General features: G+C 40.4%; 1 protein-coding gene across 3 annotated transcripts; it reads right to left on the bottom strand.

Annotated features, from left to right (window-relative positions):
• Positions 1–24,230: 24,230 nt before the first annotated feature.
• LOC128703675 (double-stranded RNA-specific editase 1) lies at positions 24,231–68,267 on the bottom strand (the record flags this gene model as incomplete). Of its 3 annotated transcripts, none has more annotated exon segments than XM_053798828.2 (5): positions 24,231–26,776; positions 39,270–39,483; positions 65,135–65,271; positions 66,308–66,560; positions 68,089–68,267. In XM_053798828.2, coding segments are annotated over 5 exon segments (902 nt in total), but the record flags the coding sequence as incomplete, so codon positions are not given.
• Positions 68,268–72,089: the final 3,822 nt, after the last annotated feature.

Genomic DNA, 72,089 nt, shown 5'->3' with positions numbered 1-72,089 from the left:
AGTGTTGAATGATGAAAGTATTTTCTTTTTGGGGATTTTTTCTTTTTGGGTCACCCTGCCTCGGTGGAAGACGGCCGACTTGTTAAAAAAAATATATATATATATAATCATGGGGAGTGCTAAACCCATAGGATTATACAGTGCATGTGGGGAGGGAGGGTGGAAGGTATTCAGGCTCAATTCAGGGAACTGGAGCACAGACCTAATTCCCTAGATCAAAAGCCCCTCAGTAGTGTCAAGAAACCTCCCTTGAGGGGTCTTGGTTGTGGAGGCTCCTCCAGTGATTGGACAAACCTCCTATGATTGTGGAAGCTCAGCCAGTGAGCTTCCACAATCATGGTTGTGGAAGATTGTCTCCCTGTTTGGACACCCTTTTCATGGTTTTGGAAGCTCATCCAGTGATTGGACACACTTTCCATGGTTGTGGAAGCTCATCCAATGATTAAACACCTGACCATTCATGTTGGAAAATGGCCTTAATAGTGAAGATCTCCTGATAAAAGGAATTTTATCTTTCCTTTCCGGATTCAAATCTTATCCCTCGTCCTCCTCCTTCCCCACTTCCTTTCCATTAAGACATTAGTGGGGATATTTATCCTTTGTATATTTCATCCTTTCCAGCCCTGTTCTAGTATTCCTACCCAGAGTAGTGCTGTCTTGGTTGTCTTACTCCACCTGGTAGAATTTACAGATCCAGGAGTGACAACATGGTGTACAGCTTGATGCTTTGCCTACTGGCATTATTTGCTGAAGGGCAATTGGTTGTTAAGCCATGCTTACTGTATTTCTTGGAATGTAGGTGAGAAAGGTACATAATTTACTCCTGGAAGATCCTGGAGGGACTTCCCAAACCTGAACACTGAGGTCACTTTGGTTGACAAGAGACTTGGCAGATGATGCAAAAAAATTTTTTATTTTTATCAACACACTGGCCGATTCCCACCAAGGCAGGGTGGCCCGAAAAAGAAAAACTTTCACCATCATTCACTGTCTTGCCAGAAGGGTGCTTTACACTACAGTTTTTAAACTGCAACATTAACACCCCTCCTTTAGAGTGCAGGCACTGTACTGCCCATCTCCAGGACTCAAGTCCGGCCTGCCGGTTTCCCTGAATCCCTTCATAAATGTTACTTTGCTCACACTCCAACAGCATGTCAAGTATTAAAAACCATTTGTCTCCATTCACTCCTATCAAACACGCTCACGCATACCTGCTGGAAGTCCAAGCCCCTCGCACACAAAACCTCCTTTACCCCCTCCCTCCAACCTTTCCTAGGCCGACCCCTACCCCGCCTTCCTTCCACTACAGACTGATACACTCTTGAAGTCATTCTGTTTCGCTCCATTCTCTCTACATGTCCGAACCACCTCAACAACCCTTCCTCAGCCCTCTGGACAACAGTTTTGGTAATCCCGCACCTCCTCCTAACTTCCAAACTACGAATTCTCTGCATTATATTCACACCACACATTGCCCTCAGACATGACATCTCCACTGCCTCCAGCCTTCTCCTCGCTGCAATATTCATCACCCATGCTTCACACCCATATAAGAGCGTTGGTAAAACTATACTCTCATACATTCCCCTCTTTGCCTCCAAGGACAAAGTTCTTTGTCTCCACAGATTCCTAAGTGCACCGCTCGCCCTTTTCCCCTCATCAATTCTTTGATTCACCTCATCTTTCATAGACCCATCAGCTGACACGTCCACTCCCAAATATCTGAATACATTCACCACCTCCATACTCTCTCCCTCCAATCTGATATCCATTCTTTCATCACCTAATCTTTTTGTTATCCTCATAACCTTACTCTTTCCTGTATTCACTTTTAATTTTCTTCTTTTGCATACCCTACCAAATTCATCCACTAACCTCTACAACTTCTCTTCAGAATCTCCCAAGAGCACAGTGTCATCAGCAAAGAGCAACTATGACAACTCCCACTTTGTGTGATTCTTTATCTTTTAACTCCACGCCTCTTGCCAAGACCCTCGCATTTACTTCTCTTACAACCCCATCTATAAATATATTAAACAACCACGGTGACATCACACATCCTTGTCTAAGGCCTACTTTTACTGGGAAATAATCTCCCTCTTTCCTACATACTCTAACTTGAGCTTCACTAAAAACTCTTCACTGCTTTTAGTAACCTACACCATACACCTGCAACATCTGCCACATTGCCCCCCTATCCACCCTGTCATATGCCTTTTCCAAATTCATAAATGCCACAAAAACCTCTTTAGCCTTATCTAAATACTGTTCACTTATATGTTTCACTGTAAACACCTGGTCCACACACCCCGTACCTTTCCTAAAGCCTCCTTGTTCATCTGCTATCCTATTCTCCGTCTTACTCTTAATTCTTTCAATAATAACTCTACCATACACTTTACCAGGTATACTCAACAGACTTATCCCCCTATAATTTTTACACTCTCTTTTGTCCCCTTTGCCTTTATACAAAGGAACTATGCATGCTCTATGCCAATCCCTAGGTACCTTACCCTCTTCCATACATTTATTAAATAATTGCACCAACCACTCCAAAACTATATCCCCACCTGCTTTTAACATTTCTATCTTTATCCCATCAATCCCGGCTGCCTTACCCCCTTTCATTTTACCTACTGCCTCACGAACTTCTCCCACACTCAAAATTGGCTCTTCCTCACTCCTACAAGATGTTATTCCTCCTTGCCCTATACACGAAATCACAGCTTCCCTATCTTCATCAACATTTAACAATTCCTCAAAATATTCCCTCCATCTTCCCAATACCTCTAACTCTCCTCTCCTATTTTTAACTGACAAATCCATTTGTTCTCTAGGCTTCCTTAACTTGTTAATCTCACTCCAAAACTTTTTCTTATTTTCAACAAAATTTGTTGATAACATCTCACCCACTCTCATTTGCTCTCTTTTTACATTGCTTCACCACTCTCTTAACACCTCTCTTTCTCCATATACTCTTCCCTCCTTGCATCACTTCTGCTTTGTAAAAACTTCTCATATGCTAACCTTTTCTCCCTTACTACTCTCTTTACATCATCATTCCACCAATCGCTCCTCTTCCCTCCCGCACCCACTTTCCTTTAACCACAAACTTCTGCTGAACACTCTAACACTACATTTTTAAACCTACCTCATACCTTTTCGACCCCATTGCCTATGCTCTCATTTGCCCTTCTATCCTCCAATAGCTGTTTATATCTCACCCCAACTGCCTCCTCTTTTAGTTTATAAACCTTCACCTCTTTCTTCCCTGATGCTTCTATTCTCCTTGTATCCTATCTACCTTTTACTCTCAGTGTAGCTACAACTAGAAAGTGATCTGATATATCTGTGGCCCCTCTATAAACATGTACATCCTGAAGTCTACTCAACAGTCTTGTATCTACCAATACATAATCCAACAAACTACTGTCATTTTGCCCTACATCATATCTTGTATACTTATTTATCCTCTTTTTCTTAAAATATGTATTACCTATAACCAAACCCCCTTTCTATACAAAGTTCAATCAAAGGGCTCCCATTATCATTTACACCTGGCACCCCAAACTTACCTACCACACCCTCTCTAAAAGTTTCTCCTACTTTAGGATTCAGGTCCCCTACCACAATTACTCTCTCACTTGGTTCAAAGGTTCCTATACATTCACTTAATAACATCTCCCAAAACCTCTCTCTCTCTCTTCTACATTCCTCTCTTCTCCAGGTGCATACACGCTTATTATGACCCACTTTTCGCATCCAACCTTTACTTTAATCCACATAATTCTTGAATTTACACATATTCTCTTTTCTCCTTCCATAACTGATCCACTTAAAAAGTATTGGTGCAATAAGAACAGTAAGAGAACTTGATTAGTGTACATAGCATGAGGGAATTTATCAACAAACCTCTGGCTGTCTTTAAGAGTAAAATGGACAAGTTCCCAAAATAGTTCTTGACCAGCCAAACTGTGGTTTATATGTTGAACTGTGTGTAGCCTTAAGTAATAGTGGTTTAGTTGATAGTCTTGATCCACTGGGAGGCCTGGTCTAAGACTGGACTGCAGGGCCATTGACTCCCAAATATATTCTTCAGGTGCCATCCTGATGTTGCACACCAGATAAAGTAAGGTAGTTTCCAGGAGTAATAGCACTACAGTCGTCCTTTGGTATCCGCAGGGGATTGGTTTCATGGATACTCAAGTCCTTTATGTAAAAGGGCATAGGTTTTGCACATAACCTACACACATCCTCCTGTATACGTACCACTCAACTCAAGAGACGACTGTAGCTCAAGACATCCCACTCATTCTTCAGAGTGCAGGCACTGTACTTACTATACTTCCTACCCACAAAACAATATGGTTGACACATGGAGTTTTGATAAAGTTTGTAGACACTGAAGAATGTTATCCTCTTCAAGGGGGGCTCCTTGGCGTGGTGAAGAGGTTCTTGGTCTGAGGAATTAGACCTGTCGGTCTACTTCCTCAGACCGAACCTAATTAACCCCCAATCCCCCATTCCCTATCCCATCCTCCCCTTTTTCCTTTCCTCCTCCTCCTCCCCACCCCTCCCTTTTGCCCTTCCTTTTTGGCCTTTTTTTTTTTTTTTTTTTTTTTTCCCACAGGCACGCTAGTTCCTAGGTAGGGGAAAGGATACCGGGGTCCATCCCATTCCGTTGAGGTTCTTGGCGGTGGCGTAGTTTGCCATGGAATCTGGATTGCCTGGGGATGTCCTGATCCCTCTCCGGTATCCCGGAGGGTGGCTTTGGGTGTCTCTCGGGCGACGGGTGTATCTCTGGAAGCCACCTTTCGGATTCAGGGGGTGGTGGCCGAAGGAGGTATGCTTTGTGGCGGATTTCCGGCCACCCTCTCTTTTGTCCACCGAGGTAGCTCGGCAGATGTGAGGTTGCTATCCCGGATTGCCGGTTTACTGGCATGATGGGTAGGGTATGGCACGGGTTCCATGCTGCATCTGCGCTACTTGCCGTGCTGAGGTCCTCTTGGGCGCAGAGGGAGATTTCGGGCCCTTTCATTCCTCCTAGGAACTATCCCTCCCCGGTCTCCCCTTTTTTTATTCTTTTTTTTATTTTTATTTTCTTCTTTCTTTTTTTTTCTTAAAAACAAAAAGAAAGAAGTAACCTAACCATGGCAGCCCTAGTCCATGAACCTGCAACCCCCGGGTCCCTTCTTGATACCGCACCCCATTCTGACCCTGCCTCGTCTTTGGACCACTCTTCGGACACTCCTCATGCCTCTGTACCTCTTGCCGGTGCTGTTTCCTCACCCGCTTCAGGTACTGAGGCCTCGACTGACTCCTTTGATTTATCTGACCTTCGCTCTCCTCTGACTATGCTTCCGGCCTCTCCCTCTACGGTGCGGCAATTTTCGAATCGCTGGCCCGTTCCACGTCGGACCAACTCTGGTCCCACGCCTAAACGACAACGACAATTACCTGCTGATGATACTTCTCCACCTTCTCGTTCTTCTCAGAAAAGATCGACACGTCCTTCACTACCTTTCCACGCTCAGTTTCAGACTGCACAGTGGACTAAATTCTTCACTTTACGACCGACTTCCTCTACTGCCTATCTTTCTGACCACAGTATTGGCAAGGCACTCCTACGCCATGTTGGTAAAGATATTTCTTTTCATGCTCTTAAGAGCGGTACGCGCATTGTCACCGTACAGAATGCTACCCAGGCTCATGAGCTTTCTCGTCTTTCCCATATCGATACTGTTCCTGTAACTATTGAAAAGCATCATTCCCTCAATTCTTGTAGTGGTACCATCATTCTGCCCCATACCATAGTTCAACAAAATTTCCAGACATGTGGCACTGACATTCTTGAACAGCTGGAACTCCAAGATCTCCCAATCCTCAAGGTAGACACTTACGTTCTTCCTGCCCGCGGGCGGAGACGATACCCTAGCAATGTGGCTCGTTTAACTTTTGACAGCCGTGAACTCCCATCTTCAATTTATGTAGCAGGACATCGGTTACAAGTTCGAAAGGTGATCCCTACACCGCAACAGTGTAGAAATTGCTGGCGATTTGGCCATCCAGCGAAATATTGCAGATCTATCGCTGAATGCCCAGTCTGTGGTGCCGATGACCATTCTAATACGTCTTGCAATCGACCTCCCTCTTGCCTTAATTGTCATGAGGCTCACCCTTCGTACTCTCGCCGTTGTCAAGTCTACTTAAACGAGCGGGAAATCCGTTACCTCAAAGAGGCAGAAGGTCTCCCTTATGCCATGGCAGTTTCTCATCTCCGCCTCCAAGGGAGACTACCTCGTGTTTCTTATTCCCATGTTTCAAAACGTCCCCCCACTTCTGGTATCCCATCTTCTGCACCCACCTCTGTGGTTACCTCTCCCATAGTCACTCCTGTAGCTAATTCTTTTGCTGTCCTCGGCTCAGACGTTCCTACTTCAACGTCTCAGTCTGATCTTGCTTCTTCGTGTTCTCTCTCACAAACCTCAGTAGCGACGAGATCTCGTATGACACCTCCTCCCAATCGTCCCTCTACTTCTCAAAAGTCAAAAAAAGGTCCGTTAACACCTCCTACCCATCTTCCACCTCATTTTCCTTTCCCTGTCTCTGTACCTGGTTCTCCCCCTCTCACTGGCTCTGTTACAAGTGTCGAGGTTCACCCTCCTCCTCGTACTGTACCTTCCTCCCCTGTTCCCTCCCAAGTTTCTTCCTCTTCGGCCACCTCCCAGGTTTCTGCCTCTTCTGTCCCCTTCCACGCTTCTCCAGTTCCCTCCACCCTTCCGTCCCCCCCTACCTTGGTACAGTCCATTACAGTTCCAATCTTTACTCATCCTCCCCCTACCATTTCCAATATTGTCTCCCAAACGACGTCTCTGAATTCTGAAACACTTGAAGCAATCTCTGAATATATTGCAGAGACCAAACCATCAATGGACACTGATCCACCCTCCTCTCCTTCTCTCTCCTCTACTCCATCTGCGCAACTCCTTTCTTCACAGAGCACCGTTCCTTCGCGGCTTGAACGTTTTCCACTGCCTCCGCATGTGGACTTTTCTAACCCCTCTAGTCCGTAGGAACCCTTACCTGCGGATTTCAGGTATCTTTATCATTGCCAATCATGGCCTATTTACAGTGGAATATACGCGGCCTCAGGGGTAATCGGGGTGAGCTTCAGATGTTACTCTCCCAGTTTTCCCCTGTTGGTGTTTGCTTACAGGAACCAAAATTACACTCTGCTGTTATCTCTCCCATCTCAGGCTATAATTTATTGTATTCTTCAGATCCTTTTCCTGATGGGACCTTTAATGAAAGTGCCCTTCTTCTACGCACTGATATTCCGTACCATCAGCTATTTGTTCGTACTTCGCTGCATTACACAGCAGCCCGTATCCACTTGCATAGGTGGTATACGCTCTGTTCTTTATATCTCTCTCCTTCTCGGGCATTATCTATTCCGGATATTGCCTTTCTTGTTTCGTCATTACCACCACCGATTCTGTTACTTGGTGATTTTAATGCCCACCATTTCCTCTGGGGGGGTCTCACTGTGATTCCCGTGGCATTCAGTTAGAGGCTTTTCTTGCCACCCACTCCCTCCATGTTTTAAATACAGGTACTCACACCCATTTTGATCCTCGGACTCACACACTCTCTTGCATCGATCTCTCAATCTGCTCTTCCTCCGCCGCATTAGACTTCACTTGGTCTGTTCTTCCGGACTTACATGACAGCGATCATTTCCCAATCATTCTTACTTCCCCTTCATATTCACCACCTCTTCGCATCCCACGCTGGCAATTTGATCAGGCAAATTGGAACCTTTACTCACACCTAACTGTTTTTAGAGAGGTTCCTTCTTCGTCCTCCATCGATGAGCTTTTACACCTCTTCTCGTCCTCCGTTTTAACCGCAGCTTCTCATTCTATACCCCAAACTTCGGGCAGGCATTCTCAGAAATGCGTGCCTTGGTGGTCTCCTGCTTGTGCTCGTGCAGTACGTTTGAAACGCGCTGCATGGGGCAGGTACCGGTACAATAGAACCACAGAGAGACTTCTTGAATTTAAGCAGAAGCGTGCGATCGCTCGCCGTGTCATCCGTGACGCTAAACGCACTTGCTGGCGAGATTGTCTCCACCATCACCTCTGCTTCCTCTATGAGTGCAGTCTGGAAAAAAGTACGAAAACTGAGTGGTAAATATTCTCCTGACCCGGCTCCTGTTCTGCGGGTTGCCGGTGTTGATATAGCAAACCCACTGGATGTTGCCAATGAAATTGGCAATCATCTGGTCCGTATTTCTCAGGGACTCCATCTATGCCCCTCATTTCTTTCCTCAAAGTCTGCCAGAGAGTTAGCACCCTTGGAATTTTCTTCTCTCAGAGAAGAACAGTATAATGTGCCTTTTACACTTCAAGAACTGGAGGCAACACTCTCAGCTTGCCGATCATCGGCAGCTGGGCCCGACGACATTCATATTCGTATGCTACAACATTTACATCAGTCAGTCCTTGCAGTCCTATTACGCCTTTACAATCTTATTTGGTCACAAGAAGTTCTTCCACAGCTGTGGAAATCCGCCATTGTTCTCCCTTTCTGCAAACCAGGCACTACGGGACATGAAACCTCCCACTATCGTCCCATTGCTCTTACCAGTGCAGTTTGCAAAGTGATGGAACGCCTAGTAAATGGACGTTTAGTGTGGTATTTAGAGACACACAACAGTCTCTCCACTCGTCAATATGGCTTTCGTAAGGGACGTTCTACCATAGACCCCTTACTACGCTTGGATACGTATGTTCGTAATGCCTTTGCGAATAACCACTCAGTTATTGCCATATTTTTTGACCTTGAGAAGGCATATGACACAACTTGGAGGTATAATATTTTAGCCCAAGCCCACTCCTTAGGCCTTCGAGGCAATCTACCATCCTTCCTTAAGAATTTTTTAACTGACAGGCATTTCTGTGTTCGGGTTAATAATGTGCTCTCCCCGGACTTTATCCAAGCTGAAGGTGTCCCCCAGGGATGTGTTCTGAGCACAACACTTTTTCTCCTTGCTATTAATGATTTGGCCTCTAGTCTTCCATCAAATATTTGGTCATCACTCTATGTTGATGACTTCGCTATTGCCTGTGCAGGCGCTGACTGTCACCTTATTACAGTTTCTCTCCAGCATGCAGTCGACCGTGTTTCCAATTGGGCCACCACATGTGGGTTTAAATTTTCCAGCACTAAAACCCACCAAATTACTTTCACTAGACGCTCTGTCATCTCCGATCATCCTTTGTACCTCTATGGCTCCCGTATCCCTGAACGTGATACAGTCAAGTTTCTGGGCCTCCTCTTTGATCGTAGGTTATCCTGGAAACCTCACATTACCTCTCTGAAGGCAACTTGCCACAGCCGGCTGAACCTCCTTAAAACCCTTGCTCATCTTTTATGGGGAGCTGATCGTCGAACCCTCCTTCGCCTACATTCCACCTTTATCTTATCGAAACTTGATTATGGTGACCAGATCTATTCAGCAGCATCTGCTACTCTCTCTAGCCTTAACCCCATTTATCACCAAGGATTACGTTTATGCCTTGGTGCTTTTCGCTCTTCCCCTGTCGAGAGCCTCTATGCAGAAGCGAACGTTCCATCCTTATCCGATCGCCGTGATGCCCATTGCCTTCGCTACTATGTACGCTCTCATGATCTCCGCAATCCTTCCATTTATAGAATGGTCACTGATGTTAGTAGACATTCTTTATTTGTTCGCCGCCCCTGTTTACTCCGTCCCTTCTCTCTTCGCCTTCATTCGCTCGTCTTCTCTTCAATTACCACCTTTCTATGTACATGTAGCATCTCACTTTTCCCTACCCCCCTGGGAAGTTCCAGCTGTTCGAGTCTGTTCTTTCTCTCTCCCTTGCTCGAAAGCCCAACTGTCTACGGTCGCTTCCCGCTCTCATTTTCTTGACCACTTTCACTCTCATTCTCATGCCATTGCTGTGTACACAGATGGCTCTAAGTCTTCTGACGGCGTAGGATTCGCAGCAGTGTTTCCGGACAGTGTCGTACAAGGGCATTTACTATCTTCGGCTAGTATTTTTACTGCTGAATTGTATGCCATCCTTACAGCACTTATCCGTATTGCATCTATGCCTGTGTCATCATTTGTGGTTGTCTCAGACTCCCTTAGTGCTTTACAGGCTATACAGAAATTTGATACACCTCACCCCTTAGTCCTCCGTATCCAACTTTGGCTACGCCGCATCTTTACCAAGCATAAAGATATTGTTTTTTGTTGGGTCCCTGGTCATGTTGACGTACAGGGCAATGAACAGGCAGACACTGCTGCGCGGTCAGCAGTACATGACCTACCAGTTTCATGTAGAGGTATTCCATTTACGGACTATTTTGCTGCAATATCTTCCCAACTTCACACCCGTTGGCAACAACATTGGTCTACTATGCTCGGCAACAAACTTCAATCTATTAAACCGAGTATAGGTTACTGGCCGTCTTCTTATCACCAGTGTCGAGGTTGGGAGACTACTCTCTCCCGTCTTCGCATTGGCCATACTCGTCTTACTCATGGATATCTCATGGAGAGGCGCCCTGCTCCTCTCTGTGAGAATTGCCAAGTTCCATTATCAGTCAGCCACATTCTGTTGGACTGCCCACTTTATCAACGAGCACGCAGAATTTACCTCCGTCGTCGTCTTCGCTCTGCTGCTCTCTCTCTACCTTCCCTTCTCGCTGATGGACCCACCTTTCATCCAGACTCTCTCATTGACTTTTTGACAACAACTGACTGACTTCACAAATTCTGATACCTTCAGCCCTTTCTACTTCAATCTCTTGCTACCCCCTACCCCCGTACTATCCCCTGCCCCGCTGTTTTCTGTAACCTACTGATCATCCCTCCTCCCTTCTGCCATCCAATACCCTCGCTTCCTTCCCTACCCTGCAGCGCTGTATAGCCCTTGTGGCTTAGCGCTTCTTTTTTTATTATAATAATAATGAAGAATGTTATAATGTTCCTCACTGTGAGACATTGTCTTGAAGGTGCCAGTTCCCTCTGTCTTGGTGGTAAGAAACAACTTTGCCCGTAAGATACATGGACAAGGTGATGCAAGTGCTGTGGCAACCTCAACAGGGTCTGCAACACTAATGCCAGAAAACATAAGAATGAAAGCAGGGTCTGAAGAGGACTTGCCAGCCAATTTCTGTACCTTTTTTCCAGTTTGTGCACATAAAAATAATGGAAATGACAGTGAACATGTAAGTGTGCCAACAAGCATGTTTTGCCACCCAAATAACACGACAGCAAGCACTTGCACCTTTCGAAAATCTAGCAATTGGTCTGTAGTATTGTCATAACAGTAGCGGCTCTACACAGAGCATTTCAAATGTACATATGAGCAGTCAAAAGACCACCATGATACACATTTTCAATAATGTTTACTCAGGGTTTGAGGGGATTGCAACCGATACCACAGCAAAAACAGAGGTGGAAAAATTTTGCAAAAACTCTTCTGAAAAGGCCCCTCAAGGAAAGTTCCTTGATGCTGGTGAGGGGCTCTTGATCTAGACAAGTGGATCTGTGCTCCGGTATTGAGCCTGAATACCTTCCATCCTCCCCCTACACGTGCTGTATAATTCTACGGGTTTAGAGCTACCCCATAATTATACAGCCTCTCCTCACCGACGTACTCGTTTACCGACAACTCGGAGTTACGACGGGCTCTGACAAGTTGTTATTGTATACTGTACGAGAACTTGGGTCATGAACGGGCAGCACAGCGTCTCAGCGTCAGGCATCTTAATCTCCTTCCTACAGCCACTCTTTACACTAGCTTTCACATTCTCCAAGACTATATATTTTTACAAATTTCCTGTTGTTTTTCCTCTTGGAAGAGGAAAACAAGAAGAAAATGGAAGAAGTACAAAAGAAGTTCATTGTAAAGGGGTTAGTGATGCACCTCAGCATCAAACAATCTCCTAGACTACATATTTTGTCTATAAATTTGTACTTTATTATGCATCCCATAGTAGAAGATAGTTAGAAGTGCAGCAGCACTTGGAAGAGGAAAATGGAAGTACAAAAAGAAGTTCACAGTAAAGGGGTTAGCTGGTGTGTTTGTTGTGTGTGTTTACATTCTCAGTGTATCGTGACAGCTTAAATGATTAAAATCTGTGAACAAGGTATGTCGATAGTAGTAGTAGTAATAATAATAATAATAATAATCGCTCTGGAGTGCATTGAATGTCAACTACCAAACCTATATGAAATGCTCCAGATCGATTATTTATCATTATTCTTATAAATTATTATAAATTTATTTTTATTTTTTTTTATTATCACACTGGCCGATTCCCACCAAGGCAGGGTGGCCCAAAAAAGAAAAACTTTCACCATCATTCACTTCATCACTGTCTTGCCAGAAGGGTGCTTTACACTACAGTTTTTAAACTGCAACATTAACACCCCTCCTTCAGAGTGCAGGCACTGTACTTCCCATCTCCAGGACTCAAGTCCGGCCCGCCGGTTTCCCTGAACCCCTTCATAAATGTTACTTTGCTCACACTCCAACAGCACGTCAAGTATTAAAAACCATTTGTCTCCATTCACTCCTATCAAACACGCTCACGCATGCCTGCTGGAAGTCCAAGCCCCTCGCACACAAAACCTCCTTTACCCCCTCCCTCCAACCTTTCCTAGGCCGACCCCTACCCTGCCTTCCTTCCACTACAGACTGATACACTCTTGAAGTCACTCTGTTTCGCTCCATTCTCTAATAGCTATTTTTCCATTTTTTCTTATGACAAGAGTGATCTAGGAGTGTTTCCCCTGATATAAACACTGTTTTCTTTCATTGTAGACGAGGTACAGATGAGAAAACGTATATACCTTATGAGCTTATCCCAGAGTATGGCATAATATGGCATATATTATTCATTTCAGCATCTTTATTACAGTTCTAGGGTATTTATCGTGTTTCTGATATCAGCTTGGAATAAATGTACGAATTACTAATATTAGTGTAATTACACATTTTATTAGTGCCACAGCTAGTGTCCAACACCCATGACAACTAAGTAAGTAAGTTTATTCAGGTATACACAAATACAGTTACATAGAATTATCATACATAGCAGCATATGTGTAGAGAACCTAGGATAACCCAAAAAAGTCAGAGTGACTTATTTCCATTGGGGTCCTTTTACCTTATTATTATAATATAAAGGTTATAATATTTTCTTATTATTCTATAATGAAGATAACATCTTATTATCATACTAAAAAGACTATCTACTACACGAGGGTCATTAAGACTATCTACAATACGAGGGTCATTACTAGGAATAAGGTAAAATTTACACGTATGTTAGATAAAAAATAGAAAATCATTCCCCTCCCTTTCTGTAGCTACATTCATCAGACACCTTTTGGCACTCTTCTTGAACTGGTTCATGCTATGACTGGCTTGAACCAGTTCAAGAAGAGTGCCAAAAGGTGTCTGATGAATGTGGCTACAGAAAGGGAGGGGAATGATTTCTATTTTTTATCTAACATACGTGTAAATTTTACCTTATTCCTAGTAATGACCCTCGTACTGTACGCCACTGCTTGTTTCTTCCTCTAATTTAGCTCCTCCCACTTCGTAACAATGTTAGATGGTGAATTTAATGTATTACAGAAAAATAAAAAAAAAAAGTCGCAAAAAATTCTGAAAATTCACTACATGTTCAAATGTATGTTACTCTCCATGTCATAAAAATAATTTTTGTAAAATGACTATAATTCTTTGTAGAAACATGGTACAAAGATGATACTTATACTAACATGTTGCCAGATTCTTAAGCTATTTTTCTGTAAGCTTAACTCATATGTGTATTTTACTTTTTTATTGTGTTTTGCAATATACATATAAGAGTTATGCAAATTAAATAGTTATCAAGTTGGAGTTTCACTTTTATTTTTTTTTCTTTCTTACTACAGTGGACCCTCGAGTAAAGGCTTCATCGGTTAGCGCCAAAATTGGCTAATGACTCGCTTTGGCGTAAAAATATTGGCTCAGCGAACGCCAAATAACTCGGTTAAGGGCTTTCGTCCCGAACGTGTCCGCACGGCCTGAGCGGGCCCGGCCACTTCATCACTCCGTGTACAGCCAGTGTGCCATTGTTTACAAAGCCAGTGAGGATGATTCCACGCATACATGCAATATATATTGTATTATTTCATTGTTTTTAGTGCTTGTAACTGCTAAATAAGACACCATGGGCCCCAGGAAAGCTTCTAGTGCCAACCCTGTGGTAAAAAGGGTGAGGTGTATTATCGACTTAAAGAAAAAGATAATTGCAAAATATGAGAGTGGAGTGCGTATCTCGGAGTTGGAAAAGCTATGTAACAAACCCCATTCAACCATCACTACTATCTTGGCCAACTAAAAGGCAATCAAGGAAGCTGTTGTTGCAAAAGGTGCAAGTATGCTTACAAAACAGAGATTGTAAATTCTCGAAGATGTTGGTGTGGATAAATGAGAAACAATTATCAGGAGATCGTGCTTCTCAGTCAATAATATGTGAAAAGGCAAAGTAGTTGCATGCAGCTCTCGTTAAGAAAATGCCTCCAAATAGTGCTGCTATTGATGAATTTAAGGCCAGCAAAGGCTGGTTTGATTGATTTAAGAATTGTAGTGGCATACACAGTGTGGCTGCCAGTTCTGACAAAAAAGTGGCTGAAAAATATGTGCAGGACTTTAAGGAATACATAGATACTGAAAAAATAAAACCCCAAAAAGTGTTCAATTGTGACAAAACAGGCCTGTATTGGAAGAAAATGCCAAACAGGACCTACATTACTCAGGAGGAAAAGGCACTTCCAGGACACAAGCCTATGAAAGACAGGCTAACTCTAATGTTTTGTAGTAATGATAGTGGGGATTGCAGAGTGAAGCCTTTACTCGTGTATCACTGATACTCCCAGTGTGTTCAAGAAAAACAATGTCATCAAGGCTAAATTCTATGTGATGTGGAGAGCAAACCGCAAGGCAAAGGGTCACTAGGGACATTTTCATGGACTGGTTCTGTGACGTGTTTGGCCCCACTGTGAAAAAGTACCTCCTGGAAAATTGTCACTCAAGTGCCTCCTGGTAATGGACAATGTTCCTGCTCATCCTCACGACTTATAAGAGCAAATTGCGGGGAAGTTGGGTTTTATCAAAGCGAAGTTTTTGCCTCCTAATACCACTCCTCTCCTCCAGCCCATGGACCAGCAGGTCATTTCAAACTTCAAAAAACTGTACACCAAAGTGGTGCTTGAAAAGTGCTTTGAAGTGACCTCAGACACTGAATTGACCCTAAGAGAGTTTTGGAAAGATCACTTCAGTATCCTCAGTTGCATAAACCTTATAGGTAAGGCTTGGGAGGGAGTGACTTGCAGGACTTTGAACTCTGCTTGGAGAAAATTGTGGCCAGAATATGTACAAGAGAGGGATTTTGAAAGGTTTGGGGCTAACCCTGAGGGGCCTACACCAGTTGTGGAATCAATTGTGTCATTGGGGAAGTCCATGGGGTTGGAGGTTAGTGGCGAGGATGTGGAAGAGTTGGTGGAGGACGACGATGAAGAGCTAACCACTGTTGAGCATCTGCAACAGCAGAAGAGGACTTGTTACCTGAAGTCTTTATGGAAGGGGATTCCCCTTCCAAACAGTAGAACACCTTAATCCTCTCCTCTCCTCCTCCCATCTCATCACTCATCAACAAGTCCACAATAAAGGTAAGTGTCATTTCAGTATTGTTTATCGTGCATGTATCATCGTTTTCTGTGTAGGGAAATGTATATTTCATGTAAAAAAAATTATTTTGTTTAATACTTTTGGGTATCTGAATCGGATTAATTGTACAGTGGCATGTACATTCACTACTTTTCTTATCATGCTTCCCCTGTCAAGAAAAAGTGTTCTTATCTCCCTCTTTCTCCATGCCCTCCGCATCTGTGATCCTCAGTTCCTTCCAGCAGAAATTTCCACTCTTCATAATTCGTTTTCCCATCTTGGCTACCCTTCCCATTTCATAGACTCTGCCTTCTCACGAGCTGAACGTAATTTCTTCTCTCCCAAACTCTCTACTCCTGGGAACTCTTCTGTCCTCTGCCTTCCCTACATTTCCAGTCTTTCTAATCTCAACAATTCTCTCCGTCCCTTAGACATCAAGTTTACTTTCCGCCAGACTAACACTCTTCGCACTAATCTCGTTCATACCTCTCCTCCCTCTGCAGATGTTCCTGGTGTCTACTCTATTTCTTGCTCCTCCTGTCCTCTTCAATACTTTGGAGAAACTGGCCGATCTCTTTCTGACAGACTTAGGGAGCACAAAAATAGTGTTAGGCTTGCCGACACTAACAATGCTCTTTTCTGTCACGTCAGAGATCACAGCCATCCTATAGACTGGTCTTCTGCTAAAACTGTCTTCTCTACTTCCAACTTTAACAGTCGCCGTCTTGTTGAATCCTCTCTAATACACAACTTTCCTTGTATGAATCTTAGTCTTGGCTTCGTCTCTGTAGATGCCTTCCTCTCCCATTACATTGTAAAATGCTCCAAACTTCAGAACACCCGTGACTTAACCTGATTCCTCATTTTTTCTTCTTCTCCCTCTTCCCCTTTCTTCTGTCATGTGTTTCTGTTCCTTCATTGTTTATTTCATCACTTCCCCTTCCCCCCACTTCTGTGCACTTGCTCTCCCTCTGTGGGCACCTAGCTCCCTTGCAGTGCTCCCCTTTCTTTATATTTGACTGGCTCCTCCTCCTTAGTTCCCTACTACTACTGCTGCTGCTGCTGCCGCCACCACCGCCACCACCACCCACCTCTTCCTGCCTATATATACCCGTCCTGCTCCACTTCTCGTTAGTGTGACTTTGTAAATGGTCCAAGTCGAACCGAAACGTCGTCGTAACCTCCTCTCTTCTATGTGCGGGTTATTTGGGTATCGTTCCAGTCACGGTATTGTGCCTTTTTTTTTGTTATTTACGGATTAATTGGATTTCCATTATTTCTTAGGGGAAAATTAATTCGGCTAAAAGCTAAATCGGCTAAAGGCTAGCTCTCTGGAACGGATTAAAGGCATTACCCGAGGGTCCACTGTATTTAATTCACCATTTGGCATCGTTACAAAGTGAGTGGAGCTTCAGCAGAGGGAGAAGCAGCAGTGTCTCAGTAATGCATGATGGTCTGTGACGAGTGGAGAGGTGTGCCTCTCAGCACTATAAAATATTGTATAATTAAACTATTAGGATCAATAAAAGTTATCTACCTGTCATATTTACTCCAGAATAATATTAGGCATAATATAAATAATGTAGAAGCATGATAAAGACACCCAAATTAATGAAAACTGACATTTTATAGAGGTATGGAAAGGTGGAAGGTGGAGAGGGATATAAAAAAAAAAAGTGACAGCGACCATTACAGAAAACATTGTGCACCTGAAGGGTAACTATAGATCATTCTTATCCTATGCAAAAACTGAGAAAAGTGCAATTTTCTCGAAAAAAGAATTTCCCAAGTAATCACCTATGCAGGCGTTTCCTGGAATATCTCAGAAGCCACTGACCTATTTTGTTGTATTACCATTAATAATAAACTGATTGAAAGGAATTTCCCAGCAAACATAAAACTTGAATGCTTTCATTTTGGGTGGTGACACTTTTAACCCCTTTCAGGGTTTTCGACATACTAGTACGGCTTACACACCAGGGTTATTGACGAACTAGTACGCCTAAATTCTAGCACCTTCAAATCTATTGAGAGAAAGCTGGTAGGCCTACATATGAAAGAATGAGTCTGTGGTCAGTGTGCACAGTATGAAAAAAATCCTGCAGCACACAGTGCATGAGAAAAAAAAAAAACTCTGACCATGTTTTTGGTTTAAAACAGCGACTTTGCAGTGTATTTTCGTATGGTATTTATTGTTGTATTTTAGTTTTCCTGGTCTCATTTTATAGAATGGATGACATATTACAGAAATTGAGATGATTTTGATTGGTTTCTTAATGAAAAGTACCTGTTCGATATTTACCAAAGTTCAAAAGTAAACAAATCATGCCAAGCATCCAATACACATCAACTGGTGAGTCTAATATTCTTTCACAAGTGTGCTGATATTATTTACACCATTTCTACACTAATGCAGTAGTCTGCATAACAGTAAGTCTCTTTTTTGTGAGAATAAAAATTCAAAGTGGAAAGCAAAAGAGATGTAAGAGGGGCCTGGGGACGTGACAAATGAACAGAGAAAATGTTATTTTAGTGCCAGGAATGTCTATTTGGAAATTGGCATCTTCTGAAATTTGTGTGAAATTGGCAACATTGCCAATTTCTGACCACTTTATTCGATAGTTGAATTTGGTAAATGGGTGGTTTCTTGTACTCATTCAATAGAAAAAATGGAGTTCTAGCAAAATAGGTATGATTTTTGTCGACTAGTACATTGGAATTGGCCGAAAATAGGGCTCAAATTGGGCGAAATCAATGATGCGTAAACATCGTCGAGACCGCTAACTTCGCAAGAGCATAATTCTGTAAGTTTTCCATGAAATTTCATAATTTTGGTGTCATTATGACCGGGAAAAGATTCTCTATCATTTCATAATTTTTTTTTTTTTTTTTAAATTTCGGCCCTGAGAACGAGTTTAGGAGAGGGCCTCTCGACCCTGAAAGGGTTAGTGTCAGTAAGGGGCGATTCCTCGATTAGTGACGAATTTGTTTACCGACGGGGGTCTTAGGCCCCTAACTCTGTCGTTAAGTGAGGAGAGGCTGTGATTATATTATCTGAAAAGGAGGAACGTCAGGGAAAAAGGTACGGTGTGAATAAAGTTCCCAATTTGCCTGTTCAAACTACCAGTGGGGGGGACATGGGGGTCAGGTGTAAGAATGAGAAGAGGAAATGATCACTATTATGAGGATCAGGTACAACAGACCAGTCGAAGACTTGCATTATAGAAGAGCACATAAGGGAAAGAGTACAAGTGCAAGGATCTAAATGTACGTACAAAGGTACCAGTGTTTGACACTAATGGGAGTCAGTGAGACCCTCTGAGAAAATGAGCATTAAAATTGCCAAATAAAGGAAGTGGTATTATTAATTTAGGGAACTGAAGCTCTATCGTTATTATAATAATACAGTAGACCACCAATGAAGAATTGCCGCACAATTTTATGTAACACGTCGTATAATTAATTTAACATGGTTCAATTTGTGGGAAGGAAAAAAAAAATTCTTGCTCAAGCGGCCGCCTTGGTGTGGAGCAGCCAGGGAGCTATCCCCTACCACTCCCCCGACACCACCCCACCATTTGTAATTCATACGTGTCCAGTCTTTCTCTGATCAACCAGGCTGTGATGGACATGTGGGGCAGCAGGCCTCCAGCAACAACAGCCTGGTTGACCAGGGAAGCACCAGACGAGCCTGGCCCATGGCCGGGCTCCAATAGTGAAACACTCAAAATTCTTCAGTAAAAGTATATCAAAGGTATTATCGTTTTCTTTTTTTTAACAATTTCAAGACTTAAAATATTTGTTAGTTAGACATTTATGGGAGGGTCTCTTGTACATAATTCTATTTTTACCATATGTTCTCAGTTCATGTTATAATTTTTTTATATCGGATGCCATTTTTAAAAATGTATATCTTAACAGTCTATACTGTAGTAATAAGGGGTTTGTAGGTAACTGTAGATGGAGAACAGAGGATAGAGGTGTGTGTAAGGGGTGGCAGAGGGTGAGAATGGGAAGGTACGGGGGCAGTTAAACATCCATTGTGGGTTTCGCTTCTTTAATAAAAGTCAATATGGTCAAAATAGTTTCTGTAGACAAGGAAGGAGCAGGTAGCAGGACACAAGAGGTGGAAAAGGGAGATGGAGCAGAAAGGAGATGGTGATGGTTACCTAACTTGGAGACGAAAGAAAGAGGTATTCTGGGATGAAGGAATTTGGGTGAGGACAGCAGGGAAAGGAGGGTAGTGGCAGTATGTGGTGTGGGTGTGTTTACAGCTGCTACAGACACAGGAGGCAAGGGGCATCACACAGATTATTATTATTATAATCAAAAAGAAGCGCTAAGCCACAAGGACTATACAGCTGCATCACACAGAGGAAGGGAAATTTAAGCACAGAGAAGCAATGGTTTGATAGTATCTGTGACTGGAGAAATTTTGGGTCTGAGGTTTTGTAGGAAGAGTTGAAGGTCTAGCAGGAAAGGCTTTGTGGATGGATAAACACTTGAAACAGAAGACAAAGAAGCTGTATAGCAGTAGGTGAAGAGGTAGGAAGGTCAAAGTTGACAATTTCAAAAGAAAGGGACTGTGGGAGAGGGGACTGCGAGCATGGAATAACTGGAGTAGGAGAACGTTAGAAGTCTTCCTTGGAGATGGAGTCACTGTCATAGCATATAATAGGTCCTTTTTTCCTTGAGATAGTGAATTTTTACTCTCTTAAGAAAACTAGGCAGTTAAGTAGAAAGTTGGCTACAGGATGAATCATCAAACTCAGCCTCACTGCAGACTGGGCATCCTGTAGGTGATCTACAACACAGCCTCTCCTCACTTAGCGACGTACTCATTTACGGACAACTCGGACTTACAACAGGCTCTCTCATTTACTTGCTCCATGTGTCCTTCTTTCAATCTGATATCCAATCTCTCATCACCTTGCTCTTTCCTATGTTACCTTTAATTTCCTTCTTTTCCATACCCTCCCAAATTCATTTATCAACCTTAGAAACTTCTCTTCAGAATCTCCCAAAAAGTCTCATCAGCAAAAAGCAATTGTGACATCTCCCACTCTGTACTGGATTCACTATCTTTCAATCCCACACCTCTACCCAAAACTAGCATTCACTTCTTTTATAACTCCATCTATAAATGTGTTAAACCGTGGTGACATAACACATCCCTAAGGCCTACTTTTACCGTGAAATAATCTCCCTTTCTCCTATACGTATATCCTAACCTGTACCTTGCTATCCACCTAAAAGCTCTTTATGGCTCTAGGAAAAGGCCTATAATAAGGTGGCTAGGGGAGCAATCTGACAGATGCTTCAAATGTATGAAATAAGTAACACATCTTTCCCCCAATAGTTGCTTGCATCTTACTCTATCTCCTCTTAATTTTCACTTCCCTTTTACCCACCAATGACATTCCTGTACCCCCATCTACCTCTTACTCTCACTGTGGCTACATCTAAATAATTTGATATATCAGTAGTCTCCTCTAAAAACATGTACATCTAGAAGTCTGTCTCTTAACCTTTTATCTGCTAATACATAGTAGCAAATTGTTTTCATTACTCCCTATATTGTATCTCATTTACCTTTTAACACGCTGGCTGTCTTCCACTGAGATAGGGTGACCAGAAAAAAAAAAACTATCACTGTCTTGCCAGAGGCACACACAACAGTTCTGATGTCTCTCTAAACAGCAAATTTCCTTAACCCATCGTTTAGAATACAGGCACTGTACTTCCCATCTCCAGGACTCGAGTCCAGCTAACTGGTTTCCCTGAATCCCTTCACAAAATATTACCTGGCTCACACTCCAACAGCTTGTAAAGTCCAAAAATCCATTTGTCTTCATTCCTATCTAACAAGCTTACACATGCCTTCTGTATGTCCAAGCCCCTTGCACACAAAACCTCCCCTCCCTCCATTTTTTCCTAGCATAACCCCTACCCCATCTCCCCTCTGCTACAGATTTATACACCCAAGTCACCCTATTTTGCTTCATCCTCTCTAAATGACCAAACCACCTCAACAAGTCCTCCTCAGTAACCCTGCATCTCATCCTGATCTCCAAAATACAAATTCTCTGTATAATACTTGTGCCACACATTGCCCTCAGACATGACATGTCCATTTCCTCCAAAGGCCTCGCTGCACCATTCACAACCCATGCTTCACACCCATGAGTGTTGGTACGACAATGCACTACCCTCTTTGCCTCCATGGATAATGTTCTTTGTCTCCACAAATACCTCAATGGACCATCCACCTTTTTTCCTTAATGAATTCTACAGTTTACCTCGTCTTTCATATATCCATCTTGTGGCTTAGCGCTTCTTTTTGATTATAATAATAATAATCATATATCCATCCACTGACACCTCCACTCCTAAATATTTGAACACATTTAATTTGATTTCCAATTTTTTCTTACCTAACTTGTTTGTTACCCTTATCACCTTACTGTTACTCTCATCTATGTTCACTTTCAACTTCCTTTTTTTTTTCCCTCACAATACGTATTACATGTTACCAAACCTTTCTATAAATAGCTCAATTAGAGCCCCCCCCCCTCCCCATCATTTCAAGCTTACCTACTACTCCCTCTACAACAGTTTCTCCCACTTTAGGATTTAGGCCCTCCCCTCCCCCAAATTATCTTCTCAGTTTAACACTCCCTTATCTTACTTAACATATCCTCAGGGGAGCATATGCTTCACACTTACTATTACCCACTTCTCACATTTCACCCTTAGTTTAATCCATATGATTCTTGAATTTATATAGTACTTGTATTCTCTTATCTCTTTACATAACTGATCATTTACTATTACTGCTACTCTTTCCTTAGCTCCGATTCTCTCTGATACACTTGACCTAATCCCACTTACACCTCCCCACTGAAATTCTCCTATCCCCTTTAGGTTTGCTTTGGTTAGAGCTAGGACATGTAGTATTTTATGTCACCATTCACAATCCATACTACATCCACTCACATTCAAAAAACTTACCTTTAAAATGTTCTTCGTCCTTCTTAACTTTTGCAACACACAACTTACAAAGGAAGATTTTTCAACAACTTTCCCAAGGAGATGAAAGGAAACACTACAAGAACAAGAATTATCAATTATTATTATTACAATCAAGATGGAGGATTATACAGCGCCTGGGGGGGGATGTGGAAAGCATTCAGGCTTAATTTGGGGAACTGGAGCACAGATCCAATTCCCTAAATCAAGAGCCCCTCACCAACATCAAGGAACCTTCCTTGAGGGGTAAACAAGAATTATCAAGATTAGGAGAAAAACTCACCTCTGTGTATACATGTACAACTGCACATGTAAAGTGAACTAGATGAAAGTACCATAATCTATGTCATCTTACATGTTTATGAGAAAGAAGAAACCAGCAATCCTGCCATGGAGTTAAATAACAGGTTTACATTTCACATTTATTTGGCAGGATGGCAGTCCTTTCCTGGATGGTTGTCTTTAAATTGGAGCACTTATCCTACATATTTTTTCCATTATTTGTATAAATTTAAAGAGCATAAGCTTATTGTTCTCATTTCATTGGCTGTGTTGCACCAAGGTAGGAGTGGCCCAAAAAATGAAACATTCACCATCATTTATTAAATTGGTCTTGCAATAAGTATGCTGACATCACAATTTACATGACCCTCCAAACTGCAACATCACCAGGTGGAAAGGACAGTACCTGCACTGCCCTTTTCACCTGGGGTCAGAATTGTATCCACCACCAGGATTATATTTATTTTCCTCGTATTCCAATAGCACATTGTGCTCTTAAAAGCCTGCTGAATGCTCCAGCCCCTAACACTCAAGTCGTCTCTACCCCTTCCCTCCAATCTTTCCTATCTTCCACTCTTTATTTATTTGCCCTTTTTATCATCTTGTCCCTCTAAATGCCACAAGTGCTTCTTCAGCCTTCTGAATTATGCCCCTGGTAGATCTACAGTCTTAAATTTTAATGTCTACTTTCTGAAATCTGTTTAATGTTCACATCACAAATTTCTCTCGAACACGACATTTCCTCTGCATCTAGCAACCTCTTTGTTGCAATGTTCGAAACCCATGCCTGATGCCAACATAAGTGTTGGTAATGAGAATAATGGAAAACTTACCAGCAAATACATTATTATTATTATTATAATCAAAAAGAAGCGCTAAGCCACAAGGGCTATACAGCACCAGCAAATACATAATCCTGTAATATTATACTTTGTTGAACTGCATAATAATCATAGTGTAGCACCACACATTTGCTTACATCATATACTGCTGTCTCACTAACATTTTAATTTTTTTTTTTTAACATTCTGGCTGTCTCACTGAGGCAGGGTGACCTGAAAAAGGCACTTTCACCATCATTTACACTATCACTGTCTTGTCAGAGGCACAGATACAACAGTTTAGACGTCGCACATCAAAGGATTAATTATGCGAGTATCATGTTACGTATCTTTATTAATACCAATTTATTTTGTCAAGCTTTACCATAAATATCTACTAGAATATTTCTGCTCAATATGTTACATTTTATTATAATAGTCAATAACAGTATAAATTTAAAATCTTTAATTTCTGACTAAAATTTTTATGCATAAAGGGAGCTTTGCAGCAGGGTTGGCATTAATGCCCACTTGGATAAAAAAAAAAGTGGGCAAGGGATTTTTAACCACTATAAAACAGCCTAATAGGTTACTACTGTTTTTTTTTAACACCTGCTTAAGTTTAAGAAACCTCAAGGGTTGATGAGAAACATTTTATAGGAATGCAATCAACAGAATGAGAGAATTATGCTTAATTTAAGAAATAAAGTATTTTAGGTAACATACAAAACTCGGGAAGCAAGCTCGACTATACCTGACAGCAGATGTGTTCAAACAGGTTTTTGCCCACTTGCCAAAGTGTCAGCACATGCTAGTGATCAAATATAAATTTATAACAATTGTAACTTGTTTGAACATGGTGTGCTTTGTTGAAACTCGTGCAACTCTTAGAGTTGATTATTATTATTATAATCAAAAAGAAGCGCTAAGCCACTCTTAGAGTTGAAACATTGCAGTCAGTTCATTTCTAGTAGCGAGATGGTTGTAAACAATGTGTAGATATGGCTTTGAAGATAGTTAACCTTTCAGTGGCTGTCATGTAGAACTAGGTCATTGAAGCAAGGGTCCCTTATATATGTCTACGCATAAATTTTGGTAGCTTTAAATTTAGTGTGAGAGGCCTGGTAGGCCTATATGTGAGAATGGATCTGGTCAGTTCATCATGGGTATTGGTGAGGTGCAGGTGTTTCATGCCATATGTGATTTAACATTTTTGACATGAACCCCATTCTGAAACCTGCAGATGGTACTGATTACACTGCCAATATGCATTTGGTGGACAAACAAGACGTGCAGATTGCATCTGCAGATTGTGTTCACAAGAGTTAAAAAGTAGTACATGAAACTTCGTTCATCTCGCGGGCACTCGCATGCTCAATGTATACAATATATGCCAGATGAGGACTGGAAACAGACCATCGTATGCCCACTTTTGTTTTATCAGGCAAATAATACACAAATACCAAGTCACAACACCTGCGCCCCCAAACTGATCACCAAGTACCCTCTCATTTGAGGCATGGTGATCACTTCCTAACAACACTTTATGCTATAGAAAGGAAATGGGCTCAGAAGAGATGTTATATATCTGTGCACATAAAACATGGCACCCAGCAGAGAGAGAGAGAAGCTGTGTGTATGAGGTATGTGAAACACTGCTGTTTATGAAGCCGTGTTCCACAGACAGCACTAGACATGTTCTAGGGACATGTCCAGTGCTGTATATATGTAAATACTAGAACAGTAATATGAACTTTTGTACCTGTGCATGTTTACATTGTTGTGTAAACAATGTACTGATGACATTAGGTATTGTTACAACAGGTTAATATATGTGCATTATATGGGGCTCATAGGCCACAACAGTTACTGTAAAATATAAGAAAATCTGAAAACCTCCAGAAAAAAATAATTTAGAATGTGGAGAGTTTGATTCGCTGATGTTGCCACCAGCGAGTTGTCAACCTTTAACTTAATGCAACTATCTCAATGAGTAAATGGTGGGAATTTTTTTTTATTACCGCTAGAAAAATGTACTCTTAATCGTAAGATTTTTTTAACTTTGGACATTGAGAAAATTGTATTTAGGGGGAGGGGTGTCTGGACAGTGAAAGTTAAAATACACGGGCACTTGATACTCACAACTTTAGATGTGCCCAATATGAGGTACAGAAAACCTTTGTGAATGTCCAGGACCCTAGCACAATTGTTAAATTTTCTAGTTTTGTGGGGAACTCGGAACTGGTGTAGTTTAGTTACACGGAGAATGTAGCATCACAGAATGGGAAATGACTTTCTAGCTACAGGATAATAGGTAACTTTAATACTACACTAATTTGTTATTGGCTAACAAATATTAGAAATGTACATTCCAACTACACATTTTGCTTTTTGATATACACACAATGTCACATTCTTCTTCAATTAACATAAATTTGAACTGTTATTGACAAAAATTTTCAAGTCCTACATAAATAAAATAAAATAGTAATTACAAATTAATTTAAAAACTGAAAATAATGTACTATATATTTACCTTTTCATAAATAGCAAAATATTGAAAATAAAATAGCATTTTTAAAAAACACCTGAGTGTGCAATAGAGTAGGGGTTCTCAAGTTAAAAAGTGGGTTACCCACTTGTGTGCCAACCCTGCTTTGCTGTAGTACTTTAGAGTACTGTCAACATAATTTAAAAAAATATCATTTTCAACTTGTACCATAATTACTATCAAATCAAAGGATTATTTTTTATTGTTTGCTGATCAATCCTGTTCATGTGCTACAACAACAGGCTGAGGAGGTTCAAAAGTGGAATCCACACCATACAACCCCAAGATTGCTTCTTTGGCAAGGAAGAACTTGGCTTTCTTCACATTAGGACCTGAAAAAAATAATAAATGTACTAAAAATGATTTTACTTAGTCAAAACAATTATAATATTATAAAATAGCCCACTAGAGAACTGGTAATTTCTCATTCAGAAGAATATGTGACCTATGGTGTTAAATTCATGAATACAGTAGGGTCTCACTTATACAGCAGGCTAGGTTTCAGGCTACCACCGTAAAGTGGAACACCTTTTATTCCACTTATAAATGCATATAAATACTAGATAAGTTTACACTAACATATATTAAGTTAGCAACAGAACCAGGCATTAACCCTTTGACTGTCGCAAACCCCTTTCCGAAACTGTCATTCTATGTCGCAAAAGTTTTGGAAAAAAAAAAATTTTCTTATGAAATGATAGAGAATCTTTTCCCGGTGGTAATGACACCAAAAGTATGAAAATTGGTTGAAAACTCATGGACTTACGCTCCCGCAAAGTTAGCGGTCTCAGCGACATATACGCATCGGCAACTTCACCGAATTTGAGCCCTGTTTTAGGACAATTTCGCTGTTCCAGTTGACCAAACTCATAGCTATTTCTTTAGAACTCCATTTTTTCTACCAGTTGAGTACAAGAAACTGCCCATTTACCGATTTGAACTATCCAATAAAGTGGTCAGAAATTGGTCATTTGGCCAATATCATGCAAATTAAAAAAGATGCCAATTTCAAAATAGGGTCCAGAATAAGCAATGTAGACATTCTTGGCACTAAAATAAAATATCCTCTGTTCATTAGTCACGTCTCTAGGCCCCTCTTATATTACTACTGCTTTCTATTTTTATTTTTTATTCATACAAAAAAATACAAAATTTACTGTTATGCAGACTAATGCATTATTGTAAAAATGGTATACAGGTCCGCCATCATAAATCCGGCAATCAGTTATTCGGCACTAATTTTGGCTAGCATAATTTCAAATTTCCAGGGTCGCCACACCAACCTGCTGGTACTGTTTGGTGTCGCTACTTGCTGCATAAGTCACTCCAATTTCTTTTTCTATATTTGTTATAACCTGCTTACTTTTAGCCCTAGCCATGGTTCCAATGAATAAAAGAAATGCTTCTCATTATGTAAAGCACCTACACAGTACATTATCCATTAAAGATAAGGTGGCTTTGAAGCCACTGTCAGTTGTCATGAGCTCAGTCTCATGATGCAGGAGAATATGCTTTATTATTATGCTAATATCAACACTACAGCTTATTTGCCTATCACAATTGATCTAATATGACATAATAAACAATATAAATAACATAAAACATGTTAAATACTCCAGAATGCATAATATTTGGCATAACACTGAGCAGTTCGACAGAGTTACAAAGAAGATATGGTAAACAAATACCATTCTCCTATCCTTGTCTTGGGGGCTTATATCAGAGAAAACGGAGTGTAGCACAGGGCTAACTGTCATATACACTCGTACTCCACCATAAACATGAAACAAAAAAGTTATTTTCTCTCTGTAGATTATCACACATAGCAGCATATGTGTAGAGAACCTAGGATAACCCCAAAAAAAGTCAACGTGGCTTATTTTTAGTACCTGGCTTGGGTTAGCCATATATGATTTTGGTAAATATTCGATTCCCAGCCAGGGTAGAAACATTAGGCGTGTTTCTTTACACCTGTTGTCTATGTTTACCCATCAGTAAATGGGTACCTGGGTGTTAGTCGGCTAGTGTGGGTGTTATCCTGGGACACTGACCTAATTTTCTTGAAATACTCAGCATAAGTGCCTTTCTATACAGTAGTATGTCACCGATGTCAGCTAGGCCTGCATACCTTGTACATGTACGTGTAGTAAATAAAGATATTATTATTATTTTCTCAGTTGTTTGTTGGGTTATCTTATTCAAACTTGGGCAATGTATAATGGAAAGATACTTCTTCACGTACACCAAAAATGAAAGAAATCAGACCATAAATAGCGGAGTTCGCTTCTCAGCCATTAGCGGCTGCTTAGCGGTATATTTTTGTATGGTTATGGTTATATTCTCATTTTTTCAGTCTCATTTGATAGAATGAAAGATATATTACAGAAGTAGATATGATTTTGATTGCTTTCATGATGAAAAGTACCTTGAAATTGCGCTCACAGTAGCGAAGATGTTCTATTCTTTAGCGAAGCTCAAGAGTAAACAAATGACGTCGCTGTCCAATACCTGTCCGCCTGCCAGTCTAAATTCCAGTACGGAGTCAAAAATGGATTGACATTATTTATACAATTATTACAATAATGCAGTAGTCTGCATAACAGTAAAATATCTATCTTTTTTTTTGTGAATAAAAATTCCAAATGGTAAGCAAGAGTAATATAAGAGGGGCCTGTAGCCGTGACTAATGAACCGAGAAAATGTTATTTTAGTGCCAGGAATGTCTGCACTGTTTATTCTGGACCCTATTTTGAAATTAGCATCTGTTGAAATTTGTGTGAAATCGGCCAAATTGCCAATTTCTGACCACTTTATTGGGTAGTTGAAATAAGTGAATGGGCGGTTTCTTGTACTCAGTTGACAGACTAGAAGTAAATAAGTTTATTCAGGTATACACAAATACAGTTACATAGATTATCATACATAGCAGTGTATGTATAGAGAACCTAAGGATAACCCAGAAAAGTCAGTGACTTATTTCCAGCACCTGGCTTGGGCTTGCCATATATGATTTTTGGTAAATATTTTTTTTCTTGGTTGTTTGTTGGGCAATGTATGATGGAAAGATGCTTCTTAACGTACAACAAAAATAAAAAAGACGGACGATAAGTAAGGGAGTTCACTTCTCAGCCATTAGCCGCCTCTTTGCAGTATATTTTCGTATGGTTTTTATGGTTGTATTCTCATTTTTTGACTCAGAATGGAAGATATATTACAGAAATAGACATGATTTTGATTGCTTTCATGACGAAAAGTACCTTGAAATTGAGCTCAAAGTAGCGGCAATGTTCAATTTTTGCCGATGTTCAATAAACTGTGTAAGTCATGTTGGTTAATTTTATTAAGTGTATTCTAACCTAACCACTCTGTAATTCGGCAAACTCAGTAATCCGGCACACTACAGGTCCCAATGATGCCGGATTTGTGATGGAGGACCTGTAAATAATATCAGTACACTAGTGAAAGAATATTAGACTCCCCAGTTGTGTGGTGCAATTTGCTTACTCCTGAACATTGTAAAAATCGAACATTTCAGCTTTGAGCTCAATTTCAAGGTCATTTTCATTGTGAAAGTAATGAAATTCATCTCTATTTCTGTAATATGTTTTCCATTTTATCACCTGAGACCATGAAAACGAGAATACAACGATAAATACTATACGAAAATACACCTCAAAGTCGGTGTTTTAATAATAATAACAAAAAAAGTTTTTTTTCCTCATTACGCACTGTGTGCTGCAGGATTTTATGTGGTGTACACTGACCCCACACACCCATTCTCTCACATGTGGGCCTACCAGCTTTCTCCTGCTTGATCTGAACCCGCTAGAATTTATGCGTATAAATACGTCAGAAACAGTGGCACGTAAGACGTATATATACGATGTAAACAGTCTTGGGGCTTATATCAGAGAAAACGGAGTGTAGCACAGGGCTAACTGTGATATACACTCGTACTGCACCATAAACCTGAAACAAAAAAGTTATTTTCTTTACATAGATTATCACACATAGCAGCATATGTGTAGAGAACCTAGGATAACCCAAAAAAAGTCAACATGGCTTATTTCTAGTACCTGGCTTGGGTTAGCCATGTATGATTTTTGGTAAATATTCGATTACCATCCAGGGTAGAAACATTAGGCGTGTTTCTTTACACCTGTTGTCTATGTGCAAGAAAGGTATAAAATACCGACAATATGAAAGTTAAGACACATATGCAACATCTGGATGAGGTAATCAGTCCCTCAGCCTTGGAGTTAAGTGTTCACAGCATCGTGGTGGAGGAGAATCTGATTCTCCTCCACAACAATGCTGTGAACACACACTCCAAGGCTGAGGGACTGATTACCTCATCTTTTGCATATAGTTCTACTGTCTTCCAATTATGTCCTAGAACCTGTATTGAAAAAGCCACTGGATGGCGAAACGTCTACAATAAAGATATCCAGATGTTGCACATGTGTCTTAACTTTCACCTGTTGTCTATGTTTACCCATCAGTAAATGGGTACCTGGGTGTTAGCTGACTAGTGTGGGTGTTATCCTGGGACACTGACCTAATTTTCTTGAAATACTCTGCATAACAAGTGCCTTTCTATATAGTAGTATGTCACTGATGTCAGCTAGGCCTGTATACCTTGTACGTGTAGTAAATAAAGATATTATTACTATTTTCTCGGTTGTTTGTTGGGTTATCTTACTGAAACTTGGGCAATGTATGATGGAAAGATACTTCTTAACACACACCAAAAATGAAAGAAATCAGACCATAAATAGCGGAGTTCACTTCTCAGCCATTAGCGGCCGCTTTAGCGGTATATTTTTGTATGGTTGTTATGGTTATATTCTCATTTTTTCGGTCTCATTTGATAGAATGAAAGATATATTACAGAAATAGATGTGATTTTGATTGCTTTCTTAATGAAAAGTACCTTGAAATTGCGCCCACAGTAGCGAAAATGTTCTATTCTTTAGTGAAGCTCAAGAGTAAACAAATGACGTCAACTTCCAATACGGGGTCAAGAATGGGTTGACATTATTTATACAATTATTACAATAATGCAGCAGTCTGCATAACAGTAAATCTTCTATTTTTTTTTTTTTTGTGAATAAAAATTCCAAATGGTAAGCAAGAGTAATATAAGAGGGGCCTGTAGCCGTGACCAATGAACAGAGAAAATGTTATTTTAGTGCCAGGGAGGTCTGCAATGTTTATTCTGGACCCTATTTTGAAATTGGTATCTGTTGAAATTTGTGTGAAATTGGCCATATTGCCAATTTCTGACCACTTTATTGGGTAGTTGAAATAAGTGAATAGGCGGTTTCTTGTACTCAGTTGACAGACTAGAAGTAAATAAGTTTATTCAGGTATACACAAATACAGTTACATAGATTATCATACATAGCAGTGTATGTATAGAGAACCCAGGATAACCCAAAAAAGTCAGACAAAGTGACTTATTTCCAGTACCTGGCTTGGGCTTACCATACTTGCCGACTTGTTGAAAAAAATAGATACAGTGGACCCCGGCATAACGATTACCTCCAAATGTGACCAATTATGTAAGTGTATTTATGTAAGTGCATTTGTACGTGTATGTTTGGGGGTCTGAAATGGACTAATCTACTTCACAATATTTCTTATGGGAACAAATTCGGTCAGTACTGGCACCTGAACATACTTCTGGAGTGAAGAAATATCGTTAACCGGGGGTCCACTGTATATACATACATATTTTTTTTTTTTCAACAAGTCGGCCGTCTCCCACCGAGGCAGGGTGACCCAAAAAAGAAAATACTTTCATCATCATTCAACACTTTCACCATACTCACACATTATCACTGTTTTTGCAGAGGTGCTCAGAATACAACAGTTTAGAAGCATACACATATAAAGATACACAACATATCCCTCCAAACTGCCAATATCCCAAACCCCTCCTTTAAAGTGCAGGCATTGTACTTCCCATTTCCAGGACTCAAGTCCGACTATATGAAAATAACTGGTTTCCCTGAATCCCTTCACTAAATATTACCCTGCTCACACTCCAACAGATCGTCAGGTCCCAAGTACCATTCGTCTCCATTCACTCCTATCTAACACGCTCACGCACGCTTGCTGGAAGTCCAAGCCCCTTGCCCACAAAACCTCCTTTACCCCCTCTCTCCAACCCTTTCGAGGACGACCCCTACCCCGCCTTCCTTCCCCTATAGATTTATATGCTTTCCATGTCATTCTACTTTGATCCATTCTCTCTAAATGACCAAACCACCTCAACAACCCCTCTTCTGCCCTCTGACTGATACTTTTATAACTCCACACCTTTTCCTAAGTTCCACACTCCGAATTTTCTGCATAATATTTACACCACACATTGCCCTTAAACAGGACATCTCCACTGCCTCCAACAGTCTCCTCACTGCTGCCTTTACCACCCAAGCTTCACACTCATACAAGAGTGTTGGTACTACTATACTTTCATACATTCCCTTCTTTGCCTCCATAGATAACGTTTTTTGACTCCACATATACCTCAACGCACCACTCACCTTTTTTCCCTCATCAATTATATGATTAACCTCATCCTTCATAAATCCATCCGCCGACACGTCAACTCCCAAGTATCTGAAAACATTCACTTCTTCCATACTCCTCCTCCCCAATTTGATATCCAATTTTTCTTTATCTAAATCATTTGATACCCTCATCACCTTACTCTTTTCTATGTTCACTTTCAACTTTCTACCTTTACACACACTCCCAAATTCATCCACTAACCTTTGCAATTTTTCTTTAGAATCTCCCATAAGCACAGTATCATCAGCAAAAAGTAACTGTGTCACTTCCCATTTTGTATTTAATTCCCCATAATTTAATCCCACCCCTCTCCCGAACACCCTAGCATTTACTTCTGTTACAACCCCATCTATGAATATATTAAACAACCATGGTGACATTACACATCCCTTTGAAATTTGTGTGAAATTGGCAAAATTTGCTAAATTCTGACCACTTTATTGGATAGTTCAAATTGGTAAATGGGTGGTTTCTTGTACTCATTTGATAGAAAAAATGGAGTTCTAGCGAAATAGTTATGATTTTTGTTGAGTAGTACACTAGAATTGGCTGAAAGTGGGCAAAATTGCCGATGAGTAAACATCGTCGAGACCACTAAATTCACAAGAGCATAATTCTGTATGTTTTCCATCAAATTTCATACTTTTGGTCTCATTATGATCGGATAAAGATTCTCTATATTTTCATAAGAATTTTTTTTTTTTTTTTTTGAAAATTTGTCGACCCTGAGAACAATTCTGGGCAAGATCGTCACATCCTTATCAACTGCTGACCTCAAGACCTCTATTGAGAAACAAAACACTTGGGCCTTGGTAGGCACCATCACCTGAATTCCCAATGCCCCTTCAATGATCAAAATCACCTTTTTAAACATTGCTTTTTCTACCCAAGGACTCTCTGATGGACTAGCCATCTCATACTACCATATACATCCATACCACACAGAATCAGAATAGTAGTAGTAGTAGTAGTACAAGAATTGTATATAATACCGACAGGATGAAATTAAGACACATGCACAACACCCGGGCATCCCCATCGTAGACGTTTCGCCATCCAGCCAGCCACTGGATGGCGAAACGTCCACAACAAAGACAGCCAGACGCCGCACATGTGTCTTAATTTCAACAGTAGTTGTAGTAGAAGAAGAAGAGGTAGTAGTAGTGGTAGCGGAAGAAGTGGGAAATAAGGAAGACGAGCCAGTCAAATACAAAGGAAGGGGAGCACTGCAAGAGAGCTAGATACCCACAGAGGGAGAGCAAGCGCACAGAGGTGCGTGAAAGGGGAAGTGGTGAAATAAAATAAATGAAGAAGGAACAGAAACACGAGGCAGGAGAGAGAAAGACAACCCAGAGGAGAAAAGGAGAGAGGAAAGGGGAAGAGGAAGAAGAAAAAGAAAAAGTGAGGATTCAGGTTAAGTCACGGGTGTTCTGAAGTTTGGAGCATTTTACAATGTAGTGGGAGAGGAAGGCATCTACAGAGACGAAGCCAGGGCTAAGGTTCATACAAGGAAAGTTGTGTATTAGAGAGGATTCAACTAGACGGCAACTGTTCGAGTTGGAAGTAGGGAAGACAGTTTTAGCAGAAGACCAGTCAATAGTCGCCGTCTAGTTGAATCCTCTCTAATACACAACTTTCCTTGTATGAACCTTAGCCCTGGCTTCGTCTCTGTAGATGCCTTCCTCTCCCACTACATTGTAAAATGCTCCAAACTTCAGAACACCCGTGACTTAACCTGAATCCTCACTTTTTCTTTTTCTTTTTCTTCTTCCTCTTCCCCTTTCCTCTCTCCCTTTCTCCTCTGGGTTGTCTTTTTCTCTCCTGCCTCGTGTTTCTGTTCCTTCTTCATTTATTTTATTTCACCACTTCCCCTTTCATGCACCTCTGTGCGCTTGCTCTCCCTCTGTGGGTATCTAGCTCTCTTGCAGTGCTCCCCTTCCTTTGTATTTGACTGGCTCGTCTTCCTTATTTCCCACTTCTTCCGCTACCACTACTACTACCTCTTCTTCTTCAACTACAACTACTGTTGAAATTAAGACACATGTGCGGCGTCTGGCTGTCTTTGTTGTGGACATTTCGCCATCCAGTGGCTGGCTGGATGGCGAAACGTCTACGATGGGGATGCCCGGGTGTTGTGCATGTGTCTTAATTTCATCCTGTCGGCATTATATACAATTCTTGTACTACTACTACTACTACTACTACCACCACCTCTTCCTGCCTATATATAGCCGTCCTGCTCCACCTCTGTTAGTGTGACTTTGTCAATGGTCCAAGTCGGACCGAAACGTCGTCGTAAGCTTCTCTCTTTTATGTGCGGGTTGTTTGTGTATTGTTCCAGTCACGGTATTGTGCCTTTTTGTTATTTAAGAAAAGAAATGCTGCATAAGTAAATCAAAGAAGCTAAGAACAACAGCCCCAAATTTCTACCATAACAAAACTCTAAGCTGTCGTATCTCAGCACCTCCGCAAAGACTGATTATATATGAGTGATGGTGAAAGGTTTTTCTTTCTTTTTGGGTCACCCTGCCTCGGTAGGAAATGGTCGACGAGTTAAAAAAAAGAAAAAAAAACTCCAGTCTGACATCACTAGAATTCTTCAAGCCACACAACAGCCCTCTCTACCCACCAACTCCCTCTCTCCACTTCCGGATGTGGCTCCCTCCAAGGTGTTGTATTGCATGGTGTATGGTGTGCATCTTGCTAATGCAGCCAACCCTGGCACTTTCAACACCACCATAAATGAACTATCCTGCCTTAACAACATGCCTGCATTCGTTTTCCTGGACTCCACACCTTCAGCTGACATCCTCAAGATTCTTTCCAACATTGTGAACTTCACTACACCTGCAAACCTGTCTCCTTCTGCCCAAGCAATTTTTTTTTTTATTAACACGTCGGGCAATGTGTGGTGTAAATATTATGCAGAAAATTCGGAGTGTGGAAATTAGGAGAAGGTGTGGAGTTAATAAAAGTATTAGTCAGAGGGCAGAAGAGGGGTTGTTGAGGTGGTTTGGTCATTTAGAGAGAATGGATCAAAGTAGAATGACATGGAAAGCATATAAATCTATAGGGGAAGGAAGGCGGGGTAGGGGTCGTCCTCGAAAGGGTTGGAGAGAGGGGGTAAAGGAGGTTTTGTGGGTAAGGGGCTTGGACTTCCAGCAAGCGTGCGTGTGTGTGTTAGATAGGAGTGAATGGAGACGAATGGTACTTGGGACCTGACGATCTGTTGGAGTGTGAGCAGGGTAATATTTAGTGAAGGGATTCAGGGAAACCGGTTATTTTCATATAGTCGGACTTGAGTCCTGGAAATGGGAAGTACAATGCCTGCACTTTAAAGGAGGGGTTTGGGATATTGGCAGTTTGGAGGGATACGTTGTGTATCTTTATATGTGTATGCTTCTAGACTATTGTATTCTGAGCACCTCTGCAAAAACAGTGATAATGTGCGAGTGTGGTGAAAGTGTTGAATGATGATGAAAGTATTTTCTTTTTGGGGATTTTCTTTCTTTTTTGGGTCACCCTGCCTCGGTGGGAGACGGCCGACTTGTTTAAAAAAAAAAAAAAAAAAAAATCGGCCGATTCCCACCAAGGCAGGGTGGCCCGAAAAAGAAAAACTTTCATCATTTACTCCATCACTGTCTTGCCAGAGGGGTGCTTTACACTACAGTCATTAAACTGCAACATTAACACCCCTCCTTCAGAGTGCAGACACTGTACTTCTCAACTCCGGCCTGCCGGTTTCCCTGTTGCTTTGCTCACACTCCAACAGCACGTCAAGTATTAAAAACCACTTGTCTCCATTCATTCCTATCAGATACGCTCACGCATGCTTGCTGGAAGTTCAAGCCCCTCGCACACAAACCTCCTTTACCCCCTCCCTCCAACCCTTCCTAGGCCGACCCTTACCCCTCATTCCCTCCACTACAGATTTATACAAACTCGAAGTCATTCTGTTATGTTCCATTCTCTCTACATGTCTGAACCACCTCAACAACCCCTCCTCAGCCCTCTAGATAATAGTTTTGGTAATCCCACACCTTCTCCTAATTTCCAAACTACGAATTCTCTGCATTACATTCACACCACACATTGCTCTCAGACATGACATCTCCAATGCCTCCAGCCTCCTCCTCCTCATTGCAACATTCATCACCCATGCTTCACACCCATACAAGTGTGTTGGTACAAGTATACTCTCATACATTCCTCTCTCTGCTTCCATGGACAAAGTTCTTTGTCTCCACAGACTCTTATTAAGTATACCACTCACCCTTTTCCCCACATCAATTCTATGATTCACCTCATCCTTCATAGACCCATCTTCTGACGCATCCACTCCTAAATAGCTGAATACGTTCACCTTCTCCATACTCTCTCCCTATAATTTGATATCCAATCTTTCATCATCTAATCTTTTTATCTTCATCACTTTACTCTTTCCTATATTCAATTTTAATTTTCTTCTTTTACATACCTTACCAAATTCATCCACCAACCTCTGCAATTTCTCTTCAGAATCTCCCAAAAGCACAGTGTCATCAGCAAAGAGCAACTGTGACAACTCCCACTTTGTTTGATTCTTTATCTTTTAACTCCACACCTCTTGCCAAGACCCTCGCATTCAGCTCTAATATACATTATTTAGATATGCATACTGGCCAGATAGCCTGCCGTAAGTCCAAGTCTTCAGTCAACAAGTACAGTGAAGCCTCGGCTTACGAATGCCCCACTGTGCAAACTTTTCAGGATACGAACCGTCATTCACTCAATTTTTTGCTTCTGGATACGAACAAAATTTCAGGATGTGAACTTCCCCCTCAAGGGAGGTTCCTGAAATAAATATATAAAATATTTATTTCTTTGCAAAGGTTACATAATATGACTGGAGCAAAGAAAGCCAATATCATGCCGAGGCATTTCGGGCAGACTTAACCTAATACTTATAGACTGCTTAAGTGTAGACAGGTGAAGTGGTAGTGGTTACCAATGTTTTGCTGATTGTGGTGCCAACTACTGGCAGCCTTGTGAATTTCTCATTATTATTACATATTATTATTACTATTATACTGTATTATTACTATTATTGTTGTTATAATTATTATTAGTAGTAGTAGTACGTACGTGGTGAGGGGCTTTTGATCCAGGGAATTGGATCTGTGTTCCAGTTCCATCCCCTCCCCCCACAAGTGCTTCCCCATTAAAATAATAATAATGATATATAATAATAATACATATAATAATAATAATGTACTATAATAATTATAATAATGGCTTTGAAAGGGCGTCACTAGATGGCAGTGAATACCACAACAATGCGGAAGTGGTTATGGCTGCCTCTACTTAGTCACATAATGACATATTTTATTCATTGTAGAGTATATATCAGGTTTCTATGTTATTTATATTATTTATTATATTTATATTATTTATTATGTCATATTAGATCAATTTTGATAGATAAATAAGCCGTAGAGTTGACATTAGCATTATACTGAAGTGTATTTTTCTGCCTCTGAGAGCAGGAATTCTGCCAGAATGGATTAATGACTTTTCAATTAAGTTAAATGAGGAAAATTGACTCGGTATACAAACAAATCAGGAATGGATTAAGTTCGTAAGCCGAGGTTCCAGTGCATTTGTTCCTGCTCTGATATTTCTCCTGCCCTAGACAGGGCTGTCAACACTGCAATATTCCAAATGAGAGAGCACTAGTGATTTGAAAAGTGTCACAATGGCATTATTGTATTCATATAATATCTCTGTACTATACTATAACTTCACAAATAATTCTTTCACATCATGTCTAGGAATATGTTACAGACAAGCACAGAAAAAAAAAAAAACTGCAGTAACTTGCAATCTGAGGAATTATTTTTTTCACACTGATTTAATTCAAAACACTGCAATTGTTTATAGTCTAATTGCTAAAGCCTTGGTGGCCTGGTGGCTAAAGCTCCCGCTTCACACACGGAGGGCCCAGGTTCGATTCCCGGCGGGTGGAAACATTTCGACACGTTTCCTTACACCTGTTTTCCCGTTCACCTAGCAGCAAATAGGTACCTGGGTGTTAGTCGACTGGTGTGGGTCGCATCCTGGGGGACAAGATTGAGGATCCCAATGGAAATAAGTTAGACAGTCCTCGATGACGCACTGACTTTCTTGGGTTATCCTGGGTGGCTAACCCTCTGGGGTTAAAAATCAGAACGAAATCTTATCTTATCTTGAAGCACTGCCTTAACTTACCTTCCCCAGTGAACATCTTGCCATCAATGTTCGCTGTAACAGTGAAGAAAGGTTTGTTTTCAATTATTGTGCGATTAACAGTATACTGGAGGCCAGGTTTCATCTGGTGCAGAACAGTAACAGGATGCATGCTACCAGCATTTTCAGGAACCTGCTTGGCTGGGTTGGGCACTTTCACTGCCTCTGCTGACTGGGCACTCACATTTGTGTCCACCTGAAAGAGGAAAAAATGGGAATTAAATAATTATTTTTTTTCAACGCATTGAGGTAGGATGGAAAAAAAAAAAAAAATTCCCACCTTAACTGGCCAAATGTAGATCTACGTTGTTACCACTAGCGATCGTGCCAAATTTGGCATGATTGGCCTGAGATGCCTGGTTAGCAGGGTCACTCGCTGTGAACAGTATGAAAAAAATCTGGGACCATTTAGTACCTTGTGGGAGCACGAGTTCGACTGAGCGTCAGCTAGAGCAGACAGTGCAGCAAACACCAGGGATTCACTGATGTCATGTTATAACACTCCCCTACTAAGAGGAAAGTAATGTTGACCCCGAGTTTAGTGGCTTTGAGGTAGATGTGGTCACAAGAGGTCGAAGAAATATAAAAAACCTCGATAATAACCCATGTGCAACATCCTTTCAATTTTGGTACCACTGGTATTGTCATCCTGACAGAATGTCCTATAACCTATGCCCTAAGTAAAGAGAAACAATTCTGGAACATGTAATACGTGTTCGGCACGCTGGCTGGCTGACTGACTTTGGCTGTCTCTTATCTCCGTCTGTCTGTTTCTTTCTCACAGGTACATATAAATACAATTATACATAGTGTAAATTACCTAGGATAATCCAAAAAAATCCAGACAAAGTGCTATTCTGGGCTTGTAGATATAATGCAAAATAAGCATGACTGGCAAGTAATATGCATTTTCACTTGTTAAAAAATCAGACATGACTACTCGGCATTGTGTTTAATACCTGTTGGTTCAAGAGTGGCTTTCTCTGAGACAGAGACATAAGCAGAGAGACAGAAAGACAGAGATAAACAGAGAGAGCTAGACAGACAGACATGTTTATATGTAACAGTGAAAACAAATAAAGCCAAGGCATTGCACGATCATCAAATGTCACTCCACTGGTGCACTGTCAGCAGTGGAGTGACACTTGTCTTACACCACGCTTCAAGGAGTTTCATATATACTCTAGCATGTCTAAAACATTGCTAGGACCTATAAATACTATGTATACATTTCTAGACAATAATACATGACCAAGTTAGGGGAAAATGCTCACCTGTCAGTGTGTTTGTGACTATTTGAGTACTATTTCAGTACCTAATATAAGTGTCAGAATAAACATTGGTAGACAGCAACCATTTGGGGAGGTACTACCGTCCAAAACTGTTGTCCAGAGGGCTGAGGAAGGGTTGTTGAGGTGGTTCGGACATGTAGAGAGAATGGAGCGAAACAGAGTGACTTCAAGAGTGTATCAGTCTGTAGTGGAAGGAAGGCGGGGTAGGGGTCGGCCTAGGAAAGGTTGGAGGGAGGGGGTAAAGGAGGTTTTGTGTGCGAGGGGCTTAGACTTCCAGCAGGCATGCGTGAGCGTGTTTGATAGGAGTGAATGGAGACAAATGGTTTTTAATACTTGACGTGCTGTTGGAGTGTGAGCAAAGTAACATTTATGAAGGGGTTCAGGGAAACTGGCAGGCCGGACTCGAGTCCTGGAGATGGGAAGTACAGTGCCTGCACTCTGAAGGAGGGGTGTTAATGTTACAGTTTAAAAACTGGAGTGTAAAGCACCCTTCTGGCAAGACAGTGATGGAGTGAATGATGGTGAAAGTTTTTCTTTTTCGGGCCACCCTGCCTTGGTGGGAATCGGCTAGTGTGATAATATAAATAAAAAAAATAATAACTACCGTCCTACCAAGTGAGTGTAAAAAGGAAGCCTGTATTTGTTTTACGTGATGGTAGGATTGCTGGTGTCTTTTTTCTGTCTCATAAACATGCAAGATTTCAGGTACGTTTTGCTACTTCTACTTACACTTAGGTGACACTACACATACATGTACATGTTTATGTATTGGCAGTTTGGAGGGATATGTTGTGTATCTTTATATGTGTATGCTTCTAAACTGTTGTATTCTGAGCACCTCTGCAAAAACAGTGATAATGTGCGAGTGTGGTGAAAGTGTTGAATGATGATGAAAGTATTTTCTTTTTGGGGATTTTCTTTCTTTTTTGGGTCACCCTGCCTCGGTGGGAGACGGCCGACTTGTTAAGAAAAAAAAAAAACAAGTTTATGTATACATGCTCATCTGAGTTTTCTTTGATTTTATCTTAATAGTTCTTGTTCTTATTGCTTTTCCTTTCATATCCATGGGGAAGTGGAATAAAAATCTTTCCTCTGTAAGCCATGTGCGCTGTAAAAGTCGACTAAAATGCCGGGAACAATGGGCTAGTAACCCCTTTTCACGTATAGCTTGCTAAAAAAAATAAAAATAAAATAAAAGTGGGATGTTTGAGTGTGCATGGATGTTGTGTGAATGATAAGAAAGAGATGACTGTGGATGTTTTGAATGAGAACAAGCTGGATGTCCTGGCTTAAAGTGAAACAAAGCTGAAGGGGGTGGGAGAGTTTCAGTGGGGAGAAATAAATGGGATTAGGCCAGGGGTTTCAAATAGAGGTAGAGCTAAAGGAGTAGCAATAATGTTGAAGGATAAGTTATGGCAGGAAACGAGGGAATAAAAATGTATAAATTCATGGATTATGTGAAGTAAAATAAGGGTTGGATGTGAAAAGTGGGTTATAATAAGTGTTTATGCACCTGAAGAGTAGAGGAGAGAGAGATTGATTTTGGGAAATGTTGAGTGAGTGCATGGGGAGTTTTGAATCAAGTGATAGTACTTGTGGTTGGGGATCCCAATGCTAAAGTGGGTAAAAATGTTGTGGAGGGAGTAGTAGGTAAAACTAGGGTGTCAGAGGTAAATGAAAATGGGGAGCCTTTGAGCTATAAGCAGAAAGAAGTTTGGTAATAAGTAATACATTTTTATGAAAAAGAGAATAAATAAATATACAAGGTATGATATAGCACGTAATGAATGTAGTTTGTTAGATTTTTTTTTTTCTCAACAAGTCGGCTGTCTCGCACTGAGGCAGGGTGATAAAAGGTTGATGGGTAGGCTTCAGGATGTATGTATTTGTAGAGGGGCAACTGATACACTGGATCATTGTTTAGTTGTAGCTACAGTTTGAGTAAGAGGTAGATGGGACTAAAGGAAAATGGCAACAGCAAGTAAGAGAGAGGTGAAAGTGTATAAACTAAGGGAGGAGGAAGTTAGGGTTAGATGAACAGAGGATATGTTATTTTAGTACCAAGAATGTCTGCATTGTTTATTCTGAAATTGAAATCTTTTTTAATTTGTGTGAAATTGGCCAAATTGCCAATTTCTGAGCACTTTATTGGGTAGTTGAAATTGGTAAATGTGCAGTTTCTTGTACTCAATTGATAGAAAAAATGGAGTTCTAAAGAAATAGCTATGAGTTTGGTCGACTGGAACAACGGAATGATATGTATATATTGCCAAGATTGCTAACTTCGTGGGAACGTAATTCCATAAGTTTTCAATCAAATTTTGTACTTTTGGTGTCATTACCATCGGGAAAAGATTCTCTATCATTTCACAAGAATTTTTTTTTTTCCCAAAATTTTTTTCGACACCAGGAGACACTTCGATATTTGGGGTTGCGACAGTCAAAGGGTTAATATATTTAAAGATGGGGTTGTAAAAGAAGTAAATGTTAGGGTGCTGGGGAGAGGGATGGGATTAAATTATAGGGAATCAACTACAAAATGGGAACTGACATAGTTACTTTTGGTTGATGATACTGAGCTTATGGGAGATACTAAAGAAAAGTTGCAAAGGTTAGTGGATGAGTTTGGGAGGGTGTGTAAAGGTACAAATTTGAAAGTGAACATAGATAGGAGTAAGGTGATGAGGGTATCAAATGATTTAGATAAAGAAAAATTGGATATCACATTGGAGAGGGAGTATGGAAGAAGTAAATGTTTTCAGATATTTGGGAGTTGACTTGTCAGTGGATGGGTTTATGAAGGATGAAGTTAACCATAGAATTGATGAAGAAACAAAAGGTGAGTGGTGCATTGAGGTTTCTGTGGAGATAAAAAATGTTATCCATGGAGGCAAAGAAGGGAATGTATGAAAGTATAATGGTACCAACACTCTTATGTGGGTGTGAAGCTTGCATTGTAAATGCTGCAGCGAGGAGGCAGCTGGAGGCAGTGGAAGATGTCCTGTCTTAGGGCAATGTGTGGTGTAAATATCATGCAGAGAATTTGGAGTGTGGAAATTAGGAGGTGTGAAGTTGCTAAAAGTATTAGTCAAAGGGCTAAAGAGGGGTTGTTGAAATGGTTTGGCCATTTAGAGAGAATGGATCAAAGTAAAATGACTTGGAGAGCATATAAATCTGTAGGGGAAGGAAGGTGGGGTAGGGGTCATCCTTGAAAAAGTTGGAGGGAGGGGGTAAAGGAGGTTTTGTGGGTGAGGGCTTGGACTTCCAGGATGTGTGAACGTGTCAGATAGGAGTGAATGGAGACGAATGGGTTTTGGGACCTGACAAGCTGTTGGAGTGTGAGCAGGGTAATATTTTGTGAAGGGATTCAGGGAAACCACTGCCAGACTTGAGTCCTGGAAATGGGAAGTACAATGCCTGCACTTCAAAGGAAGGGTTTGGGATACTGGCAATTTGGAGCATCTTCCAAACTGTTGTATCTGAGCGCCTCTGCAAAGACAGTGATTATGTATGAGTGTGTTTAAAGTGTTGAATGATGATGAATGTAGAGGTCTCCCTCAACATTCGTGGGCTTCACACATTCGCGAATTCCCAGCCGCCAAATCATATTTAAGTTTCCCGCCACCTGCGAGTCCCTACTACCCTCTCTCTGACCCCCGCAACTGGCAGCCAGTCCTCCCACCACTGTGTGGTGAGTGTTTTGTTTGTTCATTATTTGCTATTAAACTACAGTATAAATAAAGTAAACCCATTCATGACTGCATATTGGAATGGCTATTTGGACAGGTATTGGACGGTGACATCATGTGTTTACTCTTGAACACAGCAAAGAATCAAACATTTCTGCTACTGTTAATAACAACAACAGTAATAATAATTTTTTTTTTAAAAAAGTAGGCCGTCTCCCACCAAGGCAGGGTGACCCAAAAAGAAAGGAAATCCCCAAAAAGATAATACTTTTATCATCATTCAACACTTTCACCTCACTCACACATAATCACTGTTTTTGCAGAGGTGCTCAGAACACAACAGTTTAGAAGCATATATGTATAAAGATACACAACACATCCCTCCAAACTGCTAATATCCCGAACCACTCCTTTAGAGTGCAGGCATTGTATAGTATTGTATTATTATTTCCCTACAATATATTGGGGCACCAAACATTTGCGGTTTTTTTAACATTCACGAGGCTCTTGATCCCCTAACTCTCGCAAATGTTGAGGGAGACCTGTATTCTATTCATTCTAGAGTATATATCAGGTTTCTATGTTATTTATATTGTTTATTATGTCATATCAGATGAATTGTGATAGATAAATATGCCATATAGATGATATTAGCGAAATTATTCAAGGAGTATTTTGTCTGTCTCCAAACAAACTCTCGTCTGCCGACGATACCACTACATGAATGACATTCTATTCATTCTAGAATATATATCAGGTTTCTATGTTATCTATATTGTTTATTATGTCATATTAGATGAATTGTAATAGATAAATAAGCAGTAGAGTTGATATTAGGGAAATTATTGAAGTACAGAATTCCACTGGAACGGATTAATTGCATTTCAATTAATTTAAATGAGGAAAATTTACTCTGCAAATGAGCAAATCCAGAAATAACAAAAATAGGCACAATACCGTGACCGGAATGATACATAAATAACCAGCACATAGAAGAGAGGAGCCTACAACGACATTTCGGTCTGATTTGGACTATTTACAAAGTCAAGATACGAGCAAGGTCACAGAATGGATTAAATTCCTGAGTGGAGGTTCCACTGTATTTTGAACTTTGTGTTAAATTGGCCAACTTGCCAATTTCTGATCACTTTATTGGGTGGTTGTAACAGTTGACTAGGTGATTTCTTGTGCTCAATTAATAAAATAGAAGTAATACTAGCGAAATAGATACGAATTTCGTCAACTGGAATACTGTAATTAGCAAAATCGCTGATGGGTAAATACTGCTGACACATCAAAACTCGCGAGAGCGTAATTTTGTCAATTTTCCATTAACCCTTTAAGGGTCGCCAGGCCCTCTCAGAGACTTGTTCTCAGGGTCGCCAAAATTTCAAAAAAAAAAAAAAAAAAAAAAAAATCTTATGAAAAGATAGAGAATCTTTTCCCGGTCATAATGACATCAAAAGTATGAAATTTCATGGAAAACTTACAGAATTATGCTCTCGCGAAGTTAGCGGTCTCGACGATGTTTACGCATCGGTGATTTTGCCCACTTTGAGCCCTATTTTTGGCCAATTCCAGTGTACTAGTCGACAAAAATCATAACTATTTTGCTAGAACTCCATTTTTTCCATTGAATGAGTACAAGAAACCACCCATTTACCGATTTCAGCTATCCAATAAAGTGGTCAGAATTTAGCAATTTTGCCAATTTCACAAGATGCCAATTTCCAAATAGTGTCCAGAATAAACAAGAAAGACATTCCTGGCAATAAAATAACATTTCCTCTGTTCATTAGTCACATCCCCATGCCCCTCTTACATTTCTTTTGCTTTCCACTTTGAATTTTTATTCTCACAAAAAATAGAAGATTTACTGTTATGCAGACTACTGTATTAGTGTAGAAATGGTATAAATAATACCAGCGTACTTGTGAAAGAATATTAGATTCACCAGTTGACGTGTATTGGACGCGTGGCATGATTTGTTTACTTTTGAACTTTGGCAAAAATCACACATTTCTGCTACTTTGAGCTCAATTTCAAGGTACTTTTAATTGTGAAACCAATCAAAATCATCTCAATTTCTGTAATATGTCTTCCATTCTATAAAATAAGACCAGGAAAACTAGAATACAACCATAAATACCATATGAAAATACAGTGCAAAGTCGCTGTTTTAAACCAAAAACACGGTCAGTTTTTTTTTTCTCATTACGCACTGTGTGCTGCAGGATTTTTTTATACTGCACACACTGACCACATAGACCCATTCTTTCATATGTAGGCCTACCAGCTTTCTCTTGCTAGATATGAGGGCGCTAGAATTTTATGCGTACTAGTACGTCAAAAACCCTGGCGCGTAAGCCATACTAGTACGGCCGAAACCCCGAAAGGGTTAAATTTCTTACTTTTTGTTTTATTACCTTCAGAAAATGTCTCTACCATTTCATAAGAAAAAATAAAGATTTTTTTTTTTTAAATTCTTGGACCCTGGCTGTCACTCTGAGATTTGGCCTCTGGACCCTCAAAAAGTTAACTCATTCTGTGTGAAAAAATACTCGAAAAAAAAGTCTTACCAAAATCTTAAGAATATTTTTCTGTTACAGAAAAAAAAAATTGTGATCAATATTTACTGAGATATAGAGGGGTGAAGTTGACAGAAAGTGAATGGTTTACGGCAACATCGCCGACTGCCGGTCACTCGATAATACATATTACATTTACATTTATTCTACTTTTTTCTTTTATTTTTTAATATTTTATTTTTTTTTCAAGTAACTTTTATGGCCTCTGAGACCAATATAAGGGATATTGCATGCTACAAAATAACCGCACAAACATTATTAACACATTGTTTACAAAAACCAACAATAAAAAATGTTTATTATTATTTTTCTATAATACAGTGGTCCCTCGTTTATCGTCATTAATCCGCTCCTGGAAGTGCGGCGATTATCGAAATAGACGATTTTCGAATCAATTTTCCCCATAAGAAATAATGTAAATACAATTAATCCGTTCCTGACGCTCAGAAGTATTAAAACAAAAATTTTTTTTACATGAAATATAGATGTAGTACATAAACAATACAATGGGACATGATGAATGAAACATTAACAGCATAACACTTACCTTTATTGGTGATTCTTCTTAGTGTATGGAAGACTGGAGGAGAGAGATTGGATTAGTTACTGTTTGGAAGGGGAATCCAATTCCATCAACACCTCAGGTACCAAGTCCTTTTCTGGGGTTACATACTTCTCTTCTCTGTTTCTTAATGCCACTAGGACCAGCTTGAGAGTCACTGAGTCCTGTCTCATAAAAAAAGTGTCCAGAGAGCTCTGTTTCTGGCATCTCTTTAAAACTTCCCTAAAATGGGCTAAGACTCTGTCACTGTACAAGTTGCCGATATGGCTTGCAACATCCTTCTCAGGGTGATGTTTCTCCATAAACCTTTCAATCCTACCTCACATTTCAAAAACTTCCTTAATTTCTGAAGAAGGCACCTTCTTCCATCTCTCTTCCTCCTCCTCTGCAGCAAGATTCTGAGCTGTGATCTGTTGCTGTTCCTGCTGAAGCTCTTGCAGCTCGTCAGTGGTTAGCTCTTCATTGTGGTCCTCCACCAACTCTTCCACATCCTCCAAACTCATATCCAACCCCATGGAACTCCCCAATGCCATAAGAGATTTCACAACTGACATAGGCTCATCAGGGTCAGCCACAAACCCTTCAAAATCCCTCTTGTGGACACACCTGGCCACAATTTTCTCCAAGCAACAACAGCTTCCTTGATTTCCTTTTTCTTTGCCACGATGGAAGATATGGTTGCATGGGGTTTGTTATACATCCTGGCCAGTTCGGTCACATGTACGCCACTTTCATATTGTTCAATGATGTTTTTCTTAAATTCAATCGTATTTCTCACCTTCTTTACCAAAGGCTTGGCACTAGGAGCTTTCTTTGGGGCCATGGTAGCTTATTTAGAACTTGCAAGCGCTAAAATCAATGGAATATTATGAAACATTTTGTATGAACAAGTGAGGGGACCGTCGCTCACTGGTAAACAATGGCACACTGGCTGGGAAGGGAGGCCGAGGCGGCTCAGAGCTGTGAGTACGCGTCCAGGACGAACGACGATTAGCGAGTCAACCGACCATTTGCGAGCCAATGTTTGGACGAAAACAAAGTGACGATTTCCGAAAAGGACGACTATCGAGCCCGACGATTATCGAGGGACCACTATATATATATATACAGGAAGGCCCCGCTTTACGGCGTTTCACTTTACGGCGTTCCGCTAATACGGACATTTCAAATTATGACCAAAACTCGCTATACGGCTCCCCCCACCTGACTTTCTAATACGGTCACGGTGCCCCACCCTGTTTGTTTACATTCTCCATGAGCTCAGTAAGCACTAAGTCTCTCCATTTTGTCTGGAAACTCCAAAATTTCAAATGTTTTCAAAAGTTATTTCATATTTTATATATACTCTGATAATTATACTTATGTATACCTGTACCTAAATAAACTTACATACTGTGCTGGCATGCAGTTACACATTAAAATTGGTAAGTGTCTTATGTCTCCAGACGTCATATTAGTAATGATAATAATAACCATCGAGTCATTTAAATGTCGTATATTACGTTATACACATTTTCATTAATCCATCCATGATATTTTTTTCAAAATTATATAATAAACACGATGCATAACATATAAATAAGATAAATACACCCCACGGTCGAATAAATAAACATAAATGTGAGATGTGGTAGCAGACGACTTGCACAAGTGACGCCATATTAGAAATGATAATAATAATAATAACAATACTCACCGAGTCTCATTAAATGTCGTATATTACGGTAATATACACAATTTCATTAATCCATCCATGATATTTTTTTCAAAATTATATAATAAACACGATGCATAACATATAAATAAGATAAATACACCCCACAATAGAATAAATAAACATAAATGTGAGATGTGGTAGCAGACGACTTGCACAAGTGACGCCATATTAGAAATGATAATAATAATAACAATACTCACCGAGTCTCATTAAATGTCGTATATTACGTTAATATACACATTTTCACTAATCCATCCATGATATTTTTTTCAAAATTATATAATAAACACGATACATAACATAAAAAGATGATAAATACACCCCACAATAGAATAAATAAACATAAATATAAGATGTGGGAGCCACATAACTTGTACAAGTGACGGCAAGAATAACATTTTCTCTAATCTAACATAAGAGAAAATGTGTTACTGGCGGTAACCGTAGAAAATTATTCCTTTCGTATGTATGTAAGTTTATTCAGGTATACACAAATACAGTTACATAGATTATCATACATAACAACATACGTGTAGAGAACCTAGGATAACCCAAAAAAGTCAGTGTGACTTATTTCCATTGCCTTCACTCAGAGCTTCATTTCTTCTCAAAATGATGTTACATGAGAATGGGAGTGTTCTTTATTAATTCTACCGTATCAATGTAGAGACAACCTGTACACAATGTAACTTGTACACAAACCAGACGTGTACACTTCGTTTGTTTACAAAACTTACGTTCGCCTGGTTTGTTTACATAACTCTGCGCCTGTCCCCTCTCATGTACTCATTCTTTCTCTCTCTCATTTATTCGTTTTATCTCATTTACTTACTCCTGACCCTACATTAAGACTACAAATATTTTAAGGTAAGTAATGAGTGAACTGTATATACATTTTATCGCTCTGGGATGCTTAAATATCATAGAATAGTATGTGTGGGTGGGGTGGCCTGGTATGGTAGCCTGGCTGACACCATACATACCACACTTGATTTCTTACAATAAATACTACTTGTCTCACCCTAGATTAAGACTATAAATATTTTAAGGTAAGTAATGAGTGCACTATGTGTGTATTGTACTTTTTTATTGTTTTTTGATGCCTGGTTCTATTGCTAACTTAATATATGTTAGTGTAAACTTGTTATCTAGTGTTTGTATGCATTTATAAGTGGAAAAAAAGGGTGTTCCACTTTACGGCGGTAACCTGGAACCTAACCTGCCGTATAAGTGGGGGCCCTCCTGTGTATGTATGTATGTATGTATAATGTATATATGTATAATGTATATATGTATAATGTATATATGTATAATGTATATATGTATAATGTATATATGTATAATGTATATATGTATAATGTATATATGTATAATGTGTGTATATATATATATATATATATATATATATATATATATATATATATATATATATATATATATATATATATATATATATATATCTATATATATATATATATATATTCAACAAGTCGGTCGTCTCCCACCGATGCAGGGTGACCCAAAAAAGAAAGAAAATCCCCAAAAAGAAAATACTTTCATCATCATTCAACACTTTCACCACACTCATACATTATCACTGCTTTTGCAGAGGTGCTCAGAATACAACAGTTTAGAAGCATATACGTATAAAGATACACAACATATCCCTCCAAACTGCCAATATCCCAAACCCCTCCTTTAAAGTGCAGGCATTGTACTTCCCATTTACAGGACTCATGTCCGACTATATGAAAATAACCGGTTTCCCTGAATCCCTTCACTAAATATTACCCTGCTCACACTCCAACAGATCGTCAGGTCCCAAGTATCATTCGTCTCCATTCACTCCTATCTAACACGCTCATGCACGCTTGCTGGAAGTCCAAGCCCCTCGCCCACAAAACCTCCTTTACCCCCTCTTTCCAACCCTTTCGAGGACGACCCCTACCCCTCTTTCCTTCCCCTATAGATTTATATGCTTTCCATGTCATTCTACTTTGATCCATTCTCTCTAAATGACCAAACCACCTCAACAACTCCTCTTCTGCCCTCTGACTAATGCTTTTATTAACTCCACACCTTCTCCTAATTTCCACACTCCGAATTTTCTGCATAATATTTACACCACACATTGCCCTTAGACAGGACATCTCCACTGCCTCTAACCGTCTCCTCGCTGCTGCATTTACCACCCAAGCTTCACACCCATATAAGAGTGTTGGTACTACTATACTTTCATACATTCCCTTCTTTGCCTCCATAGATAACATTTTTTGACTCCACATATACCTCAACGCACCACTCACCTTTTTTCCCTCATCAATTCTATGATTAACCTCATCCTTCATAAATCCATCCGCCGACATGTCAACTCCCAAGTATCTGAAAACATTCACTTCTTCCATATTCCTCCTCCCCAATTTGATATCCATTTTTTCTTTATCTAAATCATTTGATACCCTCATCACCTTACTCTTTTCAATGTTCACTTTCAACTTTCTACCTTTACACACATTCTCAAACTCATCCACTAACCTTTGCAATTTTTCTTTAGAATCTCCCATAAGCACAGTATCATCAGCAAAAAGTAACTGTGTCAATTCCCATTTTGAATTTGATTCCCCATAATTTAATCCCACCCCTCTCCCGAACACCCTAGCATTTACTTCCTTTACAACCCCATCTATAAATATATTAAACAACCATGGTGACATTACACATCCCTGTCTAAGACCTACTTTTACCGGGAAGTATTCTCCCTCTCTTCTACACACCCTAACCTGAGCCTCACTATCCTCATAAAAGCTCTTTACAGCATTTAGTAACTTATATATATATATATATATATATATTTTTCAAACAAGTTGGCCGTCTCCCACCGAGGCAGGGTGACCCAAAAAAGAAAGAAAATCCCCAAAAAGAAAATACTTTCATCATCATTCAACACTTTCACCACACTCGCACATCATCACTGTTTTTGCAGAGGTGCTCAGAATACAACAGTTTAGAAGCATACACATATAAAGATACACAACATATCCCTCCAAACTGCCAATATCCCACACCCCTCCTTTAAAGTGCAGGCATTGTACTTCCCATTTCCAGGACTCAAGTCCGACTATATGAAAATAACCGGTTTCCCTGAATTCCTTCACTAAATATTACCCTGCTCACACTCCAACAGATCGTCAGGTCCCAAGTACCATTCGTCTCCATTCACTCCTATCTAACACGCTCACGCACGCTTGCTGGAAGTCCAAGCCCCTTGCCCCCAAAACCTCCTTTACCCCCTCTCTCCAACCCTTTCGAGGACGACCCCTACCCCGCCTTCCTTCCCCTATAGATTTATATGCTTTCCATGTCATTCTACTTTGATCCATTCTCTCTAAATGACCAAACCACCTCAACAACCCCTCTTCTGCCCTCTGACTAATACTAATATTAACTCCACACCTTCTCCTAATTTCCACACTCCGAATTTTCTGCATAATATTTACACCACACATTGCCCTTAAACAGGACATCTCCACTGCCTCCAACCGTCTCCGTAGTAGGTTGGTAGACAGCAACCACCCAGGGAGGTACTACCGTCCTGCCAAGTGAGTGTAAAACGAAAGCCTGTGATTGTTTTACATGATGGTAGGATTGCTGATGTCTTTTGGCTGTCTCATAAATATGCAAGATTACAGGCATGTCTTGCTACTTCTACTTAAACTTAGGTCACACTATACATACATGTACACATTTATTTATACACACTCATCTGAGTTTTCTTTGATTTTATCTTAATAGTTCTTGGTTTTATTAATTTTCCTTTTATATCCATGGGGAAGTGGAATAAGAATCTTTCCTCCGTAAGCCATGCGTGTTGTAAAAGTCAACTAAAATGCCGGGAACAATGGGCTAGTAACCCCTTTTCCTGTAAAGATTACTAAAAAGAATAAGAAGAAGAAAATTGTCAAAGTGGGAAGTCTGAATGTGCGTGGATGTTGTGCAGATGATAAGAAAGAGATGATTGTGGATGTTATGAATGAGAAGAAGCTGGATGTCCTGGCTTTAAGTGAAACAAAGCTGAAGGGGGTGGGAGAGTTTCAGTGGAGAGGAATAAATGGGATTAGGTCAGGGGTTTCAAATAGAGTTAGAGCTAAAGAAGGAGTAGCAATAATGTTGAAGGATAAGCTATGGCAGGAAAAGAGGGACTATAACTGTATTAATTCAAGGATTATGTGGAGTAAAATAAAGATTGGATGTGAAAAGTGGGTTATAATAAGCGTGTATGCACCTGGAGAAGAGAGAAGTGTAGAGGAGAGAGAGAGATTTTGGGAAATGTTGAGTGAATGCGTGGGGAGTTTTGAATCAAGTGTGAGAGTAATGGTGGTTGGGGATTTCAATGCTAAAGTGGGTAAAAATGTTATGAAGGGAGTAGTAGGTAAATTTGGGGTGCCAGGGGTAAATGTAAATGGGGAGCCTTTAATTGAGCTATGTGTAGAAAGAAATTTGGTAATAAGTAATACATATTTTATGAAAAAGAGGATAAATAAATATACAAGGTATGATGTAGCACGTAATGAAAGTAGTTTATTAGATTATGTATTGGTGGATAAAAGGTTGATGGGTAGGCTCCAGGATGTACATGTTTATAGAGGGGCAACTGATATATCGGATCATTATTTAGTTGTAGCTACAGCTAGAGTAAGAGGTAGATGGGAAAAGAGGAAGGTGGCAACAACAAGTAAGAGGGAGGTGAAAGTGTATAAACTAAGGGAGGAGGAAGTTCGGGTGAGATATAAGCGACTATTGGCAGAAAGGTGGGCTAGTGCAAAGATGAGTAGTGGGGGGGGTTGAAGAGGGTTGGAATAGTTTTAAAAATGCAGTATTAGAATGTGGGGCAGAAGTTTGTGGTTATAGGAGGGTGGGGGCAGGAGGAAAGAGGAGTGATTGGTGGAATGATGAAGTAAAGGGTGTGATAAAAGAGAAAAAGGTAGCTTATGAGAGGTTTTTACAAAGCAGAAGTGTTATAAGAAGAGCAGAGTATATGGAGAGTAAAAGAAAGGTAAAGAGAGTGGTGAGAGAGTGCAAAAGGAGAGCAGATGATAGAGTGGGAGAGGCACTGTCAAGAAATTTTAATGAAAATAAGAAAAATTTTTGGAGTGAGTTAAACAAGTTAAGAAAGCCTAGGGAAAATATGGATTTGTCAGTTAAAAACAGAGTAGGGGAGTTAGTAGATGGGGAGATGGAGGTATTGGGTAGATGGCGAGAATATTTTGAGGAACTTTTAAATGTTAAGGAAGAAACAGAGGCAGTAATTTCATGCACTGGTCAGGGAGGTATACCATCTTTTAGGAGTGAAGAAGAGCAGAATGTAAGTGTGGGGGAGGTACGTGAGGCATTACGTAAAATGAAAGGGGGTAAAGCAGCTGGAACTGATGGGATCATGACAGAAATGTTAAAAGCAGGGGGGGATATAGTGTTGGAGTGGTTGGTACTTTTGTTTAATAAATGTATGAAAGAGGGGAAGGTACCTAGGGATTGGCGGAGAGCATGTATAGTCCCTTTATATAAAGGGAAAGGGGACAAAAGAGACTGTAAAAATTATAGAGGAATAAGCTTACTGAGTATACCAGGAAAAGTGTATGGTAGGGTTATAATTGAAAGAATTAGAGGTAAGACAGAATGTAGGATTGCGGATGAGCAAGGAGGTTTCAGAGTGGGTAGGGGATGTGTAGATCAAGTGTTTACATTGAAGCATTTATGTGAACAGTATTTAGATAAAGGTAGGGAAGTTTTTATTGCATTTATGGATTTAGAAAAGGCATATGATAGAGTGGATAGAGGAGCAATGTGGCAGATGTTGCAAGTATATGGAATAGGTGGTAAGTTATTAAATGCTGTAAAGAGTTTTTATGAGGATAGTGAGGCTCAGGTTAGGGTGTGTAGAAGAGAGGGAGACTACTTCCCGGTAAAAGTAGGTCTTAGACAGGGATGTGTAATGTCACCATGGTGGTTTAATATATTGATAGATGGGGTTGTAAAGGAAGTAAATGCTAGGGTGTTCGGGAGAGGGGTGGGATTAAATTTTGGGGAATCAAATTCAAAATGGGAATTGACACAGTTACTTTTTGCTGATGATATTGTGCTTATGGGAGATTCTAAAGAAAAATTGCAAAGGTTAGTGGATGAGTTTGGGAATGTGTGTAAAGGTAGAAAGTTGAAAGTGAACATAGAAAAGAGTAAGGTAATGAGGGTGTCAAATGATTTAGATAAAGAAAAATTGGATATCAAATTGGGGAGGAGGAGTATGGAAGAAGTGAATGTTTTCAGATACTTGGGAGTTGACGTGTCGGCGGATGGATTTATGAAGGATGAGGTTAATCATAGAATTGATGAGGGAAAAAAGGTGAGTGGTGCTTTGAGGTATATGTGGAGTCAAAAAACGTTATCTATGGAGGCAAAGAAGGGAATGTATGAAAGTATAGTAGTACCAACACTCTTATATGGGTGTGAAGCTTGGGTGGTAAATGCAGTAGCGAGGAGACGGTTGGAGGCAGTGGAGATGTCCTGTTTAAGGGCAATGTGTGGTGTAAATATTATGCAGAAAATTCGGAGTGTGGAAATTAGGAGAAGGTGTGGAGTTAATAAAAGTATTAGTCAGAGGGCAGAAGAGGGGTTGTTGAGGTGGTTTGGTCATTTAGAGAGAATGGATCAAAGTAGAATGACATGGAAAGCATATAAATCTATAGGGGAAGGAAGGCGGGGTAGGGGTCGTCCTCGAAAGGGTTGGAGAGAGGGGGTAAAGGAGGTTTTGTGGGCAAGGGGCTTGGACTTCCAGCAAGCGTGCGTGAGCGTGTTAGATAGGAGTGAATGGAGACGAATGGTACTTGGGACCTGACGATCTGTTGGAGTGTGAGCAGGGTAATATTTAGTGAAGGGATTCAGGGAAACCGGTTATTTTCATATAGTCGGACTTGAGTCCTGGAAATGGGAAGTACAATGCCTGCACTTTAAAGGAGGGGTTTGGGATATTGGCAGTTTGGAGGGATATGTTGTGTATCTTTATATGTGTGTGCTTCTAAACTGTTGTATTCTGAGCACCTCTGCAAAAACAGTGATAATGTGCGAGTGTGGTGAAAGTGTTGAATGATGATGAAAGTATTTTCTTTTTGGGGATTTTCTTTCTTTTTTGGGTCACCCTGCCTCGGTGGGAGACGGCCGACTTGTTGAAAAAAAAAAAAAAATATATACATAATATATATATATATATATATATATATATATATATATATATATATATATAAATAATATATATATATATATATATATATATATATATATATATATATATATATATATATATATATATATATATATATATATATATATATATATATATACACACACACACACACACAGTCACTGGACATCATGTTCCTAGAAGTGCTGCAGCTTGTGGAACTCTTTGAAACATGGTGTCATGCACAGTGGTGTTTTGCACTCCTCATACATAAAACGAGTGTCTCTGCGTTTTTGTGGGCAGTTTTTCTATGTGCACAGACAAAACACTTCTGAGCAGTTTTCTTCAAAGTAGTAGCAGGCAGTTGTATTAGGTAGTGATCACCATGCCTCAGATGAGAGGGTAGTTGTCGATCAGTTCGCAGATGTTGTTACTTGGTACTTGAATAATATTCGTCTGATGACAGACAAACAAAATTTACCATATGGTGGTTTGTTTCTGGTGCTCATCTTATACATAATGGGTTCATTGGTCTCTCTATTCTGCGTGCCGCTGTCTGTCATTTTGTTTCGGTGAACAGTGTGACATGTCATCTGTCATGCCACTGAAAATGCCATGATGTCATTGGCAGCAAATGCCTGCACCTCATCTCTGAGTGCCTGCATCGAACCTAGGCATACACTTATGATTTGCAAGCACTGTACTGCACACATCTGTCATGTTCACTTGCAAAAAATCACTGAGTAAGGGGCTTGTGTACCAGTTATCAGTATATAATGTATGCCCTTTACCAAGACATAGTTCCATCATTATTCTAACTGCATCACCAGATACCCAATAACTTCCTGGTATCTTGCAGTGTATTACTTACAGTGTACACAATAATATCCAATACAAGACCACTGTAGTAATCACAAAGTACAAACAACTTTATACCAAAGCATTTCCTCTTGTTTGGTATATACTGCTTGAACAACAGTCTACCTTTGAACAAAGTCAGACTCATCAATAGCAAGCTTCCTGAAGGGATAAAAATACACAAAGAATTTCTGTTTTAGATACATAAAACACATTCCTAATCTTATACAACCTGTCATTTCTGTCAGGCCTGGTTTTGTCTGAGAAGTTGTAGTAAACTTAATAGTAGCAGAAGTCGATTCACTGGTATTATATCACTGAGAGCTGGGGTTGAAATCAGGCGGTCTGTTGACCAGTATGATTTGACACTGTGCTTATACACGTGGCATAAGCATTATTGTGGCAAAGAGCAGATACATCTCAGCTGCAGTTCTCTCTTTCCATTGGTGTAGGCATGATCTTGGTGAAAGAACTGAGTTTGCCATGGTGTAATTGAAATACGTGTTACTTTCCCTAACAATAACTTCCATCAGGGGTTCATCAAAGAATAATTCAAAACATTCCAGTTTAGTGGCATTGTTCCCAAGTGTGCAAGATGGCTGTATTCCACTTGGAGTTTCATCAAAGTGATGGGGATTGGGAACAAAATTGGCACCTTTCTGCCAATCCCAGATGCAGTCTGCTGGTGGGTACTGGATATTGACAGGTGGTTGTAGTTGTGGAGGTTGTGGTTGTGCAGGTTGGTGTATGAGGGTGGCCTTTGTTGTAGCTCTGCTGAGTCAGCAGCGTGGGTACCAGCATGGGCTGCTGCTGGTCCCTCATGGTGCATGGCACCACTACCATCTGATGACGCACGCTCATTATCCATCCCAATTGTAACAATATCGTCATTTTCGCTATCTGTTCCTGTTGTACGGCCACAGGATGTACTCTGAGATGCACTCCTTCCACTTGGAATAGCATATGGCACACTAACAGAATGCATGTAGCATCGTATATACCGATGCTTCACTAGAGAATATTCCACTTCACTCTTGCCACTGGAACTGTATTCAAGAGCTTGGATATCATAATCACTATGACTGTCATCACCACTGCTCACATCTGTGTCCTACACATGGGAAAATATGAGTTTCTTCTTTCGTTTTGGTACAACTGAATGTGAACAAGACAGCTCAGCACCAGAGGCGGAAGGTTGAGGGTCGACTGGGTTTTCATCACTGTTACCGGTATCCCGGGCATTACTCTCGGTCACAAACTCCTCCAATCCATGAAATTCACCTTCACTGACACTTCCATCTGTGTTTGAACTATTACTTAGGAACAGAAGTCCCAATTCGCTGGGGAGCGAGGAATTTCTTAATGCAAGGCACGGTAAACAAGGCGTACTGGAATGGCATTCCCACAATGTAATTCGGATGCCCTGATTTTTTCATACTGAGCACGCTGACCACGGAGACCCATTCACTCACATGTAGGCCTACTAGCTTTCTCCTGCTAGATTTGAAGGCACTAGAATTTTGGCGTAGTACTATGGGACCGACACTTTAAGGGTTAATGCTGTGGTCTTAGGAATGGAAGTCAGTCATTAAGTGAGGAGAGGCTGTAGTTATACCGCTCTTATATCTTTACTTATTCTTTACTGGATACGTTTTGGTCCTGTTACCGATATTTGAAGTGACCAAGGCTCCAAGACTGAAACGTATGTAAAGGCTTATTTCTTTGTAAAGTTTACAATATGTAATTACAATTTTGGTTTGCTAGGTTGAAAGAAAGCCACTATCATGCCAGGGCATTTTGGGCAGACTAATCCTAATACATAGTAACTTCTTAAAATTTGACAAGTGGTTTACTTGATTACAATCATATTTAATCTTAATACTAATGCAAGGTGGAAGTTTTTAAGGATAATAATCTTGAAGTTGAACATAATACAAAATATTACAATTAATGGTTCAGTCACTAAAATTTCATGGACTGGCAGACGTTTAAAAGTATAGAGGTGACATAAAATAACTAGTTAGTTGTTTTGGTTAGTACTGAGAGTTTTTTTTTTTTTTCAACAAGTCGGTCGTCTCCCACCGAGGCAGGGTGACCCAAAAAAGAAAGAAAATCCCCAAAAAGAAAATACTTTCATCATTCAACACTTTCACCACATTCGCACATTATCACTGTTTTTGCAGAGGTGCTCAGAATACAACAGTTTAGAAGCATACACATATAAAGATACACAACATATCCCTCCAAACTGCCAATATCCCAAACCCCTCCTTTAAAGTGCAGGCATTGTACTTCCCCGCCTTCCTTCCCCTATAGATTTATATGCTTTCCATGTCATTCTACTTTGATCCATTCTCTCTAAATGACCAAACCACCTCAACAACCCCTCTTCTGCCCTCTGACTAATACTTTTATTAACTCCACACCTTTTCCTAATTTCCACACTCCAAATTTTCTGAATAATATTTACATCACACATTGCCCTTAAACAGGACATCTCCACTGCCTCCAACCGTCTCCTCGCTGCTGCATTTACTACCCAAGCTTCACACCCATATAAGAGTGTTGGTACTACTATACTTTCATACATTCCCTTCTTTGCCTCCATAGATAACGTTTTTTGACTCCACATATACCTCAACGCACCACTCACCTTTTTTCCCTCATCAATTCTATGATTAACCTCATCCTTCATAAATCCATCCGCCGACACGTCAACTCCCAAGTATCTGAAAACATTCACTTCTTCCATACTCCTCCTCCCCAATTTGATATCCAATTTTTCTTTATCTAAATCATTTGACACCCTCATCACCTTACTCTTTTCTATGTTCACTTTCAACTTTCTACCTTTACACACATTCCCAAACTCATCCACTAACCTTTGCAATTTTTCTTTAGAATCTCCCATAAGCACAGTATCATCAGCAAAAAGTAGCTGTGTCAATTCCCATTTTGTATTTGATTCCCCATAATTTAATCCCACCCCTCTCCCGAACACCCTAGCATTTACTTCTTTTACAACCCCATCTATAAATACAGTGGTCCCTCGTTTTTCGTAATTAATCCGTTCCTGGAGGAGCTACTATAAACGAAATTTACAATTTGCGAATCAATTTTCCCCATAAGAAATAATGTAAATACAATTAATCCGTTTCTGACACTCAGAAGTATTAAAACAAAAAATTTTTTTACATGAAATATACATGTAGTACATAAACAATACAATGGGAAATGATGAATGAAACATTAACAGCATAACACTTACCTTTATTGGAGATTCTTCTTAGTGTATGGGAGACTGGAGGAGGAGAGAGATTGGATTGTTTACAGTTTGGAAGGGGAATCCCCTTCCAGCAACACCTCAGGTACCAATTGCTTCTCTGGGGTTGCTTCTCTTCTCTGTTTCTTAATGCCACTAGGACCACCTTGAGAGTCACTCTAGTCCTGTCTCGCAAAGTAACTGTGGAGAGAGCTCTGTTTCTGGCGTCTCTTTAACACTTCCCTAAAATGGTACAAGACTTTGTCACTGTACATATTTCTCGCCTTCTTTACCACAGGCTTGGCACTAGGCGCTTTCTTTGGAGCCATGGTAGCTTATTTAGTACTTGCAAGCACTAAAATGAGTGGAATATTATGAAATATTTCGTAGGAGCACTTGAGGGGACCTTCACTCACTGGTAAACAATGCCAGACTGGCTGGGTAGGGAGGCCTCCCCGGCTCACACCGTGCGTAAGCGTCCTGGACGAACTACTACTCGCGAGTCAACCTATGAAAAGCGAGTCCATGTTTATACGAAAATACCCCCATGATTGGCGAAATTTACGATTGCCGAGAACTACGAAAAGCGAGGGACCACTGTATATTAAACAACCATGGTGACATTACACATCCCTGTCTAAGACCTACTTTTACCGGGAAGTAGTCTCCCTCTCTTCTACACACCCTAACCTGAGCCTCACTATCCTCATAAAAACTCTTTACAGCATTTAATAACTTACCACCTATTCCATATACTTGCAACATCTGCCACATTGCTCCTCTACCCACTCTATCATATGCCTTTTCTAAATCCATAAATGCAATAAAAACTTCCCTACCTTTATCTAAATACTGTTCACATATATGCTTCAATGTAAACACTTGATCTACACATCCCCTACCCACTCTGAAACCTCCTTGCTCATCCGCAATCCTACATTCTGTCTTACCTCTAATTCTTTCAATTATAACCCTACCGTACACTTTTCCTGGTATACTCAGTAAGCTTATTCCTCTATAATTTTTACAGTCTCTTTTGTCCCCTTTCCCTTTATATAAAGGGACTATACATGCTCTCCGCCAATCCCTAGGTACCTTTCCCTTTCATACATTTATTAAACAAAAGTACCAACCACTCCAACACTATATCCCCCCCTGCTTTTAACATTTCTGTCATGATCCCATCAGTTCCAGCTGATTTACCCCCTTTCATTTTACGTAATGCCTCACGTACCTCCCCCACACTTACATTCTGCTCTTCTTCACTCCTAAAAGATGGTATACCTCCCTGACCAGTGCATGAAATTACTGCCTCCGTTTCTTCCTTAGCATTTAAAAGTTCCTCAAAATATTCTCGCCATCTACCTAATACCTCCATCTCCCCATCTACTAACTCCCCTACTCTGTTTTTAACTGACAAATCCACTTCCCCTTTCACGCACCTCTGTGCGCTTGCTCTCCCTCTGTGGGCATCTAGCTCTCTTGCAGTGCTCCCCTTCCTTTGTTTTTGACTGGCTCGTCATCCATATTTCCCACTTCTACCACTACTACTACCTCTTCTTCTTCTACTACTACTACAACTACAGATGAAATTAAGACACATGTGCGGCGTCTGGTTGTCTTTGTTGTGGACGTTTCGCCATCCAGTGGCTGGCTGGATGGCGAAACGTCTACGATGGGGATGCCCGGGTGTTGTGCATGTGTCTTAATTTCATCTTGTCGGTATTATACACAATTCTTGTACTACTACTACTACTTCCTCCACCTCTTCCTGCCTATATATAGCCGTCCTGCTCCACCTCTGTTAGTGTGACTTTGTCAATGGTCCAAGTCGGACCGAAACGTCGTCGTAAGCTTCTCTCTTTTATGTGCGGGTTATTTGTGTATCGTTCCAGTCATGGTATTGTGCCTTTTTGTTATTTATATACTTTCTTAACTTGTTTAACTCACTCCAAAATTTTTTCTTATTTTCATTAAAATTTCTTGACAGTGCCTCTCCCACTCTATCATCTGCTCTCCTTTTGCACTCTCACCACTCTCTTTATCTTTCTTTTACTCTCCATATACTCTGCTCTTCTTATAACACTTGTGCTTTTTAAAAACCTCTCATAAGCTACCTTTTTCTCTTTTATCACACCCTTTACTTCATCATTCCACCAATCACTCCTCTTTCCTCCTGCTCCCACCCTCCTATAACCACAAACTTCTGCCCCACATTCTAATACTGCATTTTTAAAACTATTCCAACCCTCTTCAATCCCCCCACTACTCATCTTTGCACTAGCCCACCTTTCTGCCAATAGTCGCTTATATCTCACCCGAACTTCCTCCTCCCTTAGTTTATACACCTTCACCTCCCTCTTACTTGTTGTTGCCACCTTCCTCTTTTCCCATCTACCTCTTACTCTAACTGTAGCTACAACTAAATAATGATCCGATATGTCAGTTGCCCCTCTATAAACATGTACATCCTGGAGCCTACCCATCAACCTTTTATCCACCAATACATAATCTAATAAACTACTTTCATTACGTGCTACATCATACCTTGTATATTTATTTATCCTCTTTTTCATAACATATGTATTACTTATTACCAAATCTCTTTCTACACATAGCTCAATTAAAGGCTCCCCATTTACATTTACCCCTGGCACTCCAAATTTACCTACTACTCCCTCCATAACATTTTTACCCACTTTAGCATTGAAATCCCCAACCACCATTACTCTCACACTTGATATAAAACTCCCCATGCATTCACTCAGCATTTCCCAAAATCTCTCCCTCTCCTCTACACTTCTCTCTTCTCCAGGTGCATACACGCTTATTATAACCCACTTTTCACATCCAATCTTTATTTTACTCCACATAATCCTTGAATTAATACATTTATAGTCCCTCTTTTCCTGCCATAGCTTATCCTTCAACATTATTGCTACTCCTTCTTTAGCTCTAACTCTATTTGAAACCCCTGACCTATTCCCATTTATTCCTATCCACTGAAACTCTCCCACCCCCTTCAGCTTTGTTTCACTTAAAGCCAGGACATCCAGCTTCTTCTCATTCATAACATCCACAATCATCTCTTTCTTATCATCTGCACAACATCCACGCACATTCAGACTTCCCACTTTGACAATTTTCTTCTTCTTATTCTTTTTAGTAATCTTTACAGGAAAAGGGGTTACTAGCCCATTGTTCCCGGCATTTTAGTTGACTTTTACAACACGCATGGCTTACGGAGGAAAGATTCTTATTCCACTTCCCCATGGATATAAAAGGAAAAGTAATAAGACCAAGAACTATTAAGATAAAATCAAAGAAAACTCAGATGAGTGTGTATAAATAACTGTGTACATGTATGTGTAGTGTGACCTAAGTGTAAGTAGAAGTAGCAAGACATACCTGTAATCTTGCATATTTATGAGACAGACAAAAGACATCAGCAATCCTACCATCATGTAAAACAATCACAGGCTTTCGTTTTACACTCACTTGGCAGGATGGTAGTACCTCCCTGGGTGGTTGCTGTCAAGTCCTAAATTGGTAAGTAGTCAGGGTGTGAAGCATGGGTGGTGAATGTTGTAACAAGGAGAAGGCTGGAGGCAGTGGAGAAACCAAGTTTGAGGGCAATGTGCAGTGTGAATATAATGCAGAGAATCCGTAACTTGGAGATTAGAAAGAGGTGCGGGGTTTCTAAGAGTATTATTCAGAGGGCAGAGGAAGGGTTGTTGATGTGGTTTGGACATTTAGAGGATGGAACAAAACAGAATGAACTGGAGGGCATATAAATCTGTAGTGGAAGGTAGGTGCAGTAGGGGTCACCCTAGGAAAGGCTGAAGGGAGGGGGTAAAGGAGGTCTTGTGTGTGAAGGGCTGAGAATTCCTGCAAACATGCGTCAGTGTTAGATATGAGCGAGTGGAGACGAATTGTTTTTAAGACTTGGTGTGCTGCTGGAGGGTGAGCAAAGTAACATTGATGAAGGGATTCAGGGAAAACAGTTAACTGGACTTGAGTCCTGGAGGTGGAAAATACAGTGCCTGTACTCTAAAGGAGGGGTGTTGATATGCTGCAGTTTTTTAATAGCAGTTTAGGCATGTCATTGGCAAGACAGTGATGGAGTGAATGATGATGAAAATGTTTTTTCTTTTTTGGGTCACCCTGCCCTGGTAGAGGACATATGATGTGTTAATAAAATAAAATAAACCTGATGTCTAATTTTCATTAATACAATATCGTGACATGTCACACAGGTTATTATACTATCTCTATATTCCTCAGTAAGTGGACAGTTAAGCACACTGCATTCAAGATAGACCACAGGGCTGGCCACATACTTTGCATTTGGTTTGATCATCATCTGTATGTCTTCCAAACTTCGAGAAGTACTTGTAAACAAGCCTAAGCCTGGCCACTACAACATCAGTCAGTCAAGTTGCATTGCAAGTTGCTCCATATTTACCTACACTCATGTTATCATAGTGGGTTATAGATCTACTCAGGTTTCTAGCTGAATTCCTATAACATTCATTTATTTACTTCTAATATCATTTCTAATGATAGACACAGATACACCTAAGTTATATTCTACATTATCTTCAAAGAACACTAATATTTAAATATGAGAAGAGCAGTGAGAAGTTACCTTGATATCAGTGACTGGAGCATGGGGAGTGCGGCCTCCTAGATGAGCACATATAGCTTCAGTAAATGCTGCAGCCTGTGCAGATCCATCTTTTGCAGCATTGGTTCCCATAGACTGGTTTAAGAATGCTTGAAACCCTGCAATGTGAGAAGCACCTAATTCCTACAAATATGGAACATTTGCCCAAATCTTACTAATCTTTTCCCCAAGGGTAAATGTTAATAAGCTTTTACTAAGCATATGCTTACTGAGGTAAATAAAAGTGGAATTCAAAATGTCCTTATGTTCTAGTGTGAAAAACAGTAAAAGATCAAGACAGCATGGGAGAAAAATAAAGGTTATTGTAATAACCAGCAACCCTGAAAACCCAAGTTCAATTAAAGTGGAGACAATATACACATTTATGTCAGTTTAATTAACTACTTTTTTCTGCATACATCACAATCCCACGAAGTGTTTCAATAAAAAAATGGATTTACAAATATCCAACCAAATGAAGACTGAAACCCCTTAATATCTATGCAGTAATGACAAGGCAGACAAAATGAGATGACTCAAAACACAGGCCATGTACACAATAGGTAGACCACTTCAAATACCAGCAAAAAAAAGTTTGTAAATCTTTGGCAAGATTGCTTCTTTTTAAAACCATGTTTAAATTTATTGATCAAATTATATCTCAAGGTGGCACTGGCTTCGAATTGAATCTGTAATTACTGATTCCATCAATTTTTCCAAACCTGAGCTTAGGCTGATTAGTCTATAATTTAAGGCTAAGATTCTATCTTCCACTTTGTAAATGGTATAACATTTGCCCCTTTCCACTAATCTGGTACAATACCTGTTTGTAGTACAATAATCTGTTAGACAGGCTAATGATTTGGATCTCTTTACATTAATTTTCATTATATTAGACACCATTTCTTGAAAGTGAACTCATTCCTGAGGTCACTGCTGAGTAAAATTAAGGCTTGCTATGCATGACGTATATTTATAACCATCTGTCACCTTGTTGACCCAACTCATCCTTGTATACTCAATATTTCCTAAATTTAAAGTTTTTTTGCATTAATTATGTAAAGTTTTTGCCAAAACTGTACATACTTGGTTCCCAATAGTACCTGAATTTGTTACATAATTCTGTAAATAAAATAGTTATTAGCTAGTACTTACCAGGGGGAACTGCAGTGCCAAAAGGTTGGGCAGGTGGAGGGCACGTGCCAACCCTACCCTCGCGCCAATCATTAAACAATTTATAAATAGCAAATGATGCAAGAGTTGCCCATGGTGTTTTATCTTCCTCTTGACTTTCAGAAGAGTTAGAAGTGACTGGAGGTTTAACAAAGCTTATAAGTGCAGCTTCTGCTGCTGCTTGCCTTGCCAGCTGTTTGGACGACCCAAAACCTCGGTATTTTTGACTATCAACCTGAAAACCAATACAAGCCATACTCTCATTTTAGTATTTATTACCATCATTAGTAGTATTACCTATGTACTGTAATATATATACACACACAAAATGTGTGTACACATGAACACATGCACTTTAATGTGTAAAGCAGCACACACACACATATATATTAATGCAATTTGTATTTCTAATTTATGTCAGTAATGCTAGGCCAAGGAAAATAAGTGTTTCTGGCTAACTTATTAAATTTAAACAAACAGAACTAATTACCTGCCATGTCTTCATACATATGCAAATACAGTGGTACCCAGAGTTTCGTACAGCTCCCAACTCGAACAATTATGTAAGTGTATTTGTAAGTGCTTTTGTAAGTGTATTTTTGGGGGTCTGAAACAAACTAATCTAATTTACATTATTCCTTATGGGAACAAATTCATTCGGCAACGGCACTCAAACAGCCTTCTGGAAGGAATTACGGCCGAAACTCGGGGTACCACTGTAGAATGAATGATATAATTTCTAATAAACTAATTTAGTGTGTACCAGCATATAGTTCACTGTACTATATACATAAAGTTCTGTATAGGCCACTGGTCTTTTCCAACCCAGACAAGAAGGTGAGCTGAAAACTAAAACAATCAACACAGCTCTTTGATTTGTCAAGTACCACTACCTATTCCATACATATTTCAACACCTGCTACATGATGTTTCCATCAACTCTGGCAAACATCTTTTTCAAATGCAAGCATGCAGCAAGTAGTGTAGTTACTTTCTCTAATCACAGAGCAATAGCAGTTATGCATCACTGCAAACACTCAACTCATACGTTTTCCCTCTGACTCCGCTGCCTTCTCCAGTCATTACCGATCATAATTTGCCATATGCTTAATTAGTCAGGTACAGTGGTACCCCGAGTTTCGTACAGCTCCCAACTCGAACAATTATGTAAGTGTATTATTGTAAATGATTTTGTAGGTGTATTTTTGGGGGTTTGAAACGGACTAATCAAATTTACATCATTCCTAATGGGAAGAAATTCGTTTGGCAACGGCACTCGAACAGCCTTCTGGAACAAATTATGGTCAAAACTCGGGGTACCACTGTATACTCAGGAGACTTATTTCCCCAATTCTCTCATTCCCCTAAACAGTGCAATACACTCTTTATGCATTTTCCTTTCTCTTATATGCACACTGAACAAAAGCATTATTACAATTCTCCTTCCCAACCTGTTTTCAATCTCACTAAATATCATTTACCTCTGCTGTTTTTCCCACTTTCAATCAGTTCCCTCACTTTCTAAAAGGTCTCAAGACTCCTTGCTTCCAAGAATGAAATTCTTGTTATATAATTATCTACATTCACTAAGCTCTGAAAAATCCTGTTTCCATCAATGTTAATACTATTGTTTGTTCAGTACAGCACTTTCACTCAACATACACAATACATCAAAAACATATTTTCCTTGGCCTACTTAATGCTAAATATAATAAGTGAAATAGCCCATCATATCTTTGATATTTGGCCATTACTTGCCATACCCCATTAGATACCTCAACAGATATACAGAATGGTTGAGTAACTCCTCCCTCCTGCTCAGTAGTGTATGTCACTCCAGGTCGAAGCTCGTTGAGGCACATTACTGCATTCTTGGGCTGCACGTACTTCCGGATCTTAAGATTCTTGGCTCCTGGCACCTTCTTTCTCTTGATCTTGACGCCTGCCACCACATATTAATTGAAAGGTTGCAACACACTTGCCATTGACATGAATAACAACCTGCCTTATATTTTAAGTGAATACAAGATGCCAAGTTGAGATCTTCAAGCAAAGTTAAGGCCATTGGTCATAAAACATCTTCCCACTTTGTATACTGATTTGCATACCAGATTGTCACATAATAAAGTTAGGTGGAATGACTGGGTAGGATTCAGTACCTGGCGTACTTCCCACGTCAGTCAGACATCCATGACAAGTGTGGGCAACACGCTTCAATTAAAGTCTCTGAAAATGTCTCTACGACTGTTACGTACGCACCCAGCCTCATGCATGGCAGCCAACCAGGGACCTCTTGTTAAATACCATCTTATACCTTTAGACAAACCAACCTACATTAGAATTTGCTAAAAGCACTTACAAGAGAATCCCCCACTGGCTTTCTGGCGTGCTACAATTAACTAGTGTCGTGAGGAGACATAACAGGTTATGGGACCAAAGATCACCTTGCGTGGCCATCAAACTAGCCCGCTGTCAAAACAAAGGAGAGTCCCAATAAATACCATGCCACTGAATTCTAATATATATATATTTTCTATACATTTATATATTTTCTTTTTTTTTATTAATTCATACAGGAGAAGGAGTTACTAGCCCCTTGCTCCTGGCATTTTAGTCACCTTTTACGACACGCATGCCTTACGGAGGAAGGATTCTTTTCCACTTCCTCATGGAGATAAGAAGAAATAAATAAGAACAAAAACTATTAAGAAAATAGAAGAAAGCTCAGATGGTTGCATGTACATGCATATGTACTGTGATCTAAGTGTAAGTAGAAGTAGAAATATGTACCTGTTATCTTGTGTGTTTATGAGACAGAAAGAAGACACAAGCAATCCTACCATACTAATTCGGCAGGACAGTAGCACCTCCCTGAGCGGTTGCTGTCAACCAACCAATAATGTTGAAGGATCAGTTATGGCAGGAAAAAGAGGAGCATAAATTATAAATTCAAGGATTAGGAGGATTAAAATAAGGGTTCGATGCAAAAAAGTGGGTTATACTAAATGTTTATGCACCTGGAGAAAACACACACACACACACACACACACACACAGATAGAGAGAGAGATAGAGAGAGATAGATAGAGATAGAGAGAGAGATAGATAGCTGACCAAATCATGAGGAGCCCGTCTATCAGCATCCTGTCGGCCAACATTAGAGGTTTCATTACTAATGTTGGAGAGCTCACACACAGTTTTGTGAACACTCGACGTCCCGACATGATAGCTGTTGTTGAAGATCTCTAAGGGTAGTTCTCAATGGAACGGAATCAGCAAGACATCCTATTGGGGCAAGTGTTCCACAAGGAAGTGTCCTGGGACCATTGTTATGGAATGTCTACTTCAACGACCTTCTTCATCTCATCCCAGAATCCCATGCATATGCAGACGACTGTACACTGACATTCACTTATCCAAGAGAAGAAATGCCAGCTGCTCTAAGCTACATCAATCACCAGCTAAGAGCTATATCAGCTTGGGGAAATAGATGGCAAGTAACATTTGCACCTGAGAAAATGCAAATGATGATGGTAATGCTGGTGCAGTAGTAAGGATGAATGGGAGGGTGTTGGCACCTGGAGAAGAAGTTGATATCCTTGGGGTGAAATCTGACTCCAAACTGACCACGAAGAACCATGTTGTAAATCTTGCAAACAAGGCAGCCAGGAAGCACTTCGCCGTATCTCGCATCTGCTTTACAGTAGGGCTTGCAAGATTCTGTACGAGGCACAAGTACGCTCACACCTTGAGTATGCTCCACTTTCTTGGTTTTCCTGCCCCCCCCCCTCTCATCTGCGACTGCATGACAGAGTAGAGATCAGAGCATGACGTCTCATCTCTTGCCTGGACCCATCCTGGATAGATCTGTCATTTCAGCAGAGCCTTCAACACAGGAGGGATGTGGGTGGCCTTACTGTTTTGTACAAGGTCAATATTGTTAAGTACCACACTTGGATCCATTTTGAGGACAGCGTGAAACAAGCTTTTATGCCACAAGACGGGCAGAAAGCAGCAACTTCACTCTGGCTGTACCCTTCTCCAGAACATCACTCCACCTGAGATCGTATATACCCAGGATGACTCGAGTATGGAACACATTCGTACAGCATAATGATGTCAATGAGATAATGTCAGTTGATCAAAATGCTGGCCAACAGATGGCTCCAACTTCATCCTGTTTCCTACTTGTATGTCTCATAACAATAAAAATGCTTTCAAATGAGCTGATGTAGGTAACAGCTCTTAGCTTGCCAATAAAGTTAGGAATCCTTAACCTGTAAATAGCTTGCCAATACAGCTAGAGATCCTTAACCTAACCTTGTCAAACCCTCTCACTCTGTGTGTGTGAGAGAGAGAGAGAGAGAGAGAGAGAGAGAGAGAGAGAGAGAGAGAGAGAGAGAGTGTCGGTCGGTCGGTCGGTCGGTCGGTCGGTCGGTCGGTCGGTCGGTCGGTCGGTCGGTCGGTCGGTCGGTCGGTCGGTCGGTCGGTCGGTCGGTCAGTCAGTCAGTCAGGTCAGTCAGTCAGGTCAGTCAGTCAGGTCAGTCAGTCAGGTCAGTCAGTCAGGTCAGTCAGTCAGTCAGGTCAGTCAGTCAGTCAGGTCAGTCAGGTCAGTCAGTCAGGTCAGTCAGTCAGTCAGGTCAGTCAGTCAGTCAGGTCAGTCAGGTCAGTCAGTCAGGTCAGTCAGTCAGGTCAGTCAGTCAGGTCAGTCAGGTCAGTCAGTCAGTCAGTCAGTCAGGTCAGTCAGTCAGGTCAGTCAGTCAGTCAGTCAGGTCAGTCAGTCAGTCAGTCAGGTCAGTCAGTCAGTCAGGTCAGTCAGTCAGTCAGGTCAGTCAGTCAGGTCAGTCAGTCAGTCAGGTCAGTCAGTCAGTCGGGTCAGTCAGTCAGTCGGGTCAGTCAGTCAGTCAGGTCAGTCAGTCAGGTCAGTCAGTCAGGTCAGTCAGTCAGTCAGGTCAGTCAGTCAGGTCAGTCAGTCAGTCAGTCAGGTCAGTCAGTCAGTCAGGTCAGTCAGTCAGTCAAGTCAGTCAGGTCAGTCAGTCAGTCAGGTCAGTCAGTCAGTCAGGTCAGTCAGTCTATCAGCATCCTGTCGGCCAACATTAGAGATTTCATTACTAATGTTGGAGAGCTCACACACAGTTTTGTGAACACTCGACGTCCTGACATGATAGCTGTTGTTGAAACATTTTTGGATGGCAGGACTCCAGAAAATTTTGAAAGAATTGCTGGCTACACCTCATGGATGAGAAGAGACAGGCAAGGGCGAGGAGAAGGTGTTGCTGTGTGCTTCTCTAAAAGTGTTCATGCCCAGCACATTGATGTTGCCACCCCTACTCATCTTGAAATGATGCTCTTCAAGCTCTGTATAAACACTAGTACCTCTGTACTAGCATGTGCAATGTACAGACCTCAGTGGCAACATGCAGACCCCCATCAACTTCCTAATGGAAAATATTGACTCCCTTCTGCTACAACACAACTGTCAACATATTATAATTGTTGGTGACCTCAACCAGCACCTTATACAGAGGGACTTTGATGACCTTCTTGCAGTGTTTGACATGAGAAACTTTGTGATTTCCCTACTCATATCTCTGGCTCCTCCCTTGACCCAGTAGTGAGTGATCTGGCAGAAGGCATAGTCACTTGTCAACCCCTCGGCTACGTTGGATCGTCTGACCACAAGGCTGTTTTTACGACACTTAAGATCCCAACAGAACGAGGTGAGGAGTTCACACGCACAACCTGGCTATGGGAAAGAGGTAATT

Source organism: Cherax quadricarinatus, chromosome 70 (assembly GCF_038502225.1).
Source record: "Cherax quadricarinatus isolate ZL_2023a chromosome 70, ASM3850222v1, whole genome shotgun sequence".
Taxonomy (NCBI): domain Eukaryota; kingdom Metazoa; phylum Arthropoda; class Malacostraca; order Decapoda; family Parastacidae; genus Cherax; species Cherax quadricarinatus.
Note: the sequence above shows the minus strand (reverse complement) of the source record. Positions and strands in the feature narration are given on the sequence as shown.